We start from the raw sequence: 72,089 nt of genomic DNA, 5'->3' as shown, positions 1-72,089 counted from the left end.
AGATTTCAAATCAGTGAAGGCTGAATCCTTGGGCAGGATATTTTTCTTCTCCTTAGTTCAGAACAATCCCTGAGTCAATGTTATATCCAAAAGCCCACCGCTACCCAAAAGTGTTAACTATGAATCCTCAGCAGCACCTAGAGACACACTTCAGACTAGTGATTCAATTAGGCAACATGCCTCTCCATGATGGTGTTCTCTAAGAGATCTCCTTGTGTTCAGGGAGTGCATATTTTAAACATCATTAGAATGAATACTCACAAGTGACTGAGCAAGCCTGAGATGTTTGGACCCCACAGGTTGACAAGGAACGGTCCTCCAAGAAAGACAGCAAATGTTGCGGAAAGAGAGTCCACTTTCAATCTGACCCACTTGAATCCTAACTCTGCCGTTAGCTCCCTGGGGGAACCCAAAAGGGACATTTTGACAGAGAGGTTTCATCTGGTAAATGGGGGAAGGACCCTGTCTTCAAGAGTGGTTGAGAGCAGCAAATGGGGGTGAGAAGTCTCTTTAAACTGTCATTACATAGTTTACAATTCATACTATGGTTTTTTAAAAAGCATCTTCATTAAAGAATATGAGAGCTGTAAGAAATCATAAGTATCATTTCATATGATGTTTTCATGTCACAAATGAAAATCTGAGTCTTGCCAGTATCGTGTTGGTAGCCTTAGAACAACATGAGGACACGAACCGAAGATCACCTTTTGGGGAGCTCTTGCTGCTACTCCCTCCTCCTGTGGGGGCCAAGTCTTCAGAACAAGGGTTGTGTTAAGCAGCAAAGCTAGAAGGAAACCATCTCAGTCCAAATTCTTACCTAGCCCAGCCTGTCCTACTTAGCAATAATAAAAATCATAGCTCCATTTGCGGAGTATCTGCCAGATGTCAGGTGCTGCACTGGACATCTTACCTCCCCTGCAGCCCCCTCACCTATTCACAACAGCCCTGCCTTTACAGACAAGGAGGCTGAGCCTCAAGGTCACACTGCTGGTGCCAGACAGACCTTCACTCTGCTCCTTCCAAGTAAGGGAATGGAGAAAATGGGGAACCTTAAAGAAAGTAAATTCTGCAGGAAGTGACAGACTTACACGAGGAGACGGCCCCCTTGCTGCTGGCACGCACGGCAGAGGTTATGTAACCCTGGCCCGTGTGTGCTGGATGCGGCTGCTGCCTGGCAGTCATTATCTTTAGGGGAAAAAAATCACTGCACTGCTCACTGCAGAGAATAAAAGGCAATATCTACTTTTCAGAAAATCTGCATTGGAGATCAGCCAGGGGAAAATCAGTGTGCTGCAAAGGATTCGATAATGAAATGCTATGTGCATTTGGGCCAGATGTATGGGGAAAAGCAAAGGGACCGACGACAGAGTCTCTAGCCCTGAGACTGTCGTCAATCATTGGACAGTGGGGCTCACAGTGGAGACAAGTCCTTCAAAACAGCCCCTTGATGGGGAATATAGGAAAACTTCTTCTGCAGGAGAAAGTAAGGAGGAAAAAAAGCATTAAAGAATCCACAGCTATTTTCACCTCGGGTCCAGTTCTCCGGAGTTGTTCTCCCAGCGGCAAACCTAACATGGTACAAGCACTGCTCTACAGAAAACATTTGTCTAATCAGGACTTTTTTTATTGGCCCCATCTGTTTAACAGGATTGCTCATCACCTCAAAGATAACTGAAATCTGTTTGCTATCAACAAATTACAAAAGAGCCTAGTAAATATTTCATGAATAGAATTGTAAATATTTCCTCCCCTGTTTAGAGGAGTAAGTGATATTTTTCCACTCCTGGCACCCCTATCGCTGGCGTGGCCACCCTGGTACATGATCAAGAGGACATTTTCAGAGCTGCTGGGGCTCAGCATGAAGGACAGAGAAATGTCCAGGCTCCAGGGCACCACTCTCTCCCTTAAGTCAAAGGTCTAATAAATCAGGAAGAGACAACATTTTCACCACGATATCAGTTTAACAAAGCAAAGGAAAAGCTAACAGGAAAATTGTCATTGTCTTTTATAGTGAGGTGGGACGAAGACAGACGTGAGAGCCAGACAGAACTGAGTGTGAATCCCAGCTCCGGCACCTACTCACTGTGTGGCCTTGGGAAAGTTACTTAATCTCTTGCCATCTCAGTTTTTTACTGGGAGTTGTTATCTTCTGATAAGCAAGGTGTCTGGAACAGTGCTGCACAGGTAGTAACAAGAACAGCACTGGTGGCATTAATAGTGGCTTGTGTTGAGTAATCACTCAATACACTTCAGTTGCCTTCTCCCAACCTCCTCTCCTCCTTTCAGCCTCTTTTTGGTGTGCTTCCTGAATTAGGTGGAAAGACGAGCTGACCTTGGGGGCATCTTCCAGCACTGCAGTTTCAGGCAAGCCCACAGGACCCCACGACTTAGTAGCCGCACCATAACAAAGGTACGTAGTGGAAGAGAACTTCCTAGGAATGACGTCTCAAAAGATGTGCCCAGAGTTGTACCTTTTCACGGTGCGGTATAGAGTCATTCTGCCTTTAATGCATGAATGGATGAATATGTGGGTGGAAAAACACCCGGCCTGGGGCACTGAACTGCAATGAACAGCTGTAAGGCTTGCAATCCAGCCCTGTAGGACTGTAGGTTTGCGTATCAGCACCAGAAAGGCAGCAGCAAGGGAGTGGGACCAAATGAGGCACAGGACACCCATCCTTCCGTGGAAAAGGCAGGTCCATGTACTCAGTTACTGGGGACTTTTGCCCTAGGCCAGGAGCTAAACCTTGACAATCAGAAACTTCCAGTGTTCTCACCACTCAGGCCTGTCAGCAAACAGGTCTCCTTCCCATATCCAGGCCTTTCTACTTGCTAAGGGTGCCTTGACGCTTGTAACACTTTTCAGCACATACATATTTAAAACTCTTCTGCTGGCACTCCTATCTGATGGCTCCCCAGCACAGAGCAATTCTGAGGGGACTCAGTCAAGGCTTTGCAACCTCACAAGACCACCTCCACTTCCCCAAACATGGGCACAGGGCACAGACTATGAGATGAGACATCAGGCCACATCTCGTCCTACCCTTCTCCTGCTGAGGACAGACACCCACACGTAACACCTGCATGACTCTTGCTTGTTCACCCCTTCTTCCCTTGCACCTGAAGCACGAAGCACCAGTATGTGCCAGGCTCTGAGGGCACAATAATGAGCAGTGGGGCAAATTCCCCGTGGATGCGGGGCGAAGAGAAACCACGTCCCCCAGAGAAGAGCACAGAGACTCCTGGGAAGGGCAGAAGCCTCTGCAGGGTCCACAAGCACAGCAGACACATAGTACTATGTGTGGCGGTCCCCACCATGGCCTGTTTGATCACGTGGACTCATCCACAGCCCCTGGCTACACGGAGAAGGACATTCTGGGGGACAGAGGCATGCACAGAGGCTCTGGTGCTTTGAAGACGGCCGACACCCACAGACCCATGGAGGCCAGGAAGCAGAACTTGCCACACAACTTGCCACCTGATGACTGACAGGGTGGAATGCTCAGGGTCCCGCGGCCCCCTCTGTCTGTGTCAGAATGAAGGCTCCTTGAGGGAAGGCACCACAGAACATGTATGTCTCCTCTCAAGTCTCTGTTTCCTACACGGATGTCTGGCTGATTAACATTTTACTGCAGCACTCCTGCCTCCTTCCAAAAAGGCTGGATTCCGTCTGTCTGAGTTTGGTACCTATATCCCTGAGGGTCTAAAGAGAAAGAGGAGACGAGATGCAAGGGTGAGGGGCCCTGGGCTGCTCCTGTCCAGTCCAGGTGAAGATTCACAAGGTGCGGGTGAAGGTCTACTGACCAGGTCAGTGGAGGGTGGAGGCCAGCACGTTGGAAACCCCCAGTATTATTGTGGATTCCAGAGAGTGGGACCAAACGAGGCACAGGACACCCATCCTTCCATGGAAAAGGCAGGTCCATGTACTCAGTTACTGGGGACTTTTTGCCCTAGGCCAGGAGCTAAACCTTGACAATTAGGAACTTCCAGTGTTCTCACCACTCAGGCCTGTCAGCAAATAGGTCTCCTTCCCATATAGTCAGGGAATCTATATCTGTAAACAAAGAATAATCCTCTAGAGAATTCCAGGCACAAAGCTTCTTTCCCAAAGTGTGAGACTTGGCGCGAGCCCCTCTCAGGGTCGACTGGCCTTTCATGGCCTATGGGACATGTGCAAACATGAAAGTCTGTACATTCCCACCCACCTCCTTCTCACGCACTAAAGTGGGCAGTGGGATCCTGGGCTTCCGTCAAGGTTTGCTCACTCTCTTCCTCTGCTCAGGACAGGAACAGCTGTGATAGGCCATCAGGCCAGAACTGTGTCTCTCAGCACTCACTATACAGCATTTACGTCCCAAGACCTCACGCAGGTAACTGTTACCAAGAGTTTGGGAGACCACAACCAAGTCCTTCCTTCCCAGTGTTTTCTCTATACCAACTTCAAATCTCCACATTTTTTCCCCATAGAATTTGCCCTGGGACTGATGGTCTAACTAGACCTCTCAGCTTTTGCAAGGTCTGAGTTTTACCCAATAATGATCAGATGGCTCTGTCACCCTGCTTTTACCTCTTGTCTCATCTTTATATAGAGCTTCCAACAAACAAATCTATTAGAATGAACCCGCCTATGCTGGACCATCCCAAGGAAGTGGCCAACTTGGTCTTATGAGGCGAAGGCTGTTTTCCAAAGCACAGGTCATCTCTTTGGGCTTTCCATATCCTTTGGGAATTTGATGTAGGCCTTTTAGGGCCATGATTAAGCATGGCCAAGTTTACTCCCCATGCCATCATCTATCACTGCGCTGTGCTCTCACAATTCATATCTCCAAATGGTTTCCTCTCTGCTTTGCCCAGCCTGTGGAAGCCAGGAGCTCTTAGTTCAAGGTAAGAAGCAGGGCAGCTAATGCACTGTATTCTTCTGAGCTTTAGAGGCAGCATCCAGCCTCTGCCAAAAGAATGGGCTCCAATTGCCAGTCTGCTCTTTTTCCAGGGCATGTATTGACTGCCTCAGAATCTTAACCGTTACAGCCTGTGAAAATCATAATCCTTACTACCAGCTTTAGGGTTGCCTATTTTCAATGAAGCCAACTGGACCCAGATGCTGGGAAAACTCTCTAGGAAAAAATCTGTATCAATGGAGAAAGATAGAAGGGAGAAATATTCTTGCCTTAGAACTCTGAGATCCAAATTCTAGCCCCAGCTCAGAGATTAATGGGTTTGTTAATGGACTTCTATTCATCTATACCTATGTCTCAATTGTAAAAGGAAAGACTGAGTGTGGTATTTTCAAGGTCCCTTCCAGTCCCCCCAAAATACTGAATTAGCCCAAAGAGTCATCTTTCTTTCCGTTCTCAAGCTTTCTGCCTACAGAAAAGTAAGAAGTGAAACTGGGGGCTGAGGTGAGGGGAAGCGCTAGTACAGTGGGAGCATAAGACCAAAGAAGACAAAGAATCAAATTAGGATGTATGGGACATTACTTGCCAAAATGTATTCCAGGAAACACCATTTGCCTAGAAAATAAATAAGTGCTGCTATATTTTCTTTAAATGATGCTCTGTGGTCAAATAAATTTATAAAATGTTAAGTTAACACATGGCTTTCTTTACTGCAGGTCTTCTTACAGCAAATAATATGCTAATATGAACTGTAGCTTTCCCTGTGGTACATGTAACATGTATGAGACCCAGTAGTTATATTTTAAAGAAACCACTTTGAGAAACGCTAATCTAAGGGAAGCTACAACCAACAGAGCTGGTAACAAGCAGGGCAAAAGATCCCCGGAGACAGTACCTAAAGTTGGATTGGCATTGCAAACAAAATAGCAATGACTGCGGATTGCTTCTGACAGAAAAATTCAAATATATGGGAACGCATTTTTTCCTTCAGTGTTTGTTAAGTGCTTCCTAAGGATTTAAGCCTGTTTTGAGAATAAGAGATTAAGTGTTTGTGAGGGTGTGCATGTGTGTGTGTGCACACCACATGCAATAGCATAGAGTGGGAAAAGTGTAGTGAAGGAGAAATACCTGATCTAAGGTTTTAATTCACAATCTAATGAGTTAATCAAGTCAATAGTTGGATACCACGCTATATGGTCAAGACAATATAAGAATGTGGATCAACAGGAGATGAAGTAGTCAGGAAAAGCCTTGTTGAAAGTCAAGGTTCAGACTGGCCTAATAGAAATTCAGTTAGTGTAGGTGAGATGACAACCTGACACAACTAAACATGTAAGATTTATCTCCATTAACAAGTTGAGAGCTGACTCATTTCTTCTCACCAATAGTGAGTAATTAGAGGTGCTCTTATAAAGTGTAGAAGTACTTTTCTCTGCCTCAAGGCAATTGCAATGTATGGCCATTTCTCACTACCATTTTAACATACAATTCTTTCTGTTTCCCTCCTACTCTCTGATATCAATCCCACTACCTGTCTTCTGGTTTTCCTTGATTTGTGTAAATAAATTACCATTTCAAGCCCCAATTTGTTGAAAGTTTTTTAAGAGGTCTGAGAAAAAACACATACACCTTACCTACTCCATCATTCTTTTCCATAATGGATTGCCTTATTTCATGTAGGCTCACTGTGAAAACTATGACCACAGGAAATGTGCTTATGAATATTTGCCCCATTTAAAACTCAGAGGAAACCTCCAACACTTATTAGGAGACAGTTACCATCCATGTTCTCCACATCCATTACACCAAAGAGACCCACATGCTCTTTCTGCATTCTCCAGGGACAGTGAGCACTGAGAATTTAACTTGGCAAATTTCAGCAGGTCAGGAGTTGAAAGGAAGGGAAGAAGTAAGAGAGGGAGGGAGGGAGGGATGGAGGGAGGGGAGAAAGAAGGAAAAACTAATGTTCAATCATGTGTTATGATAACTGGTCTCCAAGATGATTCTGCAATAAACCACACCTCCTGGTTTGCATCTACTCTTATATTCCTTTCTCACAGTGAATCTTCACTGGCCCTGCGTAACCAATACAATGTAAAGGAATGATGCTGTGTGACTTCTGAAGTCAGTTCATATGAAGCCTGAAGCTTCTGTTTTGGTCTCTAGGAACAATCACTCTAGACATGTTCACATTAGATAGAGTCGACTTGCATGTAAGCAGTTTGATTACCCTGAAACTACTGTGCTGTGGGAAACTCAAAGCATCAGGGGCAGCCTGAAGGTGCAAAGTTGACAGAGAGATGCAACAGGACAAAGAGGCGCCAGAGGTAAGCGTGAAGAAGCCATCTTGGAAGTGGACCCGCCAATCCCAGCCATCCTAACCAATGCCTCTAAGGTCAGAGACAATCTAGCAGATAAAGCTGCCCTGAATTCCTGACCCACACAGAGTCATGAGCCAAAAAACATCTCTGCACAAAGCCAATACATTTGGAGGAGTTTGTTATGCGTGATGAATAACTAGAACACTCACTCTCATACACTCTAAGAGTTACTTCAGATGGAAGGAACACACAGAACAGGGTCTGATTTTTGACATAAGAAGAAATTGACATGCAAGTTCAATGGCCTGAGAAGGGCAATGCTAGCCATATTTTTCCTAGTTGAGAAACCATCCATTTCAATAAGGAAATTAGAAAATCTAGACTCACAGCAGCAGAGGTGATTTGAAGGAGTACAATACAAGGAAATGTGTAAGGAGCACTTTCTAATTCCAGGTCATACACTTTGGTCACATACATTCTCCTACTCAATCCTCACAGAAAACTGTTTTTAGAATGGTATTTTGTTGCTCACTTTATAAATCAGGAAAGTGAGCCAGAAAGAAAGGGATGGGCTGCCAGATCACAGAGCTAGAATGAGTATGCCGGCCGTCACATGGGTTGGGAAGTAGTCCTCACAAGCTAGCAGCTGGGCATTATTCCAAGCTCTCCCTCAGGGTTGATTCTGAAATTAGAGCAAGTAACAGAGCTAGCAGCTTGTAGACAGAAACAGGATTACCTCCAGGGGACCACTTAGGGAGGGGGTAGAAAATCCAAGCCTCAGTTTTAACTCCCTGAGCTTCCTCTGAGGAAATTTTTCCACAAATATTTATTGATTATCCCCTGTGCTAGAGCTCCAAGGATGAGTAAGAACTACCTTTGACTCAAAGAACTTGCAGTGGAGAAAACATGCAGACTAACATAGGACTCCATTAATGTTAGGAGTGCTGTGCAGAATAATGTCACAGGAGAACCTGCCCATGGCTTTACCTAAGGGGCTCTGGAAATTAGTTCTAGAATATCAAGAGATCCTGGCTGAGCTGAACTTTGTGGGACTGTATGCTGTCTTCCTCGTGGGGAGGCACTCCACCTTTGGTCTGCCCACCAATCAATTCTAGAGCCCCCTAGACCTGCAGAAATGTATGTCTGCCCTTTTCCCCCCTTAAATCTGTCACTGGAGTTTCTAGTACTTAGTCGGAATATAATGCACACATGAGAAACCTGAGTAAGATGACGAATTGAGGGAGCTGAATTCTCCATGAGCTTTGAAAATAAAGCCAAAATGAAGATACCTCAAATACTGATGGAAAGTTTGATACTTCATTTTTATCTTTCTCTCAAAGCATACTTCATACTCCACTGAACTAGTTCATAGGTCTGGCTGAAAAATATTACATTCTATAAGACTTTGCTGGATATTCTTGTTTACCCCAAATGCTCCTACATCTCAGTGTGAAACTTCATTTCTCATTCCTTTTCAGGGAACAACTCTCACTGCCACTGATTCCAACATGGCTAAACCCAGATATAAAGAACTAAAAGGGGAAATGCTATATCTTCCAACCACAGTTCTCCCCTTCCCTCCCTAAGTTTCTCAGCCTCTCTCTCTCTCTCTGCCTTTCTTTCCTACTTTCTCTACCATAATATCCTGGAGATATTAGACACTTAGTATCTCCAACTCCCCTTTCTCTTGTTCTTGATCCACCCCTCAAACACATTTATGTGGAATAAGAAAGAAGGCTCTTTCAGAGACAGCTTCTGAAATCAAGTTGATTTCTATCTGTTTACTGAAGCTTCCCCAGCACACACATAAGCACATATGCATACAAACACATTGGTTTGCACCTGGCAGTGTGCTATTTACATATTTGTTCTCTTCTCCCCCCTCTCTGCCCTCCTAAATCTTTCTGTCTTCAAATTCAGCTCATGCCGGAGCTCCTGAAAGCGTCTCTCCAATCTTTCCAGGCCACAGAGATTTCTCCCTCTTCCGAGCTCCAGCAGCATTTAGTTCTGTACTGTTGTGCCATGGAATTAGCCATCGCCTAGACTTTCTCTCAATAGTGCTCTTTCCCTAAGAGGATGGATGCTTCTTCAGAACTAAATGTCTCCTCTACTGCCAGTAATGCCATTCCGCTGGGCAAGAATCACAACTGGCCGGCAGCAGTGCTCAGTCAACTCTTCCAGTGAAGCCCCCAACAGTGAAATAGAATGAATTCATACTCTTCAGGATTCTTAGCTATAGCCCACTGCCCCTCTCACAAAATTTGCTTGATAGCTCTTGATGTCACTTTTTTAAATACAAGCAAATGATATATTATAACTTCCAATGAATTTTTGAGTAAATCTGTGGAGATGAACTCGAATGTACATACATGAAAAGGTGGGAATAGCTGAGATACTTTAGCCTACAACCTAATCTTTCCACAGAAGAGCAGGAGTGCAGAGAGAGAGCAAGTCCATCTTGTAAAGAGCTTTGTAGGGGTCAGGAAAGGCTACAGCAGTGTCCTAAGTGATATTGTTCTACGGTTCCCTGGCACCTTCATGACAAAGTCCAAACTCTCCAGCATGGCATTCAGTACAATCTTCAACTTGGTCACTTTCTGCTTCTCCAGGATCATCCTTCATGGTGCCTTCTTTGTCCTCATACACACACTCCTCTAGCCATTAGGAACTGCATTCAGTGCATTTCAAGAACAAAGGTATTCATACTCCTTTATAATGTTCCCTTTGACTATCCTCCCATTTCAAGCTTTGATGCCTATCTCTCAACACCACGCCACCTGGTGAACCTTTTCTCCCGGGAGGTGTTGTGCGTTCACTACACACCAAGCATCACTCTGAGTGCTTTTACACCTTCTACTACAATGCTTCTTACATTAGTTCACTCATTTGTTAAAAAAGAAAAGAGCTATTGATGCCTTTCACTCAGTAAAGAGGAGGTGGAGAGAAAAGCTAATTCATCACAGTAAAAATAACTTGTAGGCCTTGTTAGAATGGTTAGTATGCAAAAATGTGTACAAATGAAAAAATCAGCTTTTCATAGAATGGAGAAGTCATTTGATGTTTTAAAGAAGTATTTTTGTTGGGGGGGGCACCACTGCAGAGGTTTCGAATATGGGCATTTATTATTCTAAAATGTATAATGCAAACGAGGACAACTGCTTCTAGTCCTGGGAAATATTCCAAATGGAAGCAGACCTCTGTCCTCAGGGTCTCCCACAGCTTGGGAACTGTCTCTTGTCCTCTCCCGTCTTCTTCAGATTTTCTCCCACTAGGTGCTATAGAGAGAGAATATCACGCGGGGCCCTGAACACCCAGGAGCTTTCTGGCAAGTTAATGGCTACATATACTTTAAAAGCAGAGCAAGAGCTTTCCAAAAGCCACATAAAGTGCCTCCAGGAGACGCAGTTTCTGAGGGAGGAAATGTTTTGCTAGTGTTGGGGTGATTATGGAAATTTTCTTGGAGGGGAGCAGAATCCTTCAGAGATATTAGCTGGTTCCAGAAATTTTTGAGGCTACTTTGGAAGCTTGTGTATCCTAACATTAGATAAAAACACCTGCCTTGATTTTCACTGAGTTGTCACTTAAATGCTATGGCTAGCAGTGAACAGTTCTTAAGTATTGCTGGTCTTAGAAGAAATAGGATTTCCATGAGGAGACACTATCTCAACTTATATCCTCTGCTCTCCCACTCCACAAAAAAAAAAGAAAGAAAGAAAGGAAAAGAGGCTAGCACTGCAAATCCACCAAGTCCAGGTGCACATTTGACATGCAGGTACATGTTTGCAGTGAATCCTCCCAAGGGCCTATGCTCATCTTATCACTGAAGACCCTCTGGCAAGGCCCACCTAAGCAACTCTCCCAAGGTCATACAGCAGGTAAGCGGCACACCTGAGCTTTAAAGCCAGATCTCCTGATTTCAAAGTATGTATTTCTCCTACATCAGAAATTGCACTGATATAACATTTTTCTGTGCTTTATTTTTCTTAATATTCAAACATCACAAAGCTTATAATTATAGATAGCTATTGTTCAGAATAAATATTGGATTAAAAATCCACATATCCCAAACTCTGCTGGTCTAAAAAACATTTCTATCAACTTACTCTGGACCAAAGATCTCCACAGATATATCATTAATGAACTCTGAAAAGAGTAAACCATGATTTATCCAGTAGTATTTCTCATGATTCCTCTAAACTTTTTCTTACAAAGCTATTCCTAACTCCTGTCTCTATTTCAGGGTGTGGGGGAAGCAGCAGAATGCCTGTTCTGAGGTTAAGCATCGTGAATGTTGCCATGCAATATGTCTTACGGTCACCACATTGCTTCTGGTTTCCTGTTGCATTTTAAAGCCAGCTAATTAAAGAGCTGAGGTCAATGTAATATTGCATAAATCAATTTTTTGTGTAACACTTAGTCTTTGGTTTTAGCCTCTAAGTTATATTGATCACCTTATGCAGAAGAAATCAGTTTATGGTAAACAAATGTATGAACCATGCAGGTATTTCTCTGAAGATCTGCCTTGAATCCAGAGTGCTGGACACAGGTGCTACACAAAAGCAAAGTCGTTACACAGAAATCTTGCAATGTGACTCCCCTTGGCAAGAGTGCTGAAGAGCCTTCCTACTTGATTCTAATACCCTTTTCACAGTGAATGGGTCTACAGGAAGTTACACGCAAGATCCTCATCAGTATAAGCTGAGTTCTCACTGATCAAACCAGGATCCAGACCAGAATGCAGGCATGAGATGAGCAGTGTAATGGGTACAGACAGAAGTGACTACTCTGAGGTGTAACGGAGACTCACAAAAGGTGGTCAGAGGAGTCTAATCCAGGGGAACATTAAGTGAGACTGGCCACAGCTGGCTGCATCCCCATAATGGGAACTATGACACATTACCCCATAACCATGGAAGGAATTGTAGGGGGGAAACAAGCAAAAACAGGACTGGAGGAAAATAAGTGCCAACCAGAGAACAAAAGCAGAGAGGGCAATGCAAGATGGAGTTACAAAGGACTGGGATCCGGTAACCAGAGTGAAGAACAGCCCCGGCACTGAGAATCCCTTGGGGTCAAGCCACTGACTACACAGAGCATGCCTATAAATACAGGGTGGGGCAAAGGAGGAAAATTCATAATAATTAATAAATAATAATATAGGAGTATTAATAATTATATAGGTTGCATATTCACAACCTTAAACCTACTTTGGCCCCACCCTGTGTGTGTGTATATATATGTATGTATATGATATACATATGCCTTTTTATTTATTTCATTTGAAACACTCACTGCTTTCTGTGCTTCAATCACTATTTAAAATGTACACAATCATTTATTTGAATCCTGTAACAACCTTTTGAGAAAAATAGTAATGTTAATCCCTATCTCATTAATTAAGAAAAAGGCACAGAGAAGTTAAGAAACCTGCCCAAGTTCACAGAGTTAGAAGTTAATCGTTATTTTAATTTTAGCTTCGAATATAGTGAGCCTTTCCAATTTGCAAACAAACATTCTTTTCAGTTCCAAGACAATTATGTATCTGATGTATTTTTCATTATTTTTAATCTGTTACTCTGTTTAGTTTCTTCCTTGGAACAACTATTTATCTAAGGTTACATTTTTACTTTCTGACTTGCATATCTATTATTTTTATTCATGTTTTTATTTTATCTGTGCATTTGAAGAAAGTATTTCAAATTTATCCTTTTCTTATTTTACTTTTATCATTCAACTTCCCTTTTTCTTTCCATTGCAGATTTTTGTTCCAGCATTACATTTTTATTTTTTAATTCTTTTATTTTAGTAGGTCCCTTTTTAATCACTACCTCCATTTTAATTTGGTCTCTCCTTATGGCTCTGCCTATGCCTTAGACTGACAACTGACCATCTTAAATTTTATTACATGCATCTAGGAGGGGGGTTCTAAAATTGTTTTATACTTCCTGTAGTAAAAATTGCATATTAAGGTATCTCTTCTTTTAGGTATTTTAAATAACTCCACTTTCTTGGAGGTTTGGAGGTACAATAGGTGGAATATCCTTCCAGCCCCCAATCCCCCATAAACACACACACACACACACCACACTCACACACTCGTACACAGTCTATTGGGTTCTGGCAAATTCCAGCCAGATACAAATCTGGAATGAACACTCACGTGCAAGCCTTGAGTCCAAATTTCAAGGCCTAACACAATTTACTGTAGCTCGGGCTGGTCTAATATGAGATGTCCTTGATGTCAATTTGCCTGACACACTACAGAATTAGAACAGGCTGTAGCTTTTCTTTGAAAAAGTATAGTAGAGCTGACCCTTAAACAATGTTAGGGTTAGGGGAGACAACCTCCAGTGAAGCAGAAAACCAGCTTGTAACTATTGACTCCCCAAAACTTATATAACTACTAATAGCCTGCTATTGACTGAAAGCCTTACTGATGACATAAACAACAACACATATTTTGTATGTTGTATGTGTATTAAATGCTATTGCATTTCTACAATAAAGTGAACGACACAAAATAAAATGTCAATAAAATCATAGGAAGAGAAAATATGTTTACTTCACTTATTAAAAAAAAAAAACACATGTAAGTGGATCCAATGCAGTTCAAACCCATGTTGTTCAAGGGCCAACTGTACCTAAATGGCTACTCATTGTGTAATACAGGCAACTGTACAAAAGATGTGTCACAGGCAAGAGAAATAGGCTTCCCCAAAACAAACCCGGTGGCATTGGATGCACATGGTGTGCCTTGGGGCAGAAGACTGAAAAATTTCTTCCGATTATTTCATACTTAGAAAAAGCAATAAAACCACAACCCATCAGACCAGTGATTGAGCAACTAGATCCATTCTGCCTTCCACAGTTCATAAGGGTTTAAGGCCAGAGGATTACGTATTGCATTTCTCCCTTCAAAGAGGAGGCTGATCCTGTTACTGTAGCAGATGGTATGATGCTCAACATCAGAACAGTCCTCAAAGTGAGAGAATTCATGCTGGCTAGTTCATTACATAAATATCTGTCCCATTTCTGCTTCTGGCCAATCGGGGATATAAGAAGTTTAGATTTGAACAATGAATCTCGTTGAAGGATACATATAAAAAGGTATTCTAATAACAAACCAGCCGGTTAGTCAGGTATTGACCTAGTAATAGAGAAAATGGTGAAGAAGGCCCTTTGGTCCTTCCCAACAGGTAGGAGAGGTCTAAGAAGAGGACATTACCAATCATACTGTGAACACTATTCTCCAACCAATCTTTGTCCTGTTGGAACAATAGTCTTTATGGTATAGAAATTCTTGGAGTGACATCTCAAAAACAAAAGCAATTTGGGTGAAAGAATAGAAAAAGGGTCCAGATGGCTATTCTGTGCTCACTGTTGCAATGAGGACAGCAGTCCACAGCAGCCAGAGTGCATCTGTTCATCGTTTTATTCAATTACTTAATTAGAGTAATGTTCTCTCTTTAATTGTCACTATTTTAATAAAACAGAAAATCAAAGTGAACTTGCTATTTGCTAATTTCTGGTAAGTAGAGTTTAAGTGAGCAAAAGAAAAGCATCACCCGATACTTCTCTGAGTCCCAAATACGTGTCCATGTCCCTCTTCCCATGGACTTAATTTTCCCATTAGGTGCATAAAGCTTCTCTCTGAGCAGAAAAAAAAATCGAGGGCCACACTTCTAATGTTATACCTTCCAGTAGTTCTACCACTGTGTCGTTGACCAAAGAAAGTTGGCAACAAAGAACAACATGATTAATCACATTGTTAATTCTTTAACTGAGATAAATCTCACATGCTTTGGAAGAGGTATGCACTTGGTAAAGCAGTACAGAAATGAGCAAGTCTCGCAATGGAAATGCCCTGGTAAATAACAAATACCTAGAAAACCACTTTCTACTTCTTTAAATTTGTGACACTTTTCAGAAACAATTCTGTGTCTCCATACTTAAATGAATTTATAAGGTTCTAGTATCTCCTTTAAAAAATTAAAAGTGATTCTTCAAAGAGGCAAGCCCAGTAAAATGGTGGGAGTCCTCTAAAGGAAAAAAGAAAAAGGTCTGCTACAACTTTCATCTACAGTGGATAGGCTATGAACTCAGGATCCTGAAGACCTACAGACTCATTGGGCTGAAAGAGATCCCGAAGTCCATTTAGCTCACGTTAAAACACCCTGGATTCATTGTAAGAATATTAATCCCTTAACCTTATTCCATACAGTTAGATTCAAACCTTCTGAATAGGAACTGTATATCAGTATTTTTAAGCACCCGGGAGATTCTAATGTGCAGCCAGAGCTGAAAACGGTTTGCCTCTTGCCATATGAGGCAGGAGAGGAGTCAGGGAGAATTCAAATCACCCAAGAGGAGAAAGACCATTGCAGCAGGTCCAGGTGGTATATATGGGTATAGTGAGCATCTGAAATCTCTCCCATCCAAGCTGACTGTGAGCTGCACATATTAAAAGGAGCAAACACTAAACAGTTGAACACAAGTGAACTTAGTGTTATTTAAAAGCATGCGGAAGGCAGTCAAAAGCCCTCTATCTTTGAGTTAGGAGCTGTTGATGAGAAAGTTGCTCCAACACCCAAAGTGACAGGCCAAAGTGCCGAAAGGTGTGTGTGCCTTTGTAAGACTTAACAGTTGCAGTTTAGTCAAAATCTAAACAAAAACACTAAATTTTACTTTGGTTATTTATATTCTTAACCCTTTCTCTGATCTGTATAATGTTTATATTATAACCATCTGGAATTAATGAGTAATTAATTCTTTGATTTCAAGAGAATATTTCTCTTCGTGCCAGAGAAGCTAAAGGACGCTGGGGGTGGGGGACATTCAGGGCCATTAGGGGTGGGGAGAGGAAGGAATATGAAGATATTTTTTTCTTTTACTGAATCCAAGAGGAAAGAGGCACGATTTTGAGGTGAACATTTTCCTCTGTGCCCCTAGGCACACACTGTAGAAATAGTGTCTCCGCTAGATCAACTGCAAATCCACTAATTGCCCTGGTAAAAGTTTATAGATCTGCTAACACAGTGCTACTCCCTGGAGGCTTTAGGAATCTGACTGGAGAGAGATCAAGGAGACCAACATCAGGAACTCTGACCCAGGTTGCTGCTGCCGCAAACCTCCACCTACTGGGCTCCAAGCAGGCCCTACGAAGTGGAGCTCTGCCGTCTGGCCAATGAAACAAAAGGAAATTCATGTTTCAATTTAACCACTTGGTCTTCTGCACTGTTTCACCTTCTGTTTGGACAAAATGTGATTGAAATGTGCTTGATTTGGGTAAATAATTGACTTGGGTCTTAGTTTTTAGGCCTAGTAATGCCATATACAAATCTGAAGGAATCTCTCCTCTATAATTCAGATTTCATGGAAATTTAGTCCACGTACAGAGTTTATAAAGACAAGATTGATCTTATGAGAACTACATTTTTCATGTCTCTATCTGCTACTTGATATAAACTTGTTTTATACTGGGAATAGCAGTGCCTCCAGTAAGTGTTCTTTTAAGTGTGGCTTAAACTGAAGTGATCGTCTTCCTCTTTGGTGGCTTATATAAAACAGTGCAGCTGCCCTGGCCAGACCAAGGTCTATTATGGCGAATGTCCCCTGTGGCTAGAACTGCCCGACCCACAACACTTTGCTCAGAGAAGTAAGGCTGGACCAGGTCTTGTGCAGAGCTGGTGACTCACTGAAACAGCACTGGCCCTTGACCCAAAGGCTGGACTCCCATGACCAGCCAACAAATCATGAGAGGGCCTATCACCAAAGGTGCCGCCCAGTAGAAGTGATAGATGTTGACCAATCAGAGTGGCAACCAACTACCTTGGGGCTAGCAACTCCAAAGGGAGTTAACCAGACAGGAACAAGTTGAGAGTGGAACAATCCTTTGCACAAAAGCTCAAGTCCCACAAAAAGAGAGATCATGAGGGCCCCAGAGCTTCTCTGGAGCCTGAATATCTTCCCAGTCCCAGAACCCTTCCAGCAGAGTTCCACTAGAAACCCACCTTTCCTCTGTATGGCCTAAGAAAATCTCTGTTTCCCAAAATTATAGTTTTCTTGCAATGGAATGAATACTGAACATGGAATCTTAAAGAACTGGGTCAAAGTTCTAGTACTGCCATTAACTAGAGAAGTGTCCTCAGTCAACTTGTTTAACTTTCTTGACTTTAAATTCCTAATTTGTAAAAGAGGGGAAATACTAAGTAACCTGGTCCTAATATGAAAAAGTTAATGTAAGAAAATTGTATGTGATACTTAGGACAAGGTCTTTCACATGGGTAGTCAATTACTTTTATCATGATGATTAAATCAGATAATTAAGGAATAGTTTTCACATAAGACTAGACACTAATGAATGGTGATTAATCTCTGCAAATAGACTATAGGCTCTGAAGCAACATCTCAGTTATTACCAGAGTTATATGTTGCTCATGTTTTCTCCTTAACAAGTGGGACCAAAGAAGGGCTGCGGAGAAGCCCGCAGCCCCTGTTCTGCTGTCAGGCCTGGTGAGAAGCACCTACAAATAAACCAATAAACAACAAAAATTTATTTCTCACATTTCCATAGGCTGGAAAGTCCAAGGTCAAGTACCAGCCAATTTGGTTGCTGGTAACAGCTCTTTTCCTGACTGCAGAAGGCTGCCTGCTTACTGTCTTCACTTCACGGGGAGAAAGAGACAACAAGATCCTGCTATCTCTTCTAACAAGGATGCTAATCCCATTCTGAGGCCCCCACTTTCACATCATTTAACTCTGTTTATCCCCAAAGTCCCCATCTCCAGACATCGCCACACTGGGGATTAGGACATCAGCATATGAATTGGAGACAAAACATGAAGTCCATAACACTTTTTCACCGTTCTTTCTCTAAATACTAGCAGGATGAGAACCCCTAATTACCATGTTGCTTAGCTATGATTCTCCCCACTAAAACTTTAGACAGATGAGAACATTCATCAGAACACTCACTGATTTATTTAGCAGATATTTAATAAGAACCTATAAGCCCTAACTATTTTATAGATATCATACTAGGCACTGGAGTTACACAGATTAATTAATCAGACATTATTCTAGACTTCAAGAGGCCTATAATCACCTACAGGTTATGTTTTTCATTTCTTCCTTGAAAACCACTATTTCCCTCCCTTTGTACAGTGTTCTTAATGTTAAGAGTTTTCATGTTTCTTGGCCATCTTCTTCTTGGAAAACACCACAGGTAGTCTGGCAGCAATTATTATCGCCATTGAGCATATGAAGAAATGGGTGCTCAGAATTTAAGAACACGAAATAATATTTGTCTATGTTCAGCACTAGGGGAAGAAACAAAACAAAGGAGAGTTCTTTATCAAGTTCCTCTGTTTGAACCCTGGCTGGTGTGGCCCAGTGAGTTGAGCACAGGCCTGTGAACCAAAAGGTCACAGGTTGGATTCCCAGTCAGGGTAGATGCTTGGGTTGTGGGCCAGGTTCCCAGTTGGGGGCAAGTACGAGACAACAGGTCAATGTATCTCTCACACATTAATGTTTATCTCCCTCTTTTTTCCCTCCCTACCCCTCTCTCTAAAAGTAAATAAAATCTTTTAAAAAAATAATAAAGTTCATATGTTTGAATGCCTGCTTTCTCACCAGATTGCATTATGTAAGGGAGCAGGCTTCTTTGGACTCTTCACAAAATTAAGGAGTTTTTTCTTAAAATGATTTCTCCATTTCATCTTCACAACAGCTTCGTGAGCAAAGAACAACTCCCTTCCTAAGAAGTTTCATAAAACTGAAATGAAAAAAAGGTTATAACACCGATTTCAAAGGACTTAACTTAAAAAACAATATTTTATCAGTGTCTGGCCATGCCACCAGCCATTCCATTTCAAAGGAAAGGTTTTCATTTGCATCGTTTATGATGCAGCACACAAGAAAGAGGAAAAACCTAGGCAATAATTACTGAAGTAATTATGACTGTCTCAGATAAACTGAAGTTCAAGCCATCATGTGCCCTGTGAAAGGTGGTACACACCTGTAGTTTTGCACATGTGTGTAATGTCCTTATGACTTTTCATAAAAGTGATACTATCTCATGGGAAAACATTCAAACACCAAGAAAATTTTATTGAAAAAAAGCAAGTCTTTCTCCATCGATCCTCAAGTCCTACTCCTACTGCCCAGAAGAAGCCACCCTTGTCACCTAGAAACCTGACATCAAAATCAGGCAACACATGTCAATAAATACTCTTTTTAAATACATAAATGGGATTCTTCTGTAAGTAATATTTTGTACCCTGCCTGTATCAGTAACAATATTCTCTGGACAGCCTTCCAGAAGAGCACATGTAGTTGTACTTCATTCTGTTCAATGACAGCTCATTTCCATATGAGTCGAAAATGGGACTTATTTTTCCTGCTTCTTGGTAACCACTGCCTTTTGCATCATGCCAGGTAACTCCCTAGAATTTTCTTTTAAAAATTCAAAAACTTACGTTGAAAAAGGTTATATTATCAACTTTAACAACTTAACTTTACAAATAGTATTTATCAGTATTCAGCCATGCCAGGAATCATTCTTTTTCAAAGGGAAGGTTTTCATTCAGGTTGTTTATAATGCAGCACACAAGCAACAGAATAATTCCAAGCAATATCTCTCTTTCACACACACACACACACACAGCACAAATAAAAATACTGGAACCATTTACTTAATGTATCAACACAACGCGTGCTTCAGTCACTTTTCCTCAGGACTTGCAGCTCAAGATAACTACCCTCAAGTTCACAACAATAAAAATAAGAACAAGAGAAAACACTTTAGGTTGCTTCACGTCAGAGATAGACAGATTAAACAATCTGCTAGTTTTAATACGGAGCTGTGGTTTTGACAAACATAGACTTAAAAAAACTATTTCTCAACATTCAAGGGTGGTCAGAGATAACAAAATAACATCCTTTTCCTAAATTCATCGAGGACCTTAAAACACTACCCTGTTCAATGCGAAGAGTGGGGTTGCGGTTAAAATGAGACCGAAAAGACAAAGACATACAGAATTCCAGAATGCTCAGAAACATGGAACTCAGTAGGTTTTTTAGAAAAGAACCCTCATTTGGGTAAAAAGATTAAAACTCCTATTCAGCAAATACTGGCTTTTCTAGGAGTACAAAATCCTAAGTAATCATTTCTCTTAATCAAATGGGTGTCCTGTTGCTGTGTAATCAATGGTGATGGATGGATTCCATAAACTGGAGCATTTTTAGAAGCCTTTTCAAAGCAGGAAAGCAGCACTGTCCTTTCAGCCTCTCACTGGAGGGCAGAGATGGAGAAGATGCCCACCTTCCTGCCTCCAGGCTCCAAAGGCCAACAAAGCTCATCAACTACTTATCTACCTGTATGAAGCCACATTCATCATGAAATGCCATTCTACCTCACCCGGAGGGAGACATCCTGGGAAAGAAAACTCAGCCGAGAAACCAGACATTGAAACTTGAGAAAACAATGTAGCTAAAAAGAAAAAAATTACTGGTTTCATTTATTTAGATGTTACATCTTTTATTAACTGCCTTTGCTGTACCAGGCACTGCCTGTACTAAGAATCTGGGTATAATAAAATTCAGTCTCAACATGCAAAGAAATCCCAGTTTAGAGTGAGGGACAGCAATGCTAAGAACCATTCAACATTATAAGCGTCATGATGAAGATAAGCCATGGAGCTACAGGAGGACGGAAGAGGAACCCCTAATTCTAAATGCCACATAGAATAAACACACAGAGAAACTATTTTCAAATACTTACTGGGAAACTGATCACAGTGGTTGGGAAGTGTGTGAGTAAGAGTTAGAACTGAGGAGAAACGTACTTTCATTCTGTATGTGCATTTTTCAGCCTTTGAAATGTGCACCCTTTGCATGCATCCCCTGTTCACAAATTAAATAATTAATTTAAAGTCAAATGATAGGTAAAAGTGATTAAAGAAATTAACTTTTCTCCAGAGTAAGAAGCAATAGCTATCTAATATCTGCCTATTCAGTCAAGAAAAATAAGAATGCATTAGTACCCAGAAATAAATAATGCATCTGAATTTTATAAGATTGTTTGAAATTCAAAAACTTGCACTTTATAACAAGGTCTTGGGTTTTCATGTAGTCAAATCATGGACTTAAAATGTGACGCTAGTAATAATGTACATTGGTAGGACCACTTCACAGAACAGTTTGACTATATCTAGTAAAGTGAAGATATGCATACCTATGACTCATTTCCAAGTCTGAGCAGATACTCTAGACAGTTCTCAGTCCGAGATGTGAATCAGAATCACCTGCTGGGTCAGCCAAATCCCAGGTTGCCAGGCTCCACCTCCAAAGTTTCTGAATAAGTAGCTGTGTGATGTGACTGAGAAGTTGCATTTCTAAGGAATTCCCAGGTGGTGAGGCTACAGATGCAAAAGCCATACTTTGAAAACCACCGCTTCAGAGAAACCCATGCATCTGTGCACCAGAGACTCATGAACAAGGGTGCTCATACCTGCATTTTTCAAAAAACACCAAACTAGAGACAAATCACTATCAATAGAAGGAAGCTTAAGTTGTGGTGAGACCATACAACAGATTACCACACAGCGATGAGAATAAACGGTAGCTAGCTGCCCGTGGTACTATGAATGACTCACAAAAATACAATATAGAGCAAAAAAAATGCAACACAAAGAACACACAGTATGTATTCATGTGTATAATGCCCCAAAATAGGAAAAATGAAACTACATTATGAAACTATTTGCAGGAAGAAACATAGCAAAAGTATAAAGCAAAGCAAGCAAGTGATTATCACGTATATCAGAACGCTGGTTACCTCCAGGGTAGAATGTCTGGCTGTAATTAGAAATGGACACAAGTAGGGCTATTAGGGTGCTGGCAATGCACAGTTTCTTAACTTGGGTGGTAATTATGCCAGTACTGGGTCGATAATTACTTGTTAAATTGTGCATATATGTTTAAGGCATTTTTATGAATGTTATGTTTAACAACAGAAAGGGAAAATATATTCAAAGAAGAGAGATCGTTAAAAATATGGATGAGGCCAGAAAAGCTTCATAGAGGTGCTGAAGCATAAGCTCCAATAAAGGAAGTTTATATCTTTTCAATGTAAAAACTCCCAGATTTGGATACTTGAAAAAAAAGAGTTGTTAAAACAAGGAATTTTTTAAAATGTGTTATTCTGTTTATAAGGTAACTTTTAGAATTATCAATTTGATAAAATTTAATGGAAGTTTTCATAAATAACAATTTCATCTCACTGCCAAATCAATGGAAATCGATTTTTTAATAATGTATTTTATTACTGCTTTTAGGATAAACAAAAGTTTAAATGATTATTATTAAATATACTTTAAGCCTAGAATCAGGCAATTTTCTGTGTTGGGTAGGTTCTAGGTACCAAATTGCCCATGAAAAAAACATTTCTGGGATTGAGCCTTTTCAGCAAATCATAACAAATCAACTATTTTGTGATCCGGTACATCTTTCTCTTCTTCCTCAGAAATTAGATAAGCATTTTCATCTTAACACAGAATTTTAACTTTAATCGAAAGAGGTAAAAGGTGTTTCAAAATATCTACCTTTTCAGCCAAAGTTTTTGAGTGAGTCAAAGCATATTTGTTATACAGGGTGGGGACAAAACCTGGTGCAGAGTTGTGAGTATGAAAATCACAGAATTCATTCTTATTGTTTATTAATTATTGTATTATATTCATACAAACAACTATAAACCTACTTTTGCCACATTCTGTATTTGTTTCATTTTGCTGAATCATTTCTATTTGCTTCGTTGGGGCACCATTCGGAATTAGAGATTACTTTTCCTTTTGATTCATGTGTCTATAAAATGTCTTGATTGTTTCTAAAGTTAATTACCTCATTATTCTAAGGCCAGAGCAGATGAACTACATAGTCCTCATTCCCTTCTCCGGGCTGCACTTTTTCTAGACTCAATATCATAGGTATCATGACATCATAGATTCAATATCATGACTAGGAAACTGTTCCCCAAAATGCAAGGACCAATACATCTTCCATTCATAAGTGGAGTTCCCAAAAACCCACTATTAAATCCCTCACTTTGGATTGAAGAGTAAGGATGATGGCCAGTCACACGTCCAATTGAATATAGAAAGGCAGTTGAAATGTATTAAGGGAAATACCATTTGTGGTGGCCAATTCCAAGATATCATGATACCTTTTGAAATTCCCTCCCCCTCACCTCTCTGATTTTCAGTTTCGTCCTTTACTCTTGATCCTTCTCCCAAATGCAACAAGTACTTCATGTGTATGACAAGGTCTGGCAGGAAAAAGTCTAACCATTATTAATATAAAGAGAATGGTTTGCATGACATCCATGTAACCTGGCAGCCAAGGAGAGTGGACTGGAATATGCATGCATGAACAATGACAACTTCACTGTTATTAGTCAGTGAGGGTAGTAGACACCCTTGAGTGAGCATGTGTACTGTTTGGTCATCACATTCAGAATGACTGGGAGAATAGAACAATGAATCTGCATCAAAGTTTGCATTAAGCTTGAACATTCCTCCATGGAAACTATTCAGATGATTCCGAAGGCCACAACTATGGGCACTGGTGATTGGCAGCTTTATCAGGACAGCACACTCACTCATGCATCATGTATCATGCCTAATGTTTTGTTGAAACATCAAATCACCCAGGTGACTTGGCCCCCCTACAGCACAGATTTGGTGCCCTGTGACTTCTGGCTTTTCCCAAAACTAAAATCACCTTTGAAAGGGAAGAGATTTCAGATGAAAAGATGCTCAACATCACTAGCCATCAGAGAGATGCAAATTAGAACCATGCTGAGACATCACCTCATGCCAGTCAGAATGGCCATCATTAATACATCAACAAACAACAAGTGCTGGTGGAAAAGAGGGGACCCTAGTGCACTCTTGGTGGGATCGAAGACTGGTGTAGCCACTGTGGAAAACAGTGTGGAATTTCCTCAAAATACTACAAATGGAACTGCCTTATGACCCAGAAATTCCACGGCTGGGAATATACCCTAAGAATCCCTAAACACAAATTCAAAAGAACTTATGTACCCCTATGTTTATAGCAGTGCTACTTACAACAGCCAAGTGTTGTAAAAAGACTAAGCGCCCATCAGTAAATAAGGCTTACACTAGTCAATATACTGACTCCTCTAAGATGGTCCCCTACACTGTGATTCATCTCCCATCTTTCCAGGCAGAATTGTATCTACTTTTTCTGTGTTCCCATAGCACCTCATAATTAGTTTATATTGCAATACCTGCACAATGTATTGTAATTACTTATGTATCAGTGGCTCCCACCACTCATTGAGGAAGTGGCCATGTTACATTCACTCTGAATCTATACCTAACAGAATAACTGATCCCATATAAACATAGTATTGAACAGAACTCTCTCCTCAACTTTTCCACCATCTTAAAATAATGTCTTCTTTTGACAAAAGTAAATGCTTTTAGTAGACCTACTGTCTATTAGGTACATTGTTAGAAATGTGGGGGATGCCCTCTTGGGGACTTAGAATCAAATTTCCACTAAATAAAATACAATACAAAGCACTAAAAGTCTTATAAATGCTGAAATAGAATAATGAACAAAACATCTCAAGAATGCAGAAGGAAGAAAAATCTCTCCAATTAATGAGAAAAGGAAGATGGTCTCCAGGCAGAAAGTGGTATAAAAATGACATTACAACCTTTAATCCTCCACTTTTTCAGGTTTTATTTGTTTGGAATTATTTTCTATTTCTTGCCTCATACAGTAAGCTGAAAACCTCCAAACATTCCATTTTTGTTAATGGACTCTAAATCTAGTGTCTCCTTTGTAATTACACTCCTATTACCTCATCCATTACTTCTGACGTGAAGCGAACAACTGTAATAACCTTTTAGCTAATCTCTTTCTTCCTCCTTTCTCTGCTTTATCAATACATCTTATACACTCTTTCAGAATTAATTTCGATGGGGAATTCTAATCCTATCACTTTTCTGCACAAAAGCCTTTGATGATTCCCATTAACAAATTAATTTCCAGTTCCTCAGATCCAAGGCACAGCACAATGCGGCTAAAACCAACAATTTTAGCCTTATCCCCAACCACCCCTTACTTCCACCCTGTCTTTTGGCTACATTTGACTGTTCAACATTTCCCAAGAGACGGCATCTTTCTGCCTCACACTTCATTTCTCTTCCTCTGTCTGCTACGGCTTCCCCACTCATCTCCACCAGTCAAAATCCTGACCAGCTTGCAGCAATGGCCCAAAATGTCTATAGTGTCATTCTTTAGATTCTGTGTTATTTTTACTGCCTCTAAGAAAGCAGACTCACAGAAGTAGGTAGGGCCTCCCAGTCTCTACAACAGATACCCCCTTCTCCAATCTAACTCTCCATTATGTCTGGAACTGATTCACTAGAAATGAAATATTTATTTGAAAACAAAGAAGTATCTCATTTCTCTCAAGAACCCCTGTGACAGCTGGCAGAAAGACTGGCCCTAACAGTCTTCCATTCAATATCTGAAAGGGATACTGTCTCAGAAACATACTCTCACAGTCAGATGAAAGCATGCAAAATTCAAATAAGCCTTTAGTGCTTCCGGGAAGAAATGTAGGTATTCCTAGGAGATGGGGTTTGGTTTTATTGTTCCCCCATGGTGTCCTGTGCCAAATTGGCCATGGAAAGCATATGTTTAGGGAAAATACACAGACTGACAGCAAGTCTTTAAGGACAAATTATGCTGGCAGACAGGAATTCTCTTTGACTCTTGGAATGTTCTAAAAATCAGAGTCCAGTCAAGATTAAATGTTGACCTGAGAGGTAGCAGCTAAGAACAGGATGATGAGTGGGGAAAAAGAGTGACTAAGAACCACGGGCCTCAGCGTTTCTGTTATTGAAGGTGGTAAGTCAAGATGGCTGTACAATGGTTAAACACATCTTGCCAGGCACAGGAAGTCAGAAACAAACTAAGAAATGTGAAAACCTTGAACCCTCCTCAAACCTATATTTTAAAGATATTTGTTCACTATTTTCCTAGTGGGAATAAGTCAACAAGTAATTTTCTACTAATAAAAACTATATCCATAAGAGATTTAGCTACTCATCTGTTTCAAAGATCTGAAGAAGAGTCAGCTTCTGAAAAAAAGAATAATCAAAATAATTCTCTACTTTCTTGTAATTTATGTCCTCAAAATTTCCTAAACGAAACATATCCTGAGGGCCATACTAAAGATTTGGAATTTGGATAACATAATAAATCTTTCATTCCTAATAAATAGAAACCTTTAAGACCTGCATTATTTAGTGTCAAAATCTCAGCTGACACAGAATGACAGGAATTTCAATGCCCAGGGTGAATGCAAGTACCACATTGGAGAACAATCTCTTCTCCTTCCTGTGATACACATTTTCCAAATAGTATTTTCAGTGTCAGTGGAAGTGGGAATACGTGTAGTTATTTTATTTTGATGATATTTAGCACACTGTCTCTTGCACACTAGTGCTCCAGAAAACTGTCCAGCTGGCCTTCCCTGTTAATGGGGCTCCTAAGTAGTTATGAGTTGTGTTGTGTATTGGCATTGAACTCTTTCTCATCTTCTCAGCCATTTTCCAGTCTCTCTATAAAGTGGAGAATTTGTCCCTTGTTAAAGCAATTTTATTTTATTTTATTTTTAATATATTTTATTGATTATACCATTACAGTTGTTCTATTCCCTCCCTTCATTCCCCTCCACCCGCACCCTCCCTCCCCCACCATTCTCCCCCCCTTAGTTTATAACCACATGTGTCAAAGTTCTTTAGATTCTATATTTCCCCCACTATTCTTGCCCTCCCCCCTATCTATCTTCTACCTACCATCTATGCTATTTTCTGTGCCTTCTCCCCCCTTCTCCCCCTCCCACCCCCCTATTTCTAACCCTCCATGTGTTCTTCATTTCTATGGTTCCACTCCTGATCTAGCTGTCCTCTTGGTTTGCTTTTGTTTTAGGTGTGGTTGTTAATAACTGTGTGTTTGCTGTCCTTTCACTGTTCATATTTTTCATCTTCTTTTTCTTATATAAGTCCCTTTAGCATTTCATATAATAAGGGCTTGGTGATGATGAACTCCTTGAACTTGACCTTATCTGAGAAGCACTTTATCTGTCCTTCCATTCTAAATGAAAGTTTTGCTGGATAAAGCAATCTTGGCTGTAGGTCTTTGGATTTCATGACTTGGAATACTTCTTTCCAGCCCCTTCTTGCCTGTAAGGTCTCTTTTGAGAAATCCGCTGACAGTCTGATGGGTACTCCTTTGTAGGTGACTGTCCCCTTATCCCTTGATGCTTCTAGGATTCTCTCCTTCATTTTGGTCTTGGCTAATGTAATTATGATGTGCCTTGGTGTGTTCCTTCTTGGGTCCAACTTCTTTGGCACTCTCTGAGCTTCCTGGATTTCCTGGAAGTCTATTTCCTTTGCCAGACTGGGGAAGTTCTCCTTTATTATTTGTTCAAATACGTTTTCCACTCGTGGCTGTTTCTTTCCCCCTTCTGGTACCCCTATAATTCGGATGTTGGAACGTTTAAAGATGTCCTGGAGGTTCCTAAGCCTCTCCTCATTTTTTTGAATTCTCATTTCTTCATTCCTTTCTGGTGGGATGTTTTGTTCTTCCTTCTGGTCCATTCCATTGATTTGAGTCCCAGTTTCCTTTCCATCACTATTGGTTTCCTGTGCATCTCCCTTCATTTCAATTAGTTTAGCCTTCATATGTTCCTCTAATTTGTGACTTTGTTCCTCTAATTTGTGACTATAATCTACCAGTTCTGTGAGCATCCTGATAAATAGTGTCTTGAATTGTGCTTCTGAGAGGCTGGCAATTTCTCGGTCACTTAGAGTTATTGGCTCTGGGACTTTGAGTTCTTCTTGGGCCATCTTTTGGGCTGTCTGTGCCTGTTAGTAGCAGGAGCAGGATTGGAGCCCTAGGTTTTCACCAGAGCAGGGCAACTCAGTCGCTGGGTTGTGACGCTATATGTGGGGGCGGGGTCCAAGAGGGACTATGGCGTCTTGTCCGCCTCCTGCCGCCATGGCCCTCACCAGTGCTGCAGTCGCCCATCACTGGGCCCACGCGTTTCGTCCCACTGCACGTGATGTGCCACCGCCGTCAGCCCTCGCCCCTGGGGCCTGCGTGGTCTGTCTCACTGTGCGCGAATATGAGCCTGCGGTCTGCCCCGCACCCCAACTGGTTCCCGTCTGCCTGCGCGCCTGGGTCGGGGGCCCTGTCCTGCCTGACCCTGCTCGCTGCTGGCTCCACCCCTCTTACCGTCCCCGTTGAACGGTTAGATGTAGTCGGACTTCCGTATAATTCAATTTTCTGTCCTTTGGTTGTGTCTTTGTTTCTCCAAACCTTTGTTGTATTCAAACTTGGTTGTGGGAGAAGGCACAGTGTTTCCACCTATGCCTCCATCTTGGCGGAAGAAAGCAATTTTATATATCAATAGACAGGTAGGTATTGGGGAGATCTTACCTCGCCTGTGCTCACTCCATTGATAAATGAGACTATAGCAAGCCTGATATGACTGATATACCTTTTTTATACCTGCACATCTATTCACTTATGTACATTATTGATCAAATAAAGCCATTCTTGTGAGAGGAAGGATAGAATTTACTTCCTAGGCATTTTAATTCTAGATATTAGATGTTCTAGGAAGTATCATTGTAAGTTACAGAATATCACAAATGTGTAAGCCAAATCTATCCCAACTCCCTTATTACATACATTTTTAAAAAATCAAGTTTCAGAAGGAAGAAGGCACAGTTAACAGAACACACCGTGAATTAGTGGTAGAGCTGATCGCAGGGCCTCAGAAGTCCATGCTTTCCCAGCAGTGCTGACCTGGTCAAAAACCCGTAGGTAGACAAAAAAAACTGTCTTTGTGGCATAAATTAAGGGACCTATCAAAGACCACCCCCAGACTGACACCTAAAAAGCCCCTATCAAATTTCTGAATGAGAAAAGGCCATATGTTGTTGGCCCTACATGTATCTTAGTGTGTATACCCTAGATCCTTATTTGAAATTATACTTTGAAAATAGGCACAGAGTGAAGTACGAGGACCCTTGGAAGTTGAAGCTGGTTTAAACACCACTGAAGCCATAAAGAAGATCAGAAAGAAAAAAATGTTGGCAAACACTGGAAATGGGCTTCACTTAACCCAAAATTGAGGGTGGAGAAGGCAACTCTGTACATACATGTAAGTCCCAGCAGCCAAAGAAGCCTGTAACAGGTTTAGAAAGAGAAGGGGTTATTAAAAATGACATGAGTTAATAAAATTTTGCAAATTGCATAGTTCATGACAGTTCTAAAACAGCAGCTTATGTGGCAATATCAGTGAACACTAGCCAGCTGTTAGCCTAAAGAGAGCAGTAGGACCATGGGACAAAAAAAGGAAAGAGGGAAAACATAAGACCAACTAAACTAAACATTTATATCCATGGTTGAAAGATGCTGACAGTGGTTCTCCTGGTCTCTCCTTGCTGCTCCACAATTCTGCCCTAGTGCCAAACTTTCCCACCTGAACTGACTCCATTTCCACCCCCTCAGTAGTACTCTTGCCTCCAGCAGCATCTGTTGCAGCCTAAAACCACTGTCAGAAGACTCGTACAGCCTTTGTTCGCCTGTGACTTATTCATTGCTCGTCCCTCCTCTTAAATTCACACAAGCTAATGCCTACTTATCTTTCAAAGACCAGATCAGTTGTTATCTCATCCAGAAAGCTTTCTCTGATTCCCCAGTCTGTCTTAGAAACCCCTCCATTGTGCTCATACAGTACCTAGATTTTCTTACACCTATAACCATACCCAACACACTACAGTGCGAACCCTGGTTCACTTCCCATTAAATTGCAAACTACCTGAGGGAGGAAACTGTCTTCTTTTCCTTGGTATCCCCCACATTTAGCACAAAGCATAGCACATAGTAAAGACTCACTAAATGTTCCCCAAAAGAAAGAATATTCCTAAATGTCAGGTTTGATGATATAACTTATCTATTTGTAAATTCTCCAGGGCCTACAATATAATAAATGTCCAAATTCCTTTACCTACTTTGGTATTTGAGGTTCTCCATAGTAGGAGTTCAGTCTGTCTTTCCTCAACCATCTACCATTGATCAGCAGATGTTACCACAATAAGTGAACTTCAAGTAAATTGTCTGAATATTCAGCCCAACCAATGGGGAATCATCACCCCAAGGCAATTCCACCACGGATGAGCCAGAATAATGTAATTATTGTCCACCAACCAAGCCCGAAGCAAGCCAACACACAAGGTGTGACCTTCAAACACTTGCAAAACAGGGTCATAACACTTCAGGAAATCAGAATGGCCCTTTCACAGCAATGCATGTGAGTCAGTTGCCAGCAACTGATCACTTACACAGAGCTCAGTAGGCATCCAGATAATCCAAGGTGGACTAAGTGTCCTATGTGAGTTTCAGCAGAATGTCTGAAAAACTCTGATGGCAAGAGAAATTCTCTCTTACCACACCCCACACATGTCTTATCATTGTGTTATCTTGTAACATATGGTTCTGTGCTAGCACTGAGAGATTAAATTTTATTTTAGTAATATAGAGAAAGTTCATCTGCCTGGTCCCAGGGAATAGTTAGCTATAAGTGGAGATTAGGCATGGATATAATTTTTCAGCAGTACAATTTAAAGCCTCCCAGAGGAAAAACAGGGGCCAAGAAAGGTTCCAAAGGACCAGCCAGGGTGCTGTAAACATAGACATGGAATACGGCTATAGCCAGTAGAGAATCCATTCCCAGCGGCCTTACTCAGGAGAGGCTGAAGTCTAGAGCTGAAAAGTGAACGCTGGACCTGTAATCCTCTTCATTCAGGACCCTGACCTTTAACAGATCGGAACACAAATGTGCTTACCTTTCGTGTGTCACAGCCTCTGTGTTCACACCCAGAAACTTTGCACAGACTGTTGGTTTATCTCACCTAGCCATTTAACCCACTCTTTCTCATCTACAAAGATCCAATTAAGGTGTCAACTCCCTTTTGAGTCTCTTCTTATTTCCCAGGAAGGCTTGACTGCTTTTACTTATTAAAACCCTAACAAACATGTGTTCAGCATTCACTCCGTTCTGCCCAGTAGTACAGTCTGCTGTTCATATTTCTCCCATCTGAACTGTGAGCTCCTTGAGGGCAGAGGATACTTTTATTTTATACCATCTCTTTGTCCTACTGCTCCCTAAGGAATAAGGTTTTGCTAAGAGTAGGCTCTCTCTCCCCAACAGGCACGTGCTTCCCTAGCCAGGAGCAATACTCTGGCAATCCATTTCCTTGATAAATAATGTTTGTGAAGAAAATTAATAAAGAAGAAAACATTTCTCTGACTTACAGCCAAGGTGGCCAATCTCTTCCAAGAATCTTAGAAGTGTCAACAAGGCATACGTGATAGTAAATGGTAATTCCAACACTCTGACAATCAAAGCTTCTAGCTTCCGAATGAGCCTCTTCTCAATCATATCAGAGGGTCAGCCTGGGCATTGTGCCTCTATACAAAGATGAAAAACTGGGCTATTTTTTCTGTACTTAGTTCAATTGAATTAAAGTTTGGGCAAACATCCAACCATTCCTAAAGAGAGACAGAAGGTGTATTGGCAGGAACACGGTGTCTAGAGATGATTCGGCTTTGCCATTTAACGATGTCTTAATTTGGTGTCCAGGCCTTTATGTTTATCTTTTGTAAGTTTCTCATGAGGCTTTTGTAATCTTTGGTCAGTAGAGAGTTGATGACTACTTTGAAGTATTCTCTTTTTTACTAGTAAATATAATAAATACAATTGTTTTTCTCTGTGTAAACACCAACCCTTTTCTCTAAGTTTTTATGTTTCCTTCTCCCTATTATTCATTTCTGAGAGATATGTAATTTCAGTTTAGATTTGTTATCTGTCCAAGTGTTATTTGGAAGAGTTGGTTTTGGTTAGGTACAGCTTATTATTCTTAGGGACAGGAAGCTTTGGTTAACTTTTGTTATTATTTCTAGTTTTCTTTCATGGCCAGAGGGTTGGACTTATGTTAAGTTATGCACTTTGCCACTGGTGAGTTTTTGATTGTTAGAACTTTTCCTTACACAACCTTTGGGGTAGAAGGGATTCACTTTCTCTCTTCCAGGCCTTTGAAATCTGTTTCTGAATTGAGTGAAACACAGTGACAAACAAGAAGATACCCCAAACATCTCTTAACGCCAAGTAACTTTGTTTGAGTCATTTTGCTTTGGTTTGTAGTCTATGGAATTGTTAAAGTAGAGGCATAGTTTCTACAGAATAAAATGACCAGACTCATAAAAACAGATGTCTGGCAGCAAAAATTATTTAGCAATTAGCATGCAGATGCTTTATAAATTTCTATCATTTAAAACCTTTAAACATCCTTACAAAAAATGCCAACAGTAACACATGTTGATTTGACTGCAACATATTCACACCCTTTTGTCTATGGAATACCAACATAATTCACAATTTTTTTTAGTATTGTTGCTTTCTTTCCCTTCCCTTTCCAGTAGATTTACTTTCTCTCTTTAATAGCTTATTTGGCACTGGCACCCCACCCTGAAGCAACATCTTTCCAAAGCCAGCAGCTTCCCACAGTCTTATCTGCCCACATATTTATGTGGGCTACCTTTCATCTGAGAGACCCAGGCTGTCTCAGAGACAGTAACTCATGGTTGTTCTTACAGTCAGTAAGTCATAATTACATCCACTCTGAATGGAGGACTGCTTAGAATACTGATGACTAATGGAAATTTACCCAAGAAACTGGATGAACTTGGACTGGAATTCAGAGTCTCTGACTCCACCAGTCTAGGCTCTTCACATTTAGTAGATGTTCCAATTTTTTCTATTGCAACATGAAGTTATCTTTCCCTTTAAGTTTACAGTTCTGAATTTCTGAGTTGGTATAAATCTTAACCCCGACCACCTCTTATATGAGACAACAAACAAATTTAAAAAAACACACAGAGTCCAAGAAGAGGTACAAGATGTGGCCAAGGACAAGTGCTTAAAGCAGAATAAGACCAGAACCCTGTCTCCGGACCCTGGTCTGAGATCTCTCCACTATTGCTTACAGGTTTATGATTTGCTTCATACACTCACATTCTTGCTTTTTGTCTTTTCTTCAACCATTTCCTTCCTTTTCACCCTTCCTCCCTTCATCGCACACAAAAGTGAAACTGTTTTATACAGAAGTTTGTTTCTTTTATCTTCTATTACAACATAAAACACAACATAAATTCAAACTAATTATATGCCAAGTCCATCTTGATTTACTGAAGGAACATGGCAGAATCTCTAAAGAAATTCAGTTTTGTTCTCCTTACAATCAAAGGCAATTCAAAGTAAGCTATTAAAATGTTCCTTAAGAGATACATTCTTTGAAGTTAGTATTAGAAGTGGCATTTTAATCATAAGCCATGGGTATAGCTAAAGTGCTTGATCTGCTTTGACAATAATATCACTAAATACATGCATGGTAATCATGTCTATCTGTGCATCAGTTTAGAGTTGACAAAATGCTTTCAGACCCATAAACCCCTTTGAGTCTCAAACCCCCATATTGAGAGAAGAAAGGACATCATTAATCCCATTGTATCATACAAAAAAAAAACTACAGGTACATAAAGTTAAACCAGAGAATCAAGGAGGAAGGCAGGACTGAAAGCTGAGATCTGTCACCTCCACAGTCTCTTCCTTTGAAGAAATAGCCTTGTGCTTTAGTTCCAGCTCCTCTCGCAGTCCACTGGGCACAAGGTTTCCTGTCAAGCCTGTGTTCCTCCAGGTCAAGGGCTGGGTCATATTCTCTCTAAAACTCTGCACAGAGATTGTACTCAGTAAATGTTTCTTGTACTGAATGTAACTGCATTGAATAATTGCACCAAATTGTATTGAAATCCCTATGGCCATCCTTTGGGTTAATACTGGCTCATTTTCACAAAATTTCTGAATTAATGGGGTGGAGAAAATGAAGCTGCTCCTCCTGCAAGGCCAACCTCCTCAGGAAAGAAGCCTTCTCCACTCTGGGTCCACAGGACGCCTGGCAGGGCTCCAGATTCCTTGCACCCTGAATCCTCATTCTCTAATGCTTGACTCCAGGCTCATCCCATCCAGGAAACCCTCTCCACCTTCCCCTTCCTCTTCTTAACTCCTTTCTGATCCATGTGTTCCATGCTGGGTGCAGCTTTGACTAAAATTTACTCTACTTTTCTCCTCAAATGACAGCTGCAGGCATCACATTTTATATCTCTGCCCCTTCCTTCTCTGCATTATCCAAAGCATCTTGCACAGAGTAATTTCCCAATAAATACTGACTAGTAACTAATAAACACTGCAAGCATTAGGTTCTAATTCAATCTTGGCCAGACACTGAAGTGATTCTACTAGCCTTCCCCCAGCATCTTATACCTGCTTGGACAATTAAAGGTATGTTCTCTACTTGGTTAAATACACTACTGAATAAAAAGGAACAAGGCTCCACCTCTGAGCTGCTGTCTATCGATGAGCTGTGAATAATAAATGATCCTGTCTCCTGCCACCCTGTGTCTCCAAACCCCAGGAAGCTTTAGTGTGGTTCTGCACCCAGCACAGGGAGAGCCCCCAGTTCTTCTGCCTTGATGCACAGTGGTCTCTAAAATGCAAACAGCCCCTGCATGGCACACCCATGTGAGTGGCTAATGGAATGACAAACTCACAGTACTCTCAAGTTCCTTAAATGCTTCTACTGCAATGCAGCACTCAGCCTGCTGACTCTCGGAGAAGTGATGGCTCAGCATACAGTGGGGTGGAAGGACTGGCTGAGAGGCTGCAGGGAGGGCTAGTGCTGAGAATGCTGCAGCAGAGTCCTGATGCTCACTGGCTTGGCTGGGAATGAGGCAGCCTTGACAGTGTTAGTGGGAGAGAGACAGGTGGAGAGGGAGGAGCAAAAAGTGAGATGGGGTGGGGAGAGGAGAGAAAATAAGAGAATGGGGAGAGACAGAAACAAAGGAGCTGGTGGAAAGACTGGAAGGGAAGAAGAGGAGGGGAGGAAAGACAGAGTTGGAGACAGGGAGGGAAGAGAAAAATAAGAGAGTGTGAGAGACAGAGGCAGAAGAGAGAAAAGAGGAAAGTCATGCTCAAGTTTCCAAGCCAGTTCTAGAACAGCTGCTGTCCGTGAAACCTTGTCTGTTTGTTCACTCACAGGGAAAACAGCAATTGCACATCCCATGCAACTGAGCTGTACCTGAAACCTCAAGTAAAAATAAGCCCCAGGAAAACAGAGCTGCAGGAAGCCAGCTTATAAACTAGCTCTAAAAACTCCTCCCTCCCCCTTTTCACTCTGCATCCCAAGGTGTTTCTTGCCTCAGTATAACTTAGTCCCCTTCTCCTCCTCAAGAATAAAACTTATTTTCATAAAAGGGTGTCCACATTGTCAGTTAAACTCTCAAGTGACCCACACTTTCCTTTCCCCACCCCACACTGAGAAGGATGATCATGTCAAGCCTAATCCCCCAGCCCAGGACAGAAGTCTCTAGCTCATAAGAAAGGGTCTGGATATTCCCTCCAAGCCCTTTGGGTAGTGGGATTGTGGCCCCACTTCCCCTTGAAGGGCTCAGAAGCTCCTTCACCTCAGAACAAGATAGTGGCTGGGGTTTTTTTTTACCAGTTTTCTAGAATTTATTTCCTCTGATAGTCATTTTTGGCTCTCTAATATTTTTTTCTTTTTATTTTCCCCTCCCTTCTAGTTCTGAAGATATTTATTGGGCACATATTATCATTACAAACTCAGTTTCAGTACAGGGAGGTCAGAATGAGAGTCCCTCATAAACCAGAACTGAAACGACAATTTTGGGGTAGGCTCAAGCTCTCCAGCATGGGAGCCCTTAAGTGACATCTCACAGCAGAACCCAAGAGCTGAAGGGCAGGACTCCAAGACATCTAACTGCAAGTCTCTTGTTTTAAGTGGCCTAAGGCAACCACATCTCTCATTTTTAATTTATTTAAACAACCCGATACAATTTTGAGATGAGCTGGATGTGGCCTACCCAGATGCCTGTGTGAAGGGGAGCAGAGTAAGAAGTCAGCACAGAGGCAGGTCATGGTCAAAACTCAGGCCAAGTGGCTCCTAGAGGAACAGTTAGAAAGAAACTGAGAAACAGGGGAATCTTCACTCCAGGTTCACTGTGGTCATATCATACCATCTAAGACACTGACATTTGAGCTGACCAGCAGGAATGACCGGAGTTCACCAAGTGGAAGAGGAAGAAATGAGGCAGAATGTTCCAGAAAGGAACATTCTGGAACATTCTGGAAGTGAAGATGGAACAGAGTGTGCAGGTACTAGGCAGTCCATTGGTGGCTTGATTAGAAATCACTGAGGCACCTGTATTTTTCCTTTATAGCAAGTCTCGTGGTTTATAATTATATATAGGATAGGAAAAGACAGTTTGTAATTGTTGGTATGGAAAATGATGCAATAATTAGCCCTAGCTGGTGTGGCTCAGTGGATTGAGCACCAGCCTGGGAATCAGAGTCACCCTTTGATTCCCAGTCAGGACACATGCCTGGGTTGTAGGCCAGGTCCCCAGTAGGGGGTGTGCAAGAGGCAACCACACATTGATCTTTCTCTCCCTCCCTTTCTCCCTCCTTTCCCTTCTGTAAAATAAATGAAATCTTTAAAAATATAAAAATTAATAAATAATACAAGAATAAACTATGTTTCACGCACTCACAATTGAATCCTACTTTTGCCCACCCCTGTATTTGTGAGATTTACTCATGCTTGCCTCCCCTTCTTCTCTACTCTATCGTAAACTTACCCCAGAAAGGCAGAAGTTTTACCTGTTCTGCTCATCACTGCATCCTCAACATATAACACAGTCTCTGGTGCTTAATGGAGCTCATTAATATTTGACAATGAACAAGTGAATGAATGAGATATAAGCTCAGTAAGACAAGCTCTATCAGAGCACTCAATGTTGCATATTAATAAGGCATTGTTAATTTGTTTGCAACTGAGCTAAATTAAGCATCAATTTGCATTAAAATTACCATGGACTATGCATGCACATAGTATTAATTTTCTCATATTTGAAAATAACTATTTTGTGAATTGATTTCCCCTCACCTAGACCTTTTTTCCCTACTTTAGGTCAAGACCCCTTTGGAATATATATACATTCTTTTAAATGTTAGATACAAGACAGCTTCTTTAAAATGTATTGAAAATCTCACTAATATGCACTGAACATAAAAGGAAGGGAAACACAGTAAGGATATTGAAGCTCCGCCCCCACCTTAAATATGCAAAATTTTAGTAGGTTTATGAATTTTCAAAGATCGAAGATTCAAGAATCAAAGAATGTTCTCAAGGCATAGCCTTAAGATACACAAGAAAATTTTCTTCTTCACTTGCAACAAATCTGTATTAGAGTGAACTGGCCTCGGGGAGAGGCGAAGAACAAAAACAAGGCGGACTTCTGTGACCTCCCCACGAGGGATGTGCATGTGCCTCTTCAGGTGTGGGCAGGTGTGGCCAGGTCCTGCCCTGGATGCTCCTTCCCTGGGTCTGGGCACCGGAAATGAAAAGGTTTGAACTCAGCTTCCTCGCCCTCTACACTCAGTCTATACAATGTGATATGGCAGCAGTTTCCCTGCTGCAGAGGTTACCTGCTCCCAGGGAAAAAATAAAACCTCATTCTGAGACCTCCACTCACTACTTAAAGCCTTCTCTAGCTCTGCATCTCTTCGTGGTGTAGGAATAATGTCACCTATTATTCCCGTCTTTACCTTTTTGGTTCTACTTGGCAATCTTAATAGCTCCTCCCAGCAAGACCGGCCATGTTAACTAACCAAAGCCTAGAGAAACCTAGTTATCCAAACTCACCCAATTATCAGGTGAGGAAACTCAGACAAGCCTACAGAGGCTAATTGTCACACTACAGTCGCCAAAGGAGAATGAGAACACAGATCCCGTCCCTGAAGCCCTAATGCCCCTTCTTTTCTTCTGCCCTACATTCTCTCCCTTCAATAGCATCTTTCATAACATTCCCTACATTTACTCTCTCTCAGTCCCACTACCATCCTCCCACTTTTAGTTCACATCCTTTCCTGAGTTCTCAATACTTTGCTCACATCATCCCCATCACTCCCACCAGCAAGCTCTTCTCCATGNTCTACACTCAGTCTATACAATGTGATATGGCAGCAGTTTCCCTGCTGCAGAGGTTACCTGCTCCCAGGGAAAAAATAAAACCTCATTCTGAGACCTCCACTCACTACTTAAAGCCTTCTCTAGCTCTGCATCTCTTCGTGGTGTAGGAATAATGTCACCTATTATTCCCGTCTTTACCTTTTTGGTTCTACTTGGCAATCTTAATAGCTCCTCCCAGCAAGACCGGCCATGTTAACTAATCAAAGCCTAGAGAAACCTAGTTATCCAAACTCACCCAATTATCAGGTGAGGAAACTCAGACAAGCCTACAGAGGCTAACTGTCACACTACAGTCGCCAAAGGAGAATGAGAACACAGATCCCGTCCCTGAAGCCCTAATGCCCCTTCTTTTCTTCTACCCTACATTCTCTCCCTTCAATAGCATCTTTCATAACATTCCCTACATTTACCCTCTCTCAGTCCCACTACCATCCTCCCACTTTTAGTTCATATCCTTTCCTGAGTTCTCAATACTTTGCTCACATCATCCCCATCACTCCCACCAGCAAGCTCTTCTCCATGCTGTGTATAAGTTATTATCCCTGAAAAGCCAGCTCAAATCCTTTCCCTTCCATAAAACCCTCCCAGCATGCTCAGGCCCAGAGCGTCCTTTCTGGAGTCCTAGAGGACCTACAGTCAGAACGCTTCTTCAGTACTTTCATGTACTTTCTCCATTTCCTGTACTGCTATTCTTTGTTAGGGGAAATGCTTCATCCCCACTCCATGAGAATCTCCCCCCCCCCCAAACAGGACCTTAATTATTGACATCTTTCTTTCCTAATTCACTTATTGCAAAATAAAGTAAGAAAAATAAACTTATAATTTTGGACTCCGTTCCTCTCTTTTTCTTGGAAGTAAGCTTTTCCATAAACAGTGATTACTCTGTCCCATAGAGAATGAGGCACTTCCTGGCTAAGAGAGTGGGTCCCTCTAGTTCTGGACTTCAGTGTTGGGCTGCCCACAGGGATCTACACTGATTGGTATGTACTTCCGTTTAGTCTTTATCTACTAGAAATAAAGGTAATTGATTGCCCTGTATGTATTATATTTGGCTTATTTCTCAAATGATCCAGAACTCAGGAGGAGAGAAAGGAATCCCTCTAAATGCCTCCACATTCAGTATGAACATTTAAGCCTTAGTTTATTATTTAATCGCTACTTTGTGTGTTTTGTCTCTCTGCCTCTAGTGTGAGTTCCTCAAGGGCAGGAACAGTGGATTATAATTTTTAACATCCCCCAGAGCGCTCATCCAAAGCTTCATGTGTAGCAGGTGCTCAAACTATTTCTATTCGATGAAATATTTGTTCAAAAACTCTGATAGCTTCCAGCAACCAAGTAATTTCCCCTAAAGTGTTTTCACCATAATTCTACTACATATAAAGATCTGTAACCAAGGAAACATCTTCCCATTCTAGCTAAAACAGATACTGTCAGTTTTTAAAATCTTCATGTCTAAGTATTTATGCGTCTTCTCCATCATTTCTCTGCCTGGTAGAAATAAGAAAAAAAAGGCACTAATAAGGTCTTATAGAAAGAGATGGGGCAGCTAAGGCATTGTTCTATTCACACTTTTTTTCCCTTTTTCCTTTGTAATCACTGATAAAATAGTGTTGCTTTTAGACATAATAGTATCTAAAGTTGGTAAAGATTAGGATATTTTTCTGCCAACAGACCCAATGTCTATATCACAGTGATGAGGTTTCCACAATCCTGTAGGCTCCCACTTGCAGCATGTCCTACCCTTTATCTCATGCTGCTCTGGTAAACTCCCCTATGTCTTGTCTCTGTCACCCTTGCCTCCTCCTGTTCCCTTTGTCAAGAGTGATGCTTCTGTATCACACAGCCCTGATGATGACCTGCTGACTGTGACTTCTCTCTGAAACTCTCCTCCTAAGAATTTCCTGCGCTTTCCCACTACCACAATCCTGTTAGTGATGTATGACCACACTTCGCCTAATTTTGTCCAGTTATTTTGGCCCATGTGTTGGACCTCTGAGTAGCCTCTACCAGAACCTTCCTCTATGAACAGTTTAATTTCTCAGAGTTCCAACCAACATGAAGCACTTTCTCTGATTCACCTTCTTTTTTAATAACAACCAACCCATTGTCATAGTAAGAGTTTGAGTCTTCCAAATGCAGTTTACAATATGCAATGCATAAGATCGGAGTGCAAAAAAGAAAAGGAATCTCTGAGATATTCTAGTCCAATCCCACTCCTTCCTCCTCTTTTTTTATAGATCGAGACAGCAAGACACACAGAGGTTAAGTTGTCAGAGTAAGCTAAAAGAAAATGCAGGACTAAGCCTCAAGTCTCCTGGCAACCAGATTTACACTAAAATATTTTTAAATAAAAAAATAACAAAACAACAACTGATATTGATTTATTATTCTTATATAAAGAAATACCAAAAATGACACAGATTTCTCACAAACCTATATTTCAAATCCAAGGTATTTAGTAATTGAATATTGGTTTTTGGCAGTTTTTATGAGATGATATTAAGCTATAATATACAGCAATGCTGAATGTTCTACTATCTTATGAGACCAACAATTCAGTCTTTTAATAGCAGATAGTTACAGTAAGAGAAACTCTAGAAGCCTCCAAGTTCTAATATTCCATGAGGAATATAAATAGCAGGTACAGAGCTGAAAGCAAAAGGATTTCACCACAATATTAAAGGGAGAAATACTCCACAAAATAGCACCAAGTCCATTAATAAAAAGTATGACTCTAAAGAAAAAAGTCCAAATCCTTAAACTTTAATAAAAATGTAATGGGTTCATAAAAATAAAACCAATCCTGTCCCTATCATAATTCAATCATTGATACATAGAAAAGTCTATTATCATCCAAGTGCAAATTTCTAGAAATATTCTATATTGTGTGATGACAAATATAAGATTTACACCTTTATGACATGTTGTAAACAACCAAAAATATCCCTATTTCAAAAACATATTTACATTAAGAATACCCCATTTTTTCCTGCTCACTTCCCATCTTCAAATCACGAACTGCACAAATTACTTTCAATCACTTCACATTTTTGTTTTCATCAATAAATGATACTCAAAATATTTGTGTAGTTGTTAAAATTCTCCTCATAAATTTCACCTTGATAGGTAATGTTTCAGTTCACAACCATAACCCTTTGCTCTCCATGCAAGAGAAAGAGATAAAGGGGAAGAGGCATATATTATCCATGAATCTGGGCTCTCATATTCAAATAATTGTACCCTGCCTGTACCCTCTGTCTCCCTAAAATGGCAGCAGTATTGGGAAGAGACTGGGAACTGATGTTCTGTTAGCACTGGGGGAATGGGTTGGCTATTTCAAGTCACTTGAAAAGAGTACAGCAATTTGTCAGGTTACTGCTCATAATGCAAAGGCTCTCTGCCTAATAACAAAGAAGCCTGGCACACAAGTCACCCCAACTTTAAAACAATAAGAAGTTGTCTCTCACTGATGCACTCACTGAAGAGAATAAAGATTAGCCAGGATTCTACTGAAAGTGCATTTTTAAAGTGGAGTATTTAAAGTGTCCTGCATTTGTGTTTGGGTTATAAGATTTTGACCTGGCCAGTTACTACTTCCTCAATAGCTATAGATGGAATGATAATAATGCCTGACACTTGGTTGAGTGCTTCCAATTACATGAATAGATTTAATCCTCACCTAATCCTCTGGTGAGAGAACAAAGTCACAGGGAGGCTAAGAAACTTGACTGAGATGAGTAGTAGAATCTAAATTCCAACTCAGGAAGTCTCATTTCAGACCTCATTTTTTTAGCACACACTGCAGTGAAAGTGAATCCTTTAGGAAAGAAATAAAATGCTGTCAGGACAAAGGGCATTTCATTTCAGAAAACCCTCTCAGACTCTCAGGACCCTCGTAAGTGTTTCCCCAACCAAATATGTTACTCAGTTTTTATATCTGTAAAGCAGAGAGAATAACTATACAGCTTTCATTTCTGGATAGTGGTAAGATTCAAATAACATAATGTATTTCTCCTGAAAAAATCAAATAGCACAAGGTAGAAATAGGCTTATATGTTATTAATGAGTTGGTGTGTAATGCAACACTTTAAAAAAATGTTAACTAGAAATAATTTTGAATTAATTATAATAATAGGTCAAAAGGAAATAACACCCACAACCACCAATCCAACTATAAGAAACACAATCCAAATGTAAGAAAAATCAGGGCTTGAGGATCTAAGTTCCCCAGCCAGACATGGTTGTTCATTGACACAGAGCCTTGGGCAGAACAAAGTGCCAGGAGTCAGTGACAGAAGTCCCATTCAGTTCCCCAAGGTGCATGACTTTGAGCTGCCACTTTTCCTCTCTCAGTTTTAGCTTCTTTCTACTCAAAGTTTTATCAGTCACAACTCCTACTTCTGTATCACATGGCCTCACTGAGTGCTGGGGCTCAATGCAATTGCAAATACACTATAGCTCTACAATTTTGAGCTTCCTCCATCTCCTCAACCAGGATCTTGGTCCTGTAGAATAAAATCTCATGATGCTGAAACAAAGAGGAAAGAAAAAGGACTTTCTATTATCAAATACTATGGGCTCAACTTCCTAGTTTCTTTCATATCTGTTGCCCTCCCATCCACATATCCATGTCCACAACCACTGCTCTGGCTCAGGTTCTCATCATCTCTCATTAAGATTCTACCAAGAGACCTGGCTGGTGTAGCTCAGTGGATTGAGTGCAGGCCTGAGAACCAGAGGATCTCGGTTCGATTCGCAATCAGGGTACAGGCCTGGGTTGCAGGCCAGTTCCCAGCAGGGGACAAATGAGAGGTAAGCATACATTGATATTTCTCTCCCTCTCTCCTTCCCTTCCCCTCTAAAGGTAAACAAATAAAAATCTTATAAAAATATATTTTTTTAAATGCCCAAAATATTTTTTAAAAAAAGATTCTACCAAGAGCCATGACTGGTGTGGCTCAGTAGGTTCGGTGTCTTTCCACGAAGGGAAATGTCCCCAGTTCAATTCCTGGTCAGGGTACATGCCTGGGTTTTGAATTTGGTCCCCAGTTGGGGCACATATAAGAGGCAACCAATCAAAGTTACTCTCTGTCATTGAAGTTGCTCTCTCCCTCTTTCTCCTTCCCTTCCCTACTCTCTAAAGATAAATAAATAATTATTTTTTAAAAAACATTCTACCAAGAACTTCTGGCCAAGATGGAGGCATAGGTAGATACACTCTGCCTCCTCGCACAACTGAAAGAAGGACAACGACAAATTTAAAAATTAAAAAACAACCACAACTCACAGAAAAATTGAACTGTGTGGAAGTCCAACAACGAAAGAGTTAAAGAAGAAACATTCATCCAGATTGGTACGAGGGGTGGAGATAGGTAGCCAAGCAGAGAGGACTACAGCAAGGCGGTGGCTGGAGGACTGGGGCAGGTGAGGCAGTAGCTGGCAGAGCAGGCAGTCCCACGGTGGTGTGCAGATAAACCAGGAGGAACAACTGGAAAGCGAAACAAACTGCTGAACCCAGGGTTCTAGTGCAGTGAAATAAAGCCTCATCACCTCTAACTGAAGAAACCTGTGGGGGTTGTGACAGCGAGAGAAACTCCAAGCCTTACAGGAGAGTTCACTGAAGAGACCCACAGGGTCCTAGAACATACACAAAACAACTCACCTGGGAATTGGCGCCAGAATGGCCCAATTTGCTTGGACGTAGCAAAGGAAGTTACTGAAAGCTGGCAGAGAGCTCAGAGAGTGACATTGTTCCCTCCCAGCATGCCCCCCCCCATACAGTGCCACAGTGCAGCAACAACTTGGGTTGCCCCACCCTGGTGAATACCGAAAGCTCCAGGACCCTTTAAATTTAACTATAAAATTGCTCTGACTTCATGGCCTCAGCTTTCCTCACTGTAAAGAGAAGATACTGAACTCTGAGATTTCTAGAGCCTCTTATACCTCTGACAGTCTCACATACTCTGGATCACCTTACCTGAAATTCATATCTGTACTAGGTGTGCAGAATATGGACCTCTCTTGATGTCCATTAAAGGCACAACCACAATTAAAACTTGAGCTCTCCCTGACTCCCATGTCTGTAATTTTTCTAGTAACTTGTCCTCTTTTCATATGTTAGAGAACATGTCAAGTTTTGGCAGAAATATTCATCAGAATTATCTAGTTCTCTTTGTTCTAAAACCACATTCATATCATGCCCACCACTCTCTGATGCTAACAGGAATCTGGATATTCAGTGTAAAATTTATTCAACTCAATTTAACATACATTTTCTGATTTTCCTATGCTATGAGTCAAGCAATATGCCAGACACATTGAGCAGCACAGGAATAGATACAGCCTGATTCCTGCCTTCAAGTGATTTACAACTTAATGGTGGGAGAGGAAACTGATATTGAAAGGATTCTCTCTCGTCTATTATCTTTAATCCTCACAATCACCCACTGAGACAACACAGTAAATATCTACATAACACAAGGGTGATCAATTATAGATTACTTTTCCTTTATCCTTTATTCAGAGTTTTAGTGATGTCCACCTCATCTCATGATTAATGTTAGTGCCTCAGTTCAAAAACATATATTTGGAATAAGTATTTTCAATAATTTTTAAAATCCTAATACTGATTCCAACTTGCAAAATTCTCACATGGATCTTGACCTGTGGAGAAAGTACTACCATGATTTGAAGGACCAAGTAAAAGCATTGGCAATACCCTTTATCCATACCAAAATATAAATGAAAAAAGTTTATCCCTGGGGGTACCCTAGAGATGCCAACATAAAGTACTTGAAAGATGTATATGTGATGATTCCTAGCATATACCCATACAACTCTAATTTGACCACTGCAAAACATGAATAAGAATAGAAAAGTGGCGATAGTGCCTTTTGCAGCTGCCTGACAGGCTGTTTTCCTTATGACGTTATCTGCACTAGTTTGCAGTTACTGATATGGTAACTGTATTTTTTCCATTCCCATAAACAAAGAACACTGAAAGGAGTCCACTTTCACTTGACAGGGACAACAGTGTATCTGTGGAGTGGCAGGAGTGACCACTTTAGGTTGTCTGTTCCCCAAGTCTGTGCCACAACTTAGTTCTCAAGAACCTAAGAAATCAGGCTGATTTTCTCCATGAAAGACAAGATATTGGTGAAACACAGAGCAGCAAGTTGTTTGAAAAGGTGTGGTGTTTAGTGGATATCATTGGGTAAAAAGGCAAGATACACCCCATATGGATATTCTATTTGGATCATTTTAAGTAATAATTTAATAAGCTGATATCTCTAGACAGAGCCCGATGCAATAGAAAATGTTCAAGCTAGTCGTCACTTCTGTGCAGATAGCTTGGAATTATAAGGATACAGATTGATATATATCCTTATAATGTAGCGCATTTATTGAAGCAGAGACCCCTTCAGTTTTGGAGAGTAACTATATATTCTCCAACAAGTAAGCGATCTTTGTTTGAAAATAGTTTCCAACTCACTACTAAGCTTTGAAGAAGACTGAACTCCCCAACCATGGGAAAATGTGCCCTCCACATCTGTGCATTTGTGGACATTTCAGCAGAACATTAGATCATCACAGGGCATGAAATTGACACAAAGATCAGGGGGACCACCCTTGCTCCCAACCAAATTACACAGACAACAGGACATCCATTAAATAGCTTGTTCACTAGATTCCTATTCATTTTCTGGGCTTATGTTTTATATCTGATGCCAATTTGTTACTTAGATAGGAAAGCATGAAACTTACTGTTCCGTATTCTGTACGCACTGTGGGGTACCTTCAAATACATAACACTAGAGAACTCCTCTCCAACCCAAGCTTCCTGCCCTGCAGGTGTGTCTTGTTTGCAGCTTCAATGTCTTTGTGAAGCCAGCATTGTCTGCTCACTGGAAGCAAGAATATTTTTTAAATGCACACACTTTCTTTTTTGCAATTAAACTAAAACCAAAGCCCCATTTCATATCATTGTAAAAAGTCCTGTAAAGCCCTATTATATATGATGCTGCAGAAGCAGGAGCTAATGGCAATTGCTGCTTAATGGCATTGAGTTCAGTTCTATTGTGAAAAACACTCTCCAGAAATTATATCCTCAGCAAGGGGGAATATCAAACCTGGTACCATAGGTGGCTAAATAATGTAGTAAAACAAAATTGTTAAATGGCAAAAGCAGCATCTTAGTAATCTGTGTTCTTAACCATTTGTTTATTGGTTTGTTTTCTAATCTTGGGAAGGCTTTAATTGCATAATGCTACCTAACACAAAGGCAGAAATGTGATGGACTTCATAGCCTGAAGATTCCTGGAGATGTTATTATTGGCATTACTAATTGCATATAGCATGATGATGAAAAATACAGGATGTACAAGCCTAGGTGTGACTCCTCGAAACATCCTTGCTGTGCAATGCTGAGAAAGTTACTTAATCTCTGTGAGCTTCAGGGTTGGTTTGCGTTTCAAATGGGATCGTGTACATTAAACACCTGCCACAGCACTGACACCAACTGAACTTTCAACAAACACCTGCTGTTAGTGTCCTCTGTGTTTACTCTGCAGGCAAAGCTGCCTCCAGAAGTGCCCTAAAATAGTTTAGTTTCATCTAGGAATACAGAAAAAGCTCAGCATGATGGGAAGGAGTAAGATACCACGCAGGTGCTGCATTCTCCCTTGCTTATTCCACTACACAGATCAGAAGAGCTCTGCTGTAGCTGGTGGCCAATCCTGCATAACAGAAAGGTGAAACTGCTTAGGAGGTTTACAGCTTTCCGGGAAGGACATGGGAGCTGCTGAAGTTCAGCTGCCTAACCAAAGAGCATGCCAGCTGGTGGGAAGGGAGGAAGTCAGGGAAGTCACAGAACAGTACACCCTGTGAAAATCTAATGTGCATGCACAGCCGCAGTCTGGAGAAGAGTTTCCAGCCTCTGCTGTATTCATTTAATCATCTGGGTTGACACAGAAAACCTTTGCTCCTGTGGGATATATAAAAAGGTCCAGGTAATGAATGTTCTACCACAGCTGCGTAATGACTTTTTGTCTGGAGGCAACAGTTAAAAATCAAAGTCTATACGAGAAGCAAGTCTATTTCCAGGGATACAACTGGATGAGTTCCAAAAGCCTCCAAGTATTTTTCTGGGGTTAAAAATAGAATCAGAGATATTTTTCATCAGCTCAGGTGAAGACAGATTCACACACTGTTTTGCGCTTCGCCCCTTTTGTGGAAGCATGCTATGTGCTTTCATCCTTAAGCCTGTGGTGACCGATGTCAACAGCATCTTTCCCTTTCCAAGGTAAAATAATAATCAGTAACACTGACTGAGCGCATACGATGCCCCAGGCACACGAGTCTTTAAAGAAACAGGTGGGAATTTGTATCTGAGTGAGCCCAGTCAAGTACAATGAGCTCCCCCGGAGACTCTGCAGGAACTGTTTTCTTCTGTCACTTACTGGTGCCTGTGAATGTCCTGCAGGTTCTCCAGGTCGGACGCAGACAAGAAGGGCTCTTTGGCTCCACCATCACCAATGTCTCCAGTTATTCAGATTTTTTCATATCACTCTTTCCTTAAGGAAGTTTTTTTTCTCTGATACCTAGCCCGCAGATATCCAGCGAGCCCATTTCAAGTCATTACCTTGATTTTCCACTCTTTGGTTGGTGTGGTGTTAGTGTCAGCAAGTTATGTGCATTTTAAAGCCCTGGAAGGAATTGTCATTTCTCCCTGTGGTCTTGTTGCTCCTCACAGTGCTGGCAGCTGAATTAAGTCCTGGTTATGATTAATGACAACTTGATAGTGGTTCTACCTAGCACATTTCGTCTCCAGATAACAAAATTCTCTTTTAAAATTCTCTCACGGTCCCTCCCAGCAGGACTGAATAATTTAAGAAGTCGGAGAGATTGTTACATGCCCATTAAATAGATTAAATAGTAATGGAAAAAATAGAAACTAAGTTCCTCTGGGTTTAAGCCACTGTGTCTATTAATGGAGACAGGAGGCCTTCCCATGAAGGAAGAGACATGAAAGCAATATGTGTAGACGTTCATAGGTGGGGAAAAATTGTATTGCTTTTGGTTTGCAACCTGGCCGCTGTAAATGGAGACCAAGGACAGAAGGAAGAGGCAGACCATCCAAATTGGTAAGTGGAGGGTTTAGTATGAGACTTTTCTGTGGCGGCCACAAACCAAGCGAGTCTCTGTACTACCCACCAGAATGTCAACATTTCTGTAGAGGTCTCGATGGGGCCCAGTCACACACTCAGTCCAGATGGTCTCACCAACACATTGCTCTCTCAAGGTTGCATCCTTGAAACCAGCTTCCACTGGTTTCCAGGAATGGGGGGTGGAGCTTATGTTCCAAGGATAAGGAGTGGGTGAGGAACCTCTGATTTCCCAGGCCCCGCACACAGGTCAACTAGTGGTCACATGCTCTCCTTGACCTCTTCCAACAAGTGTGCCTCTTTCTTTGGTCTCTCTATTTGGGACTTTGAAATAGATGGCTTAGTCAAGTGGGATTACTAGTATTCCAGTTTTTGATCAAGCATCTTTTAAATAGCTTAGGGCTGTAGTTTATTGATAAGTAGGCAGTTTTGTCATCCTTGTTTCCATATCAACAATAGTCAGGGAGAAAATATTATTGTATGTGTTTGAACTGGCCAGAAAGTTCAAGACCTGTATTACAGACCCATTGAAATCACAATGACTCTAAACTCTTCTTTCTCAACTCCCACTAACTTATTCTCCATGTTGGAGAGCAGGCTCTTGAGGACTATTTAGGACAACTTCTGACTCAGCCATTTTTTTTCAGAGGGAGGTCAAATTGCTCAGGGAGAAAAGCTCTGAACTTGGAGAAAAACAGACCTCAAGCCCTGGCTCAGACCTGGTTTCCTGTGTGGCAGATTTTTTAATCTTCTAATAAGCTATCTCCTGGCAGTACAATAAAAATTTTGTTCCAAGAAAATTAAGAAACATATTTAAAAAAAGATCAAGTTATCTCAAAGTTCACTTAACCAGAAAACAAAATTCCTGAAATATAAGACATCTAAACACATATATAGATTTATAAATAGATAGAGAGATAGATAGAAAATAAATTTGGTTCTTTATGTTTTATTGGTAGAGAAAGACAATTAAGCAACAATATTGAATGGAATAAAATAAAATTGGTAAATAAAATTATATATTTAAGGGAAGGAGGAAGGAAGGAAGAAAGGAAGGTAGGGAGGGAGGTTCAAGCTTAGCTCCTAAGGGCTCTTATGCATGTTAGCTCATGAGGATAAGAGTATTTCAAGTTTCTCCAAGGAAAATGATAGTAACCAGAAACAATTTTAAATATTTTATAAAAATCTATGAATATATTTTATGGAGCGCATGGTATGTACAAATCACTGGATACTAAGAAAACAAAAATGTGAAACAGTTTCTGTCATTCTGCATTTCACAGACTTGCCTTAGGTAATAGAGTATACCATTAAAAAAAGTAACTAAAAATGAACCTCAGCTGTACAGCATATGAATTATGGTGTAAATGCTAGCAGAGATATATATGAAAGAAAGAACATAGAAAATACAGAAAGGTTTACAAAATTAAAGATGAAAGAGAAGGAAAATGGGAAAACCAAGGTGGAATGGATACTTAAGCAACGCTGAGGTATGAGGAAAACACCGGGCTCCCTAAGGACAGCTGTTGACCATTTTACTGGAGATAAAGATGGTCTGCACAAGAAATTGCAATAAAAAATAGAAAAAAGAGAAATGGAAGGCATAGAATGCCGGGTTATGGTTCAGGCTCTATTGCGCATTCACAACCCCAACACAATGACAAGGATTAAGGGATTTGGCGCTGGCTTCGGCAGCACATACACTAAAATTGGAACGATACAGAGAAGATGAGCATGGCCCCTGGGCAAGGATGACACGCGAATTTGTGAAGCGTTCCATATTTAAAAAAAGGAATAAGAGGACAGAAAACTTCTCATTTGAGTTATAAATAAGTAAGTAACCGAGGCAAAACACGTATCAATNGCTCTATTGCGCATTCACAACCCCAACACAATGACAAGGATTAAGGGATTTGGCGCTGGCTTCGGCAGCACATACACTAAAATTGGAACGATACAGAGAAGATGAGCATGGCCCCTGCGCAAGGATGACACGCGAATTTGTGAAGCGTTCCATATTTAAAAAAAGGAATAAGAGGACAGAAAACTTCTCATTTGTGTTATAAATAAGTAAGTAACCGAGGCAAAACACGTATCAATAAATATTCAAATCTAATGAAGAAAACATTGAAACTATAAAGGCTCCTAAAGGGCGTAAAAGTAGACTTGTGCAAATGGAAAGATGGATGTCTTTGAGTAGGAAGACTCAATGCAAAAAAAGAAGAGCTGAATTCCTACTAGGTTAAATTTTAAAAGCAATGTGATCCCAATTTATAAAATACCATTTTTTTCTGAAGCTAGATGAGTTGATTACAATGTTTATTATTAAAAATGGTAATATGGAATAACATCTAAGGTATCACTGGAAAAGAAGATAAATTGGAGGAGATAAGGGGTGGTAAAACATATAGTAAAACATAAACCCTCTAAAAGTTAAGCAATCTGGCATTATGACATGTATTGACAGACATATCAATAAAATACCATTGAATTTCTAAAAATAGGACAAGTTGCATAGGGATGTTTAATATTTAATAAGCAAATCCATGGAGAAAAATGCTTATAAGTGATGTTGGAATAAATGGATAGCCATAACATTTTGAAAAAAAGATTAAACTGGACTGTTTCTCACACACAACAACTCAGGAAAATTGCCAGTGGGTAAGACTTTTAAATGTAATAATTGAAAACATACAAATACTAGGGAAAAATGCATGACTAAATTCTCTATAATTTGGAAGAGGACAAATTTAAATAAGAAGTAGTAAACAAAGATTAATACGCTTAATAAATAAATATTTTAAATACTTTCTCAAAAATAAATTATAAGCCAACTAAAAAACACAAATGACAAACAGAAAAACATTTGCAACATTTATGACTGGCAAGGATTAGTGTCTCTAAAACAGGCAATAAATAGATAATTATCTAATACAAGCAAGAAAAACTCCAATAACCCTATTGAAAAATGAAAAAAGATATGAATATAGATTTCACAGAAAAATAAAAATAGAAATATGTTCAACATCATTCATAGTAAGAGAACCGTAGATGGAAACAACAGATACCATTTTCACCCATCAGACTGTCAAAAGTTCAAAAACATTGCAATATGTTTTTGCTGGTAAGCCTTCAGAGAAAGTCTCATACTTGCTGATATGCCAAATGGTACAACTGCTAGAGAAAAGAATTAAGCAGTACCTAATAAAATTACATGGTTTTACCATTTGAATCAGCAATCTCACACCAAAGATTATTATGCAATTATACTTTGACAGTCCCCTTTCCCCCATAAAGGCATATGCATGAGGCTATTCACTATGTCATTTTTGAAATTTTTAAAATTTTTTTATTGGTGATGCTATTACAGTTCCCACTTTTCCTCCCTTTCCCCACCTTCTCCCACCCCACTCTCTCCCTTCCCTAAGTCATTCCCCATACTGTTGTCCATAGGTTAGGCATAAATGTTCTTTGGTTAATCCCTTCACCATCTTTCACTCCAACCCCCCACCACCCCTCCAGCAGCTGTCAATCTGTTCCCTGCGTCTATGCTGTTTCTGTTTTGTTCATTAGTTCATTGAGTTTGTTTGATTCCTCATATAAGTGAGATCATGTGGTATTTGGCTCTTTACTGTCTGACTTAATTCACTTATGTCATTGCTTTTAATAGCCAAAGAATGGAAACAACTCAAAAGTCTATTCAATAGAAGAGAGGATAAATTCACTGTAGTACATTTACACACTGGAGTAGAAAAAAGGTCATCTTCAAAACTGTTATGCTATGTTATTGACACAGAGAGATCTGATCAGATCACTGGGGAGGAGAAGGGAGAGGGCCTAGGAGGAGGTTGCCTGAGGCGGTGGTAAACAGTCTAGGACAGGATTGGCTAAGAAGCTGAATACCTCCAGAGTGCATGGAATTATGGGCCAGGTGATTTAAAATAAAAAGAAAAGGACAGGGACCAGAGGGGAGAGGGGAGAGAATCACAGGGGAAAAGGGGATGGACTCACATGAACAAGTAAAAAGGACACATGGACAATAACTAAGGTGGGGGGCGGAAATGGGAGGGAGGTGGGGAGCACTGGGGGAGGAGGGGATGGCTTGGAATATAAAACAGAAAACTGTACTTGAACAAAAATTAAATTAAAATATATATATATATAAAATAAAAAAATAAGAAAAGGACAGATATGGGCTCTCGGGCTGTCTTGCTCAAAGATGACTGGATGACGGTGCTGCAGCTGCCTGCATTTCCCAGAGGACAGTATTTTGGATGGGAAGGAACTCTGGGCAGAGCCTAGGATTGGGCTGGCCTGGCAGAGGGCCGCAGGGTTATTCTGATTTGGGTGTTCTAGAGGGGACAAGCTCTGAGGCAGAAATTGTGTAGCTTTTGTATCTAACGTTGGTTTAGTTTGTAAACTAATCCTATAAAAATAAGGTAATTAAAAAACACTGGGGGTCTTAGGGAAACTCAGGAGTTAAAGATTAATTGATAGGCTTAAGTGACTAACACCTGTGGAAAGCTGTTATTCCAAAATTGTGTAGTTTTTGAATAAACTCTCTTTTCCTTTATCACCAAACCTTTGCCTCTGGAATTTTGCCTAGAAGGTAGCAGTGGGCAGCAGGACCCAATTGTTGTTCAGTTACATTATGGAATCATATAAATGTTTTACAAAACTGTAAATTAAACTTATTCAAAAAATAATTATTAAGAGTTGGAAACAAAATGAAACAAATGAGCTTAATTGTATATTGTTTCACACAGACAATAATTATTTCAGGTGATTTGAAAAGACAGGGACCTGACTGCACAGCAAAAAGAACTGCAAGGAAATCTTACTTTGTTTTTGGTGTTAAGCTGGTGGTGTTATTCTAAACTGTTGTGTGTCTGCACAGGACAAAACAAGTGGGCAATAACATCAGTGATGTTGGGAGAAGAGTTTTCACCAAATGAGAAGAGAGTCAGAGAAGTTAAGTAAAAACACTGTAATAATAAATTTCAGTTGGAGGTGTCAATTAAATTTATGATGTATTTTATTTAAAAATATGCATTTCCCACTTTTGTTAACTTTTAAAAAAATGTAGAGATGATGGTGAATCCAGTAGCAACGGACAAATGCATTTCCTTATCTCCTTATAGGATGTCCCACTATAGCAAACTCTGGTACCAAGAAGAAACTGTTGATTCTGGATCTGGGACAGTAAAGCACTACCACATTTTTCATTTTTGAAAAAGCAGTTATCAAAGTCCATTTGGAATTTTATCAAAAGGACCCAAAAGCCAACTTCAAAGGACCCTAAATAACTAAAGATACAGCAATGTGAACATTAAAATCAATAAATATCTTCATGAGATTTAAATGCATTATATGTGTTTTTTAATGATTCTAAAAATTAAAAACCAGCTCATTGCTCACCATTGGAGGTGCTAGATCAATGAGCATGTAATTTTAAAACTTATTAAATAAATACAGAGAACTAAGCATTTGTCCTACCCTTCCTGTATCAATTATGTCTTTTTTTTTATCTTTAGAGGGGGAAAGGAAGGAGAGAGGGAGAGAAATATCAATGTATGGTTGCCTCTGCCAGGGACACACAATGTATTGTGTGTATTGTGTGTCCCCTGCCAGGAACTGGCCTGCAACCCAGGCATGTGCCCTGACTGGGAATCAAACTGCAATCCTCTGGTTCTCAGGCCCGCACTCAATCCACTGAGCTACACCAGCCAGGGCTTCAATTATGTCTTAAAGTAACCAAATGCTTGATGATAGAAAGTTACCATTTTTAAAAGAATTACAATTAACAAATAACACTCTATGTAACCTCTCATGAAACTAGATCAAAACTATGATCACCAGTGACTCTGAAGCTATTAGGTGAAAAGCTGAGTAGCAACTTTATAATGTCTGGGTGAAGCTGATAACCCCTGAGCCCACTAATTAATTTTAACATCACAAAAAGAAAGAAATCAGCCATTGAATTTTACCTGAGGTAATGAACTACAAAGTTCTCACCTCTATGAAGCGTTCTGTCAAAAATGTGAAGCTAAATCCGATCACACCTCCAGATCTAATTATTAAGTTGAAGCATGTAAAATATCCCATCCTTGACCATTGTGTTCTGCAAAAATATAATTTCATTTGGTTCAACCCGACATGTACATTGAGGGAGCAGAGAAGCAAGTTAAGGTAAATTCAATGATGAAACATTGGCGAAATCCAGACTGTACAAATCACCCTCAGTTTCTACAACAGGAAAAGAGTGAGAACAGTACTTATAGGCTAAAAAAGACCTGAGATTTATTTATGAAATATAGACTGTGGACATTATTAGGATTCTGATTCAAATAATAATTCTTTCAAAAGAAAACTAGACCATGAAAAAAATCTAAACTGTACATTTGATGATAAAATATTACTTCTAAGTTTTTGGTACTTTAATGGTGGTATCATTATTTTTAAAAGGGGCACTTATTTTTTAGAGATATATACTAGAGTGTATTATAGATAAAATTTAATTATTTTGGTTTTACTTTAACAGTTAAATTAAAGCATGACTATGGGAAAGAAAGATGTGTACAGAGGTAAACAAGATTGACAATGTTAATAATTAAGGAAGATGAGTGCTGGGTACATGGACATTCATTAAACTATTCTCTATCATTTTGTATAAATATAGGTATATAGATACAGAAAGACATGACAGTTTTCATCATTTTTTTAAAAAGGGAAAAAAGGTTTAGACTTTAATCATTGGAGGGTCATTGAAAGTCTCTTCAGGGAAGAACAGATTCATCAATTTTTTTTAACAACACACACATCTTTCTTGCATTTTTCTTACACTCACAGGTGCCCAATATAACTGTAGTTCCTTTCAACCTGACTGAAACCCAAAGCAAAGTTACCTCCAGAATCAGGATATGGCAGGCACACTTGTCTTCCAGCTATTTTGTGAGAGAAATAAAATAAAAAAGTCAACATGCAGGTCAGATCTTTATTATTCTCTAATGCTCCAACAGGTCAGCTAGAAAAGCTTGCCCCCGAATAAATTGATGTTGTGTAACTCAAAGACAGAAAAGGTTATGCAAAGTTTGTGCATCTTTTTTTTTTTTTTTGGAACAAAACTTTAAAAGTGGACCAATTTAAACTCCCTGAGCTGGAGGTTAAAACAATATATTGCTTTTATTTCTCTCCAATAGGAATAGTTCTATATTTTCAAACACTCTTAGTACCAAGACACATTAACATGGTCTCTTTGCGAATTTGTTCATGCCATTAATTTTCTTAAGAAAATTTTTTCAAAAAAAAGCATAAAGTTAAGCCTCTGTGTGTCTTTAAGTCTATTCACTTAAAATAGACTATTTACTATTTAAAATAAGTCTATTTCTTTAAATTTCAGACATGGCTTCCAAGTATTTTCAAGATCCAATTCCTGCCACCCTTCACTTTTGTTTTGCTACCCCATGATCGCTCTCTGTGGTACATACAATAGAAATCCAGTTACACCTTCAAGGATTTCTGCCCGCCAGTGTTCAAGCCGTTGCGTAATCTGCTTCCTTTGAGTGGTAGGTAAGACACGGGACCTGCTTTGGAGTAATATAATTCAGCAAAGGAGATGGAGGTTATTCCTGTGACAAGGTTACATTATATGACAAAAGCGGTGAGATTCATCACTCCCATGATTAGCTTATAAAATACGTATTACTCTGTCTTGCTAGCATGCACTATCTCCATCACTTTCTTTCTGGCCTTGAAGAAGCAAATTGTTATGATGTAAATGAGAAGGCCACATGGCAGGGCCTCTAAGTGTTGAGAGCCTTGATTCTATGACTATAAGGAGATAAATTTTGCTGACAACCGTTTAAACCTGAAAGGGAATCTCGAGCTCCAGAAAGGAACGCAGCCCAGCTGACACCATGATGACAGCCTTCTGAGGTCCTGAACCCAGGACTCAGGTTAACCATCCCCAGACTGTTGATCCATGGGAACTGAGGTAATATAGGCATGCTGGGTTAAGCTGCTAAATTTGTGGTTATGTTTAGGCAGCAATCAAAAATAATATACTTGCGAGAACATTTCCATGGTCCTCATCCTGTGTTCAAGGTAGTCTTTCTATCGGGAACAAACTCCCTACTTTATATACTCCTTACATGTTTAAAGATCTTGTTTAAGTACCTTCTCCGGTAATTTTTTCCAATCCTTGCTTCTATCCATGCCCCCACCATCAGCCTTCATGTATCGCAGTTGTGTTAAACATGCGTCTACCTATTTGTTGCAAATACTGTCTTACATTGTAATTATTTATGGCTTTCATTCCTTACCAGACACTGAGTTTCTCATTTATTCATTCATGTATTTAACTAACATTTATTTTCTGCTCATAGCATGTTAGATAGCATACAAAGTGCTAGGAAGACAGATTTGAACATCTTTTCTCAAAAGATAGGGAATGTCCCTTATTCATCTTTATGTTTCCTGACGAGTACTGTATCTAGAACATTGAGGTGGGTGAGGGGAGGTCACTGTAGGTTAATTTTTGAAAACATTGATTATCCAAAGATAGTTTGCTGAATGGCCAGTTCATCAAAAACTGCCAAGCACTTTAAACTGGGTTTTCACAGCTATTTCACTTTGGGAGGCAGAGGCAGATTCAGGCACAATTCTCCAAGCCTGCAAAAATCGAGAATTGTGTTAAACAAAAAGCTCACCCCTTGACTTTTGAGACATTTGCATTCTACAATATGAATCCCATACAACCCTGATATTTANATTGAGGTGGGTGAGGGGAGGTCACTGTAGGTTAATTTTTGAAAACATTGATTATCCAAAGATAGTTTGCTGAATGGCCAGTTCATCAAAAACTGCCAAGCACTTTAAACTGGGTTTTCACAGCTATTTCACTTTGGGAGGCAGAGGCAAGATTCAGGCACAATTCTCCAAGCCTGCAAAAATCGAGAATTGTGTTAAACAAAAAGTGTTAAACAATTGTGTTAAACAAAATTGTGTTAAACAAACTCACCCCTTGACTTTTGAGACATTTGCATTCTACAATATGAATCCCATACAACCCTGATATTTAGCCAAGTGGAATTCAGTGGGGAAAAGACTAGAATAGCTGAGCAAATCAATCACCTAGTGAATTAACTGCAGCAGACTGGATTACAGGTTATTATTCTTATCTCTGGTAGAAACAGTAAGAGCAACAGTGCTTTTAAGGAAGACAAGATCCACATGAGCTCGGGATATTGGTCTGACCACTCTGGAAAGGGTAGGACATACACTAAACTTTCAAAGGAAAGAATCTAAGTTAATGAAGAAAAACTTTGAAGAAAGGTAATTATTTACAAAGGACAGCGAAGCAACCTTTCACAAAAGCATTTAGGTTCAAGTTTAGTTTATTGATTATTATAACTAATTATTATTTTATTAATTTTATTGATGAGAAATACAATAAAAAATAGACATTCACAATGAGACTTAAGATTTAGAATGTTGTTTCAGGGGCAAAACGCTGACCTTGAAGAGAATTTCTTTGCTCTGACAGTCAACTTCGGAGAATTTAGATTGAGACACTGGAAGGCTTTTCATTCTTCATAAGCAGCATGTTTACTTTAAAAACCAGAAGAAATGTAAAGGCGTTCTCTTTCAACACATCACTAACTAAAATATGAATGCACCCCTCTTTTCTGTTAGTTGGTCTTACCCAACAATCTGCATGTGTCGCCCACGTGTGTATTACCACTTGTCTTTATTGCGTCTTGATTTCTTGTCTGTCATCTGAACTTTGTCACTTCATAAAATGAGTTTGAACTATTTGTGTGGGTTTTTTACTTTGTGTTTCCTATCATAGGAAATCTTGAAATTATTTCTTCCTTCAATGGTTGATAGAACTTATTGACATAATCATTTTTGCCTAGTCTTTCTTTATCCCGATAGGAATATGCAGGTTTTCTATTTCTTCCTGGGAAAATTAATTTTTTTAGAACTCTTATTCCATCTAAACTTTAGATTGGCATAAAGTTGTTCATAATGTCCTTATATTATTTGTTTAATTTTTACAGCATATATAGTTATGTATACTTTTTACTCTTAATAATATGTATTTGTACCTTCACTCCTTTTTTTATTGATCAATCTTGTCAATTTTGTTTGTCAATTTTATTTTCATCAAAAATGATTTTGTCTTTGTTGATTCTCTACTTTATTTTCACCTTAATTTTTATTAATTTCTGCCTCATTACGATCAGTTTATTTAGTCTTTCTTTAGATTTGTTCTATTTTTCTCATTTTTAAAGTTTAGTACTTAGCTCATAATGTTCTTTAATGTATGCATTTCTTTAAAGTTTAGTTTGATTTTCTAGACCTTTTTCTTAATATGTGTTTATTTAATTTCTAAATTGTACAATTTGTTAGAAATTTATTGAATCATGTTTTATGGCCTAGTATGAGGTCAATTCTCCTAAATACTTCAAGTGTACTTGAAAATCTATAATTATTAGGTGTAATATTTATATATATCCCATAAGTCAAGATGGTTATTTGTAATGTTCAAATGACATGTATCCTTTTGATATATTTTTGTCTGAATTCAAAACTGAGATGTGTTATACCTTTCCTCTATTATGATAGATCAATCAATTTCTTCCTTGAACTTTCTCAAGTTTTTTCTTTTAAGATTTTATTTATTTATCTCTAGAGGGGAAGGAGAGAGGGAGAGAAACATCAACGTATGGTTGCCTCTAGTGCATCCCCTGCTGGGAACTGGCCTGCAGGGAACCAGCCTGCAACCCAGTCATGTGCCCTGACTGGAAATCGAACCACGATCCTTTGGTTCACAGGCCCGTCAAGTTTTGTTTTATACAATTTGAATATGCCTTCCTATATTCAAACAAGTTTATAATTATACTTTCCTGAGAAATTAAACTATTTACTGCTAGTGATATTTCTGCCTTAAAGCCTTGTTTTAATATAGCTAACCTAGTGTCTTTTTGCTTTTTGCAACACTTATAAAAGCATATAGCCTCATTTCATGTTTCTTTTTCAATGTGATAAATTTTGTCTCTCAAATGAAAAAATTAGTTCATTTTTTTACTTAAATTGCTGATGTTTTGTATACATTTGTGCTCTACTATTTTATACTTTTTATTTGCCCCAGTTTATTTATTTATTTAGGGGAATTTAAAAAAATGTCTTCCTTCTTTGTTTTGCAGTAATTCTAAAACACTTTAACCTGTATATTTAGTTAAGATAAATGTTAATAAATATCTTTATCTTGCTGTCAACAAGAAAAGGACACAGAAACACCAAGTTTAATACCTACTGTGGTGGCTACAGAAGTGTACTTCCCACACCTTCGACTCCAGCTTCCATACTCAAAAATCCATCACTGCAGACAATCTAAGATTTTTTCATAAACCTTTCATCTTTTATTCACAAAGGTTAGAATATTATTAAAGTCTTTGGGCTCTCCCAGCCTGCCCCAGCTTCCTATTTCCCCTTGTAGACATTTCCCGTAAAAAATCATTTGCATGTCTAATCCTGTTTCGAAGTCTGCTTTCAGAGATCCCAGGCTAACAAACATGGCGCCGTAAGTGGTACATGAAAATGAGCAGTAAAACAGGGCTGGCTCACCTACCACTGAGTGGGCAAACTGTGTAGCATCCTGGTTGGCAGGTAGGACACAGATTGCCGTTGTCATGAATGGTAAAGAACTTTAGCTCAGTACTTCGTAGATTCAGCATTGAAGTAATCTAAATGTTCCTACTGGCTTTACAGCCAAATTCTAGGGACTTTACTTTTGCTTTGTCAATATAATTTCACTCTTTCTTTGCAATCAGTACTCTTTTTCTCTCTGCCTGGGTCCTTGCCATGATAGTCTGCCATAACCCTATTTCTTCTAACACTGAGTTCCCATTTAGCTCTAGCAAATCTGCTCATAACTCCTGATTATGTGGTTTCTATTTACTGAGAAGCCTACCTACCATATGCCTGTTGTTAATCCTCACTAATCCTCAGAACTCTGCCAATAGTCATTATTACCTCATCTGGCAATGAGAGTCAGAAATATTCCATGAATGGAGTGAGGCTGTAGCTGTACCTGTGATCTCATTTGGCTATGTTTATTTACATAGGAGATGAGGAAAATCCTGAATCCTGGCTAGTACAGACATGTTAAGTATATGTCCTTAACTTTGATGTGTCCAACAAACAGAGGGGCCAGTGCGGACAGAGCCAGTTTGCAGAGATTATAAGGCGTGTGGAAGAAACTTCACAAGAAAAAAAGAATGTGTCACAGTGCATATGACTCATAAATAACATATATAGACTAGTGAAGGAGACCAAGACAAAGTATGGAAGCTGTTACCCAGCCTAGTCCTTTTGCAAACATGTTGTAAGTGTTTGCGCTCTCTGGGGAGAAGCAGAACTACAGATGTTCGTTGAAAGAACTATTACAATAACTGATGAAGAATTTGGGAACTTGGCAATCTTGTGAGAATTTTTTCCAATCCACCACCACCCCAGCCAAATACAAAATAAATAATAAAGAAGGGAGGAGTGGTCTCTTCATACTGTAAAAAGCATGAGAAAGAGGAAAAAATGAATAGATGGAAATGCAAGGAGAAGCAGGACTGGACGGCAGTGGAGTTTCCAGAAGCCAACACCAATACATTGGCAAGGAACTGGGTCGACTGGTCGCAGTGGAAGAACAGTCTCTCTCTGGATAACAGGGATGTACCAGAAGCAGAATTCTTTCTAGAATGGTACCAGGCAGGTTGGGGAAATGTTCATTCATTTATTCAAAAATATTTATCAAGGACACACTGCAAGCCAGGCATTGTGTTAGATCCTCCTATTGACTGACAATGAGGCAGCAGAGATGTTTGGGTCTGCAGCAAAGAGAGTGAAATAAAGAGCTGCCTCACTAAAGTCAGTAATACTTTACTAACAGCCCCATTGTAAAATCCAAGCTTTCTTCTTTGCAAATGTTCTAATCATAGTCTTGATCCATTTAGGTAACATGTTGTCCTTTTCTTATTGATTTATTGGAGATCATTTTGTTGAGGGATGCTAATATTTGGAGAATTATATGGATTGAAAATATCCTCTTGTGTTATTTTCCTTCCACATTTATTTATGGCAGGAGCAGGCATTTGTTATTCTGTGGTCTGATGTCTTTATTCATGACGTTGTTGCAGAGCTAAACTTCTTGCCCACAACATGTCCCCATTAAGGCTCCATAACAATGCTGGTTACAACTGGAATATCTAGATTATGACAAAAGTCCTCTGATATTACTAGTACTGTGACCTTGGGTAAATTTCTTGAAACTAACACCAAACCCAGCAGCATCAGACACTCTGCTAGATTCTATTTAGAAGGTAACTGATTTCATTTTTATAAGTATTTACCTATTTTTCAGATGAAGAACCTGTCTCAGTGAAATAAATTGGTTTGCCCAGTCATTCACAGCTAGTGAGTGACAGAGTTGGGAATCAAATGTAGATATAACTCCAAAATGTTGCCTTTAATGTGTGTTTCAGGATTTTCATGTGAAAAAAATACTGCATATACACACTTGCACACACAGGTAGTTAAAGGGAATTATGATTTCTAAATCCCTCTGAGATTGCAGGATTCAAAGCATCTATTGAAAAGCAGTAACCATGAGACACTCGAAGGGACTGACACTCAGGGACTGCTGGCTGGAATCCCACTGGTTCCCCAAAGGAATGCAATTAATAGCAAACAATAATGGCATTACTGATAATCTTAATTTTAAAAAGCCATCCAACGCTGACTTTGAACGGGATTACTCCATTGTAGACTAGAATAATCTCTTTATGACAACCTTGCAACTTCACTGGAAAAGCACTTAATGTACAGCAGATCTATTTCATTGAAAGTCTACTGTGCATTCATAATGCAACCTATATCATCTTCTTTAATCCTCCAGGGAACTTTAGGAGGTAACTATTTTACTCTTCATTTTATAGATGGAGAAACTAGACATAAAGAGGTTACATGGTTCCACAACTAGTATTTCCCCACGCCTGTCTTCAAGGCCCCCCACAACATAGTCAGTCTCGAACTCCCCCCAACTAGAAATCCACATCAGGTATAAAATCAAGTGAGGTACTCCCCTTGCAGCAACTTAGTTTTCTATGACGCTGTCATAAAAGAACCTCATTAGATCTTCAGTATTTGAGGCTCCTCCTGAGTTAGCAAAGGGAAAGAAAGCATATCAGAGAAAGTCACAGGTCTTTTCCAGAATGCAAATTCTGCCAATAGACTGGCCAACCCCAAGGAAAACTTTAAAAATATATTTACTGATGGCTTTTCNCCTATATCATCTTCTTTAATCCTCCAGGGAACTTTAGGAGGTAACTATTTTACTCTTCATTTTATAGATGGAGAAACTAGACATAAAGAGGTTACATGGTTCCACAACTAGTATTTCCCCACGCCTGTCTTCAAGGCCCCCCACAACATAGTCAGTCTCGAACTCCCCCCAACTAGAAATCCACATCAGGTATAAAATCAAGTGAGGTACTCCCCTCGCAGCAACTTAGTTTTCTATGACGCTGTCATAAAAGAACCTCATTAGATCTTCAGTATTTGAGGCTTCTTCTGAGTTAGCAAAGGGAAAGAAAGCATATCAGAGAAAGTCACAGGTCTTTTCCAGAATGCAAATTCTGCTAATAGACTAGCCAACCCCAAGGAAAACTTTAAAAATATATTTACTGATGGCGTTTCAGAAAATAACCTATGTTGAAAATATAAGGCTGACTCATACTTGTTGAACAACTAAAAATCTGTTTTCCTTTAAAAGATGGGCTGGAAAATTCATGTGTTTTCTACTCTCAATTCAAGTTCCTGAATCTTGCTCAGTATGAATCCTGAGATTAATTCCATGGTTCAAAACATCTATTTAAAACCAACAACCTGAAAAATAAAGAATTGCATGTTCATAACATGGTGTCATTTAAAACTCCCTCATGAAGAATTCTCTCTCCTATGGACTTGTGAATCATTAAAATAGAGAGTAGTTATGGAAAGACTCCTGGAAAGACTCATGGAAAGTAAAAGGTGGGGGGAAACAAGGCATCAAGTTGGTGTGCAGTGTGAATTCTGGAAGAGATTCCAGGACTTTTAAATTATTCCTTTGGTATGCTCTCAGAAAGAAGATCGGGGATATGATGGGATTACTAGTTGGTATTGTTTATACTGCCCTGATTTACCATTGCATTAGAAGCCTTCCTTACACAAGGTGACTAGATGATATTCTAGGGAAGTACAATTGGCTTTGAACAACCCTTCCAGTAGGGTTTAGAGCAAAAAGTGTAGCAACTGCTGTCCTGGGTTTTGCTGCTTATTGCTCAAGTGAATTCTTTTGTGAGGCTATTTGGGAAACTGTCAGAAAATCATCCTGATTTAACCCTACGAACCATAGTCACAGAAGTTTTTTGTTTTGTGTGAGTTTTTCTAGTTCTTCTTTTTTCTAAAAATAAAAATAAAAAGGTCTGTTGTAGTTCTCCCAAATGCCAAAAGGGAAAAAACATTTAAAATAATGTTGCATAACATTTACCTTGCAAATATCAAGCTTAGAGTATACGCAAGGTTGGTAGGGCACAACGTACCTTTCTTTTATGTGTGTGTGTTTAATAGTCTTTTAGAAAATGTCATAAAGTGACTTTAATTGCATATTCAAAAACTATTTCCTAGGAATACATAAAATTCTAAATATAGAAAAGCTGAGAGCTCAACAGAATTCACCTCCCCAAAATCAAATACTTTTCAAAAAGACAAAGGACCAACCCTCAGGGTCATCACTGACTTCTCCCTCTTCCTCATATCCAGTATTCACTCCATCATTGAACAGTTAAATTGACTTCTCAAACTACCCATCAGCCACACTCTCTCTCATCTTTCATTAGAATAGTTTTAATAGCTTCCTCAGTCACTTTCTAACTATGTTTCTCCCATTTTATTCCATTGTCTGTTTGTCTCTCTCTCCCTCTCTCTTTCTCTCTATCTCTCTCTCCCCCTCTCTCTTCTCTCTTCTGTCTCTACCAGTTTGGTAGTCCCCCACCCCACCTTATATGTGGTTTTGCTTTCCAAGGTTTCAGTTATTTTGGTCAATCAAGACCTAGAAATATTAAATAGAAAATTCCAGAAATAAACAATTTATAAATTCTAAATTGTACACTGTCCCACCATTCTGAGTAGCATGATGAAATCTCTTGCCACCCCCCTCTGTCCTACCCGGGACAGGATGTAAACCATCCCATTGTCCCACGTCTCCACACGATGAATACTTCTGCCCCTTCGTCACTAAGCAGCAGTCTTAGTCAAGTGGACTATCGCTGTATGGTGGTGCTTGTGTTCAAACAGCCCTTATTTTGCTTAATAATGGTCCCAAAATGCAAGAATCATGATGTTGGCTATTTGGATATACCAAAGAGAAGCTGTCCACTGCTTGTTGTAGGTTAAAAGGTAAGTAAAGTACAGTGTGATATTTTGAGAGAGAAAAACACACACATTCACATAACTTAATTATAGTATACTGTTAATTGTTCTATTTTCTTCTTATTATTAGACTCTTACTGTGATACAAACCTTATCATAGGTATGTATGTATAAAAAATTATAGTATATGTAGAGTTTAGTATTACCTGTAGATTCAAGCCTGCACTGGGGTTCCTTGGAACATATCCCCCCCAAGTGAGAACTACTATAGTCTTAAAACTAATGAATTTATACCCCTCATTGATAACATCTGCTTATTTCCTATTGCCTGTAGGATAAAAAAATGTGAAATTCTTAGTATAGTATCTCACAAAGTGTGATTCTCAGAATATTGCATCAGAATCTTCTGATCTCCTCACTGTCAGGGGAAATGTACATTCCTGGCCTTATCACAGGCCTACCATCTCAGAATCCTGGTCTGAGTTCAGTAATCTATATCTCAACCTTTTACTCAGAAACAATAAGTTCCCTGAAGAAAAGAGAAAACATTAAAACATATACATTTTGGAGAATTCCATTATCTGGCAAAATTATGAATAAGAAATCCTTAAAAACCATGGCCAGAAATTCCCAGATAAATGGTTGGACTATTTTGTGAAAAATTAAAAGAAATACATCAAATTTAGGGAGAAAAAAGGAGAACATGGATCCAAAGAGGTACAATGGATCCATTGATACAAAGGAGAAATTCAATCACAAAGATTTCATAAAGTCAGACCCAAGTATCAGGGAACAGGGAAAAGGTGAACCAAAACAAAAAGTGAACTCAGAAATACATAGCACAAATACTTTACTGTCTTAACCTTGGTTCTGAAAAGAAAGAAAATCATTCTCCCTGAGTATCCTTAACCAGTATCTAGTTCCTTATGTGAGTTGGTAATTTAAATACACAATATATATGTGCAAAATTTTTCGACAAACTACTTTTTTATTGTGGACCCTAATCCATAGCATCTCCAAAGGCAAATATCTTTTAGAGAAACATATTGTCAATCCAAGCAATAAAGGAGTCACATAAATAAATTTTCAAATATGAGCTACCAATGAAAAACTATAAAACACACAAGGAGACAAAGCATCATGGTGAGAGTTATTTTTTAAAAGTTCAGAAAGACTTTAAGTGTAGATTGTTAGAGAGGTAGCATATAAAATAATTTTTATAAGTACCAAGAAAAGATTATTGTTTGTAAATATTATTTACACAAATATCTCACTAAAAGATACAAAGATTACTTAGAGAACTGGCTGGGAAATAAAGCATAAATAGTAATCTTGGAATACCTTGTCATATCAGAAAGTAATGAGGCTAATGAACTACTATAACTATATCAAAACTACTCAGAACAAATGAAGAGACCCCACATTGACTGAAGATGAAACAATTTGAGCACAAAAAAATAACTGTTATGGGACCTGGCTGATGTAGCTCAATGGATTGAGGGTGGGCGTGTGAACCAAAGGGTCACTGGTTCAATTCCCAGGCAAGGCACATGCCTGGGACCTAGTAGACCAGGTATCTAGATGGGGCATGTGAGAGGAAACCACACATTGATGTTTCTCTCTTTCTCCCTCCCTACCTCTTTGTTTAAAAATAAATAAATAAAATCTTTAAAAAAATAACTGTTATGGGAATATCTAACAGTTAAAATCCAAAATATTTAAATGAAAAGTCACAGGCTACCTGTGAAAGATTCTAGGAAACCAATACACTATACTGAAAACTGTTAAATAAAAGAAAGTTATCAAGCATTTATTCCAAATTGCAAACTGCACATCAAGAAAACCAAATAGTTAATAGTTTTTAAAAAGAGTATTCCATATAATTGAAGAAAATAGACATATTTAATCAGCATTTTTCATCCTCTGATGAAATTATGAATCTTTGCAATGACTATAAATGGTCATTAAATCACTAGATGAAAAGATCATGGAAACTTTAAACCTGAGGATCAAGCCAACATCACCTAAATGGATAAATCTTATCACAAAAAAGAGACAAATAGGCATAATGAGCCTCTTGATGAATGTACACAGCACTACTTGTGAAATATTCTTGCCAAAATATTGAATGCGAATTTAATCAAACTTCTATATCCAACTATTCATTCACAGGAAACACAGGGCAAAGAAACATACTACCATGTAATGCCATTCTGATGCAATCAGCAAACACTAGGCTATGGAAGTCTCTACAGCACAAATCACCAATTTGTCCTTCAAATTATATTAAGATTAAAAAAAGAGGAAGGAGGAATATATCAAATTTAAAAGACTTAAAAGACTATACATGTTTTCTAGGTCTGCCATGACAAATTCCAAAGACTGGGTGGCTCAAGAAGCAGAAATTTATTTTCTCACAGTTCTGAGGCTGGAAGTGCAAGTTCAAGGTTTGGTTCCTTCTGAGGCTTCTCTCTATGGCTTGCAAGTGGCCACATTCTCACTGGCTCTCACGTGGTCTTTCCTTTGTATTTCTGCACTACTAATATTTCTCCAAGTGTCCAAATTTCCTCTTATAAGTACACCAGCCAAATTAGATGGGGGACCATCCCAGTTACCTCATTTTAACTTAATCACCTCCTTAAAGGCCCTATCTCCAAATACAGTCACATTCTAAGGTGCGGGATATTAAGACTTCAACATATGAGTTTTGGACGGACACAATTCAGCTCAAAACCCTATACCTTCTAGATCTCCCAAATTCATGTCTTTCTCACATACAAAACGTATTCACTTCCATCCCAGCAGCCCAAAAGTTTTAACCCACGTCAATATCTATTCTAAGTCCAAAATCTCATCTAAATTCATTTAAACCCATTGTGAATGGGACTCAAGCTATAATTCATCCTGAGGCAAAATTCTTTTCCAGCTATGAGTCTGTGAAACCAGACAAGCTCTCTGCTTCCAAATACAGTGATGTAGACATAGAATAGACATTTCCATTCCAAAGTGAAACAATTGGGGAGAATACAGGTGCACAGGTCCAGGCAAATCCCAAACCAGCAGTGTAAACTCCATTAACTTCTAGAGCTCCATAATAATCCTTCTTTGGACCCCTGCTATGTCCTCCGGGCCCACCTAGGTAACAGACTCTGTGCCCTCTGCCCAGACAGTGGCCTGTAGCTTCATCCCTGGGGTTTAATCTCCAAATGCAAGTCACCCATCCTGAGGTACTGAGGGTTGGTGCTTCAATATGTAAATATGGGGGGAGGGACATATAAACTTTGGCCTATAACATGTGATATTTGTTCATATTTGCATCATGGTTTAAACAAACTGTTAAATTGTTAAACAATCAAGGCTTTAAATTTCATTAGATACCAGATAAAATTAAGAATATTTTTAAATAATTATATTTTAAAGTTCTTATAGCGATGATAACACTTATGAGTACTTATGAATGAAAATTATAATATCTAGAGTTTGCTTCAAAATAACAAAGCAGGAGGATATGATAGACTAAAACTGACCTTGATTTGATAATTGTTGGAAGCAGAATGGTGGGTATATGGGAATTTTACATATTATTATCTTTACTTTGGTATATATTGAAAAAGTTTTATAAGTTCAAATATAAGTAAATGTATTTACTGTGTTTAAGGAAGTAAAGGAAAAAACAAAACATGAGCAAGAAGAAAAATATTTTTTAAATCTTTGGAAAGTAATATAAAAGTACTTATAGAATAGAAAATATGGTTGACATTTTATTTTTTTTTCTTCAATTTTTTTATTTAATTATTTTTCAAGTACAGTTTTCTGTCTATTACTCCCATCCCGTCCCACCCCCCATCCTCCCCCCTCCCTCCCATTTCCACCCTTCTCAGTTGTTGTCCATGTATCCTTTATATAGGTTCCTCTAAATCCCTCCCTTATTTCCCCTGAAATTCCCTCCCCTCTCCCCTCCGGTCACTGTCAGTGGTTGACATTTTAAATGCTCTGTGGTACAGAGCCACTTTTGTATAAATGCCAATTCTCCTAAAGTGATGTATAGATTTGAGAAATTATCAAACTTCCAAAGGGTATTTTATGAAACTTCATACTCTAATTCTAAAATTCATGTTGGTGACTACATGGGTAACAGTAGTCAGGAAAATCCTAAATTAAAAAAGCAAGAAAAAAAAGGAGAAGGAATGAAAAAGAAGAGGAAAAAAGGAGAGAATGAAACTGGTCTCATCAGATACAAAAACTTATTACACAGCAAAAATAGTTAAGGCTGCAACAGTGATTTCAAGGAAAGACAATAAATCAGTTGATTAAACCACTCAGCACAAAAAGACACCTTGCACACATCAAAAGCTACAATAAAAGCTATATATGCACAAATAACATTGAAATTCTTTAGGTGAAGAAGGATAGTTCATTAAATGGTGTTGGGTCAATTAATTATCAATAAGGGAAAAAGAAAATAGGAACTAACCTTAATGCATACAAAAACGAAAAAAAAAACCAGTCCTCTACTGTTTAGAAGAAAAGGATATTTAGAGTAATATATTTTGTTTTTTTATTTTAAGCCCCTCACAAGGCACAAAATACTCACAAAAAGACTGAAATTTTTGACCATATTAAGATAATTCCATCATATCCTTCATATTACTTATATTGTTCACTGCAAGAAGAATCAGACCCTCCCAACACCCCTCTCTCGTTCTAATCCCATAGTTACATGATACATCAAAAACAAACAAACAAATAAATAAAGCTGGGAACGATAAAAAATAGGATAATGGTCACTTAGATCAAGAGCAAGGTGATGTGATTGGAATTAAGTACACAAATGTCCTCAAAAGATATTGGTGATGTTCTGCTTTGCAAATTGGGAGGTCCTTTAGGTTTTAGTACCAATTTTTGTTGGGGGTGGTGGGGTAGGGCAGAGTGGGGTGGGGGTGTGAAGGACCCCCCCCATACCAATGTGAAAATGAATAAAGGAACTTCCTTTTTTTAAAAGTTTTTGTACTTGTTTTTAGAGAGAGGAGAAAGGAGGGAGAAAAAGAGGGAGAGAAACATCAATGTGCGGGCTGCCTTTCGCACACCCACCCACTGGGGACCTGGCCTGCAACCCATGCATGTGCCCTGACTGGGAATACAACTGGATACCCTTTGTTTTGCAAGCCCCCCTCTCAATCCACTGAGCCACACCAGCCAGGGAAGAACTTTCTTTAAAATAGGTTCCAGAAGCCCTAAAGGAAGAGGTCTCTCTCACACACTACCACTCACCACACTTTTCAGGCTCCAACCAAAAGAACCATACAGTTATCTGGAAGGGAGAAGGCTTATTTTACCACTCCAGCAGGAGAAAGAATAATTTTCTCCTTGCCTAGCAACAGACCCAACCAATGAGGAACTGCTAGGACTCAGCCAATGGGAAGCCGCTATACTTCAACCCGGGTTTTCCCATAACAGCCCCTTCCAGCTCCTCCCTTTTCTCTGTACAAGAGAATTCTTCTCCTTTGTTCACTGGATTTGCCTGTGGTTTTGCCTTAGCTTGCTTATCTCAAATTGCAATTCACTGCTATTCCCAAAACTCATTTTGCTGGTGAGGACCTGGCTATTTCATTTTGTTGAGGACGACAGCAACAAAAAGCGATTCTCTGGACACTATCTGGTGTCCTACAGTTTAACTCAATTCTATCACTGTCTGCCTGGAAATAGCCTCAGATTCCACAGGTTAAAGTTTCTTCCTGTAAGACCGCTTCCCCCACTTCAGATGCAAATGGCAAGCCCAGGTTATTACCTCTGCTTCTGACCAACTGGCTAAATATCCGAGGTTTCCATTACCTTCTCCTCAGCCTGAATTAATTTACTAAAGGCGCTCACTGAACTTAGAAGAAGATTTTACATACCAGATTCTGGTTTATTATACAAGGATATATTTCAGTAACAAAATGTACATAGGGAGGGGTCTGGGGACAGAGCACATGCCCTTGCCCAGGGCACCACTGTCCCTGCATCTCCATCTGTTCACCAACCATAAGCTCTGTGAACCCAGTCCTTTAGGGTGTTTACAGGTTTCATTACATAGACCTAATCAGTCAATTCGCTGGCCACTGGCCCTCACACCAATCTCCAGCCTCTCTCCCCTTCCTGAAGGTCTGGGGGGAGAGGCTGAAAGTTCTGACCCTCTAATCACGTGGTTGATTCTCCTGGCAACCGGCCCTCTTTCTTAAGTGAGGTCCCAAATTTACCTCATTTCCAGAAGAATACAATTTTATTGCTCTCATCACTTAAAAAATTCCAAGAGTTTCAATAGCTCTGTGCCACAAACAGGGGTGAAGATCAAATATAGAGGCATTGTGTTAAAAGATTAAACAACATCACTAAAATATAGTGTTTAATATGACTGTATTATATATAAATGTATAAGTTCAAGTTAAATATTTAAAATGTTTTCTGTCCTAAGGAAAGAGGTGCTGAGTAGCTCTGAGAAAATAAAATTTGTGTCTGGCTATGAGGTAGTAAATGATAGGAAATGAGTTAGTAAATGTTCCTCGTTGCCTTCTGTGCATGTTGCTCAGCTGGCAGAACCTGGCACCCTCCCCAGAGTGCGGCTCTCCCCTCTCCAAGCTTTGTTAACATCCACGTTGGTCCTTGTGGTACATGGGTGGTATCTCATGGCCACGAGCAATCGTGAGAACAGTGAGGATTGCTCATGTCTAGAGGAGACAAAATGTTTTTAGGTTTTATTTCCCACATGAGTGAAGTTGAGAGATCCTAATATTTTAGTTTAGTTAGGAGAGGAAACTTTGCTTAGGCTTGGTTGTTAAAAAAAATGTGTCTCCTCTGACTAGGTATGTAGCTAGAACTGCAGACACTTTTTTATTCTCAGGAACTTGTATTTTTAACAGCTAACAGTTCTACTTTGTCAAAGCACTTGGATGTTTTCCTTCAAAATCAAGTCCCTATTTTGAACTT

The 72,089-nt window shown here is 39.6% G+C and overlaps 2 non-coding genes across 2 annotated transcripts; both read left to right on the top strand.

The window, feature by feature from the left end:
• Positions 1–50,335: 50,335 nt before the first annotated feature.
• On the top strand, positions 50,336–50,442 carry LOC118979445 (U6 spliceosomal RNA). Its single transcript, XR_005064917.1, has one exon. It is a non-coding gene; the product is annotated as a U6 spliceosomal RNA (small nuclear RNA).
• Positions 50,443–50,572: 130 nt separating this feature from the next.
• Positions 50,573–50,679, top strand: LOC118979444 (U6 spliceosomal RNA). Its single transcript, XR_005064916.1, has one exon. It is a non-coding gene; the product is annotated as a U6 spliceosomal RNA (small nuclear RNA).
• Positions 50,680–72,089: the final 21,410 nt, after the last annotated feature.

Source organism: Sturnira hondurensis, unplaced genomic scaffold, assembly GCF_014824575.4.
Source record: "Sturnira hondurensis isolate 20B ecotype Veracruz unplaced genomic scaffold, ASM1482457v3 Scaffold0022319, whole genome shotgun sequence".
Classification (NCBI taxonomy): Eukaryota; Metazoa; Chordata; class Mammalia; order Chiroptera; family Phyllostomidae; genus Sturnira; species Sturnira hondurensis.
The sequence above is the reverse complement of the archived record's forward strand: the minus strand, read 5'-3'. Positions and strand labels throughout refer to the sequence as shown.